Here is a 72,089-nt window from a genome sequence, read left to right on the forward strand (position 1 = left end):
AAATGAGAGTCTTAATCAGAAGAAAAAATTGAAAATACTGAAATTTAAGTTAAAAAATAAATTGAAGTGATTAAAATATGATAGAACAGGAAAATTAACTTCTATTAGTTTTACAGGGTTTGTTATGTGCCAGTAGCTATTTAACTATGTAACATATTAATGCATCAATTCTTCACAAAAACCTTCAAAGTGGATAAAGAAATTAAGGCACAGAAAAGCCTCGCACTAGAAAGGGACTTTTCTGATATTTAAACACAGATAGCCTACTCCAGCAGCCATTCTGTATCTATTACATTTGTAGATCAAAATATGCCACCATGAAATATGCTATTTTGCTGAAAGCAATTGAGATTCAACAAGGAGAAAAATAAGCTTTCTCAGGGCTTCTCTTCTCTGCCTAAAAGAAGACACATCAGAGAAGTGAGGAGTTCCATCTATGCCCTCTGAGGGCAGGTTTCACAGCCACGAAGAAGATGGAAAGTCAGCACCACGATGGACCTATCCCCAAAAATCTTACTCTATTTGTTTTGCCCATATATTTACCTTTTCCAAGTTTGCTTCCCCTAAAAACCTAAACTCCTTTTCCTTTGTCTTGTCACTTCTCTACAAACATTTTGTTATTTTCTAAGTTGCTATGTAAGTCCCAGGTTCTAACCACCCCTCTGAACTAACATTCGCTGAGGTTTCTCTTGTGTGCTATGTGTTGCATCATGTTAAGAAACTATATTTTTCTCTTGTAACACTTTTGTCTGTTCTCATCTGGAGAACCTAGAAGGATAGAGGGTAGAGGTATTTCTGCTTTGTGTTTTCCATCCCTGCATATTATAATCCCTCTGTATAGAACTGCAATAATTAAAAGGGGAAACTGTATAACAAGCTCCAGGCTGACGAGCAGAAAAGATATTTTTGGAACAGAACCATTTATATAAAAATCACACTTCAAATGTAAAAGGAAGCATTACAAATATATTAGTGTTATTGGAGCATGGTGAAGATGTGATCATCAGCAAGAGTAATTTTCTTAAATAAAAGTCTGATGCTATGACTCCTTTGCTCAAATCTTATAAAGATTTTTCAACCCACTTGTTGTTTAAAATAAATGTCTTACAAGAGTCTACAGAGATCTAAATCAACTGGCCTCTGTCAGACTGTACTATTTTTCCAGGATCCACTTTTTGGTGATCTTTTTAGTAATAGAACCCTTGAAGATTCTGCCTGGCCCATGCATCTCCTACCTAAGATTGCATTTCCCAGTGTGCCATGAGGCTAGGAGGAGCCGTGTCATTAAATTTAGCCAAGCTTTGTGAGAGAACATTGTGACTGACATTTCAGGTCATGGACTTTAAGACAGAAATGTCTTTGCCTCTACGTCTTCTCTTTCTCCTTTATCTGTAGGCTAAAACATTGGAATAGAGACTTGGTGATCCCTGTTTTGATCAAGAAATGAGAAAAGGAGTTTAAGAAATTATGAAGCAACAAGATAGAAGGAACATGGGTCTCAGATGAATCTGTGATTAAGAGCTGACTAGACATCTGAAACAGCTGACTGTGTCTGGATTATTATGTGTCTGGATTATTATGAGAAGCTCAAACTTCTGTTAGGTTTGAGCTACTTGTCACTTGTGACAAGACAAAGGAAAAGGAGTTTAGGTTTTTAGGAGAAGCAAACCGTGAAAAGGTAAATATATGGGGAAAACAAATAGAGTAAGATTTTGGGGGGCAGGTCCATTATGGTGCTGACTTTCCAACATGCTCGTGGCTGTGAAAGTTGTCCTGAGAGAGCATAGATGGAAATCCTCACTTCTCTGATGTGTCTTCTTTTAGGCAGAGAAAGAAAGCTCTGGGAAAGCTTATTTTTGCCTTTGTTGAATTTCAATTGCCTTCAGCAAAACAGCATATTTCAGGGTGGCATATTTTGATCTTCTACAAACGTAATAGATACAGAATGGCTTCTGTGTATTTTGTTCTTTGTTGCTGCATATATCCCAATGAGACACGAAGCCAGCTGGGCTTCTGGGCCGGGTGGGGACTTGGAGAACTTTTCCGTCTAGCTAAAGGTTTGCAAACACACCAGTCAGTGCTCTGTGTCTAGCTAAAGTAAATGCACCAATCAGCTCTCTGTAAAACAGACCAATCAGCTCTCTGTAAAACAGACCAATCAGCTCTCTGTAAAATGAACCAATCAGCAGGTTGTGGGTGGGGCCAGATAAGGGAATAAAAGCAGGCCACCAGAGCCATCCAGGTCCCCTTCCACGCTGTGGAAGCTTTGTTCTTTCGCTCTTCACAATAAATCTTGCTGCTGCTCACTCTTGGGGTCCACACTACCTTTATGAGCTGTAACACTCACCACGAAGGTCTGCAGCTTCACTCCTGAAGCTAGCAAGACCATGAACCCACTGGGAGGAATGAACAACTCTGGACACACCACCTTTAAGAGCTGTAACACTCACTGCGAAGGTCTGCAGCTTCACTCCTGAAGTCAGCGACACCACAAACCCACCAGAAGGAAGAAACTCTGGACACATCTGAACATCTGAAGAAACAAAGTCCAGACACACCATCTTTGAAAACTTTAAAGCCCACTGTGAAGGTCTGCGGCTTCATTCTTGAAGTCAGTGAGACCAAGAACCCATTGGAAGGAACCAATTCTGGACACATTTTGGTGACCACAAAGGGACTATCACCTATTGCCAAGTGGTGAGGCTATCACCTATCACCTATCACCGAGCAGTGAGTACAATCAGACCCCTTTCACGTGCTATTCTGTCATATTATTCCTTAGAATTCGGGGGCTAAATACAGGGCACCTGTTGGCCAGTTAAAAGCGACTAGCGCAGCCACCAGACCAAAGACACGGGAGTCAGGCTTTCTGGGAAAGGGCTCACTAACAACCCCCGACTCTTCGGAGTTAGGAGCGTTGGTTTGCCTGGAACCAGTTTCCACTGTACTTCTGGGCTGAGCCGAGGGTCAACAGAGAGGAAAGCCATTCAGCTCCAGGTTCCCTACAACAAGTTGGTTGACCCTGTGGCCATGAGCAGAACTCTCAAAGGCATGTCGCCCAAGCAAGACTCGCCCGTCTATTCTATCAACCCTGACCATTGCCTCCTGGGTCCTAATGTCTGCCAGACAAACTTCCTCTTGCCTCTCTTCTCCAAGGCTAGTCCCACTTCTAAAAATCCCTCCCTGTCTCTGGTGATTTTCTAGTTTCTCCTATAAGAATGATTACTAGAATAAACTCCAGGACTCTGTTACCTTCTTTTGGCACCTGGGCTCACCAATCAGAAAGACATAATTTTTGCCCAAAGCCCCATCATAGGGGGGACTATCTAGAATTTTAGGATCCGTCCTCAGACTAGCAGGCCTAACAAAAGCTATTCCTGAAACTAGGATATGGGGAGGCTCAGAAATTGTATCCTTCCTATTCATATAAGTGAGGACAAAAGGTGTCACTCTTCCAACCCTGGGGATCACTTCCTTCCCCCAGGATATGGCCCTCCACTTGATTTTTGAGGCATAACATCTTTATAGGACATGGGTAAGGTCCCAATACTAACAGGAGAATGCTTAGGACTCTAACAGGTTTTTGAGAATGTGTCAGTAAGGGTCACTAAATCCAATTTTTCTCGGTCCTCTTTGCCATCTAGGAGGACAGGCAAGGGTGCAGGTATTCGAGAATGCATCAGTAAGTGCCACTGAATCCGACCTTCTTCAGTCCTCCTTGTGGTCTCAGAGGAAAACTGGTGTTTCTGCTGCTGTGTCATTGAGCGCAACTATTCTGATCAGCAGGGTCCAGGGACCATTGTGGGTTCTTGGACAGGGATTGTTTCTTCTGCTGCATCGGTGAGTGCAACTATTCTGATCAGCAGGTCCAGAAACTGTTGCGGGTTCTTGGCCAGGAGGAGAAACAAAACAAGCCAAAACCACAGGTGGTTTTGTCTTTCAGGTGGGAAACACTCAGGCATCAACAGGCTCACCCTTGAAATGCATCCTAAGCCATTGGGACCAGTTGGGACCAATTTGACCCACAAAGCCTGAAAAAGAGGCAGCTCATTTTTTTTCTGCACTATTGCCTAGCCCCAATATTCTCTCTCTGATGGGAAAAAGTGGCCACCTTTTTATAAATTGTATAATTATATATATGCAATTTATACAAAGTATAATTGTATAAGTTATATAAATTTATATAAAAGTATAATTGTATAAATTACAATACTATCCTGCAGCTTGATGTTTTCTGTAAGAGGGAAGGCAAATGGAGTGAAATACCTTATGTCCAAGCTTTCTTTTCATTGAAGGAGAATACACAACTATGCAAAGCTTGCAATTTACATCCCACAGGAGGACTTCTCAGCTTACCCCCATATTCTAGACTCCCTATAGCTCCCCTTCCTATTAATGATAATCCTCCTCTAATCTCCCTCTCCCAGAAAGAAATAAGCAAAGAAATCTCCAAAGGACCACAAAAACCCCTGGCATATTTGTTATATCCCCTTCAAGCTGTAGGGGGAGGGGAATTTGGCCCAGCCTTGGTACATGTCCCCTTCTCCCTTTCTGATTTAAAGCAGATCAAAGCAGACCTGGGGAAGTTTTCAGGTGATCCTGATAGGTACACAGATGTCCTACGGGGTCTAGGGCAAACCTTCAATCTCGCTTGGAGAGATGTCATGCTCTTGTTAGATCAAACCCTGGCCTTTAATGAAAAGAATGTGGCTTTAACTGCAGCCCAAGAGTTTGGAGATACTTGGTATCTTAGTCAAGTAAATGATCGAATGACAACTGAAGAAACAGACAAATGCCCTACCAGTCAGCAAGGCATCCCCATTATGGATCCCCACTGGGACCTTCACTCAGATCATGGGGACTGGAATCGTGAACATCTGTTGACCTGTCTTCTGGAAGGACTAAGAAGAATCAGGAAAAAGCCCATGAATTATTCAGTGATGTCCACCATAATTCAGGGAAAGGAAGAAAATCCTTCTCCCTTCTTTGAGCGGCTATGGGAGGCCTTAAGAAAATAAACTCCCCTGTCACCTGAATCACTGGAGGGTCAATTGATTCTAAAAGATAAGTTTATTACCCAATCAGCCACAGATATCAGGAGAAATCTCCAAAAGCAAGCCCTGGGCCCTGAACAAAATCTGGAGGCATTATTAAACCTGGCAACCTTGGTTTTCTATAATAGGGCCAAGAAGAACAGGCCTGAAAGGAAAAGCGAGATTAGAGAAAGGCTGCAGCCTTAGTCATGGCCCTCAGACAAACAAACCTTGGTGATTCAGAGAGGACAGAAAATGGAGTAGGCCAATCACCTGGTAGGGCTTGTTATCAGTGTGGTTTGCAAGGACACTTTAAAAAAGATTGTCCAATGAGAAACAAGCTCATCTATGTCCACTATGCGGAGGCAATCACTGGATGGTGCACTGCCCCAGAAGACAAAGGTTCTCTGAGTCAGAAGCCCCTAACCAGATGATCCAACAGCAGGACTGAGGGTGCCTGGGGCAAGTGCCAGCTCATGTCATCAACCTCACTGAGCCCTGGGTACGTTTAACCATTGAGGGCCAGGAAATTGACTTCCTCCTGGACACTGGCATGGCCTTCTCAGTGCTAATCTCCTGTCCTGGATGACTGTCCTCAAGGTCTGTTACCATCTGAGGAATCCTGGGACAGCCTGTAGCCAGGTATTTCTCCCATCTCCTCAGTTGTAATTGGGAGACTTTGCTCTTTTCATGTGCCTTTTTTGTTATGTCTGAAAGTCACACACCCTTATTAGGGAGGGATATGTTAGCCAAAGCTGGAGCTGTTATCTACATGAATATGGGGAACAAGTTACCAATTTGTTGTCCCCTACTTGAGGGGGGAATCAACCCTGAAGTCTGGGAATTGGAAAGACAATTTGGAAGGGCAAAAAATGCCCGCCCACTCCAAATCAGGCTAAAAGACCCCACCACTTTTCCTTATCAAAGGCAATAACCCTTAAGGACTGAAGCTTATAAAGGATTACAGGATATTGTTAAACATTTACAAGTTCAAGGTTTAGTAAGGAAATGCAGCAGTCCCAGCCACACCCTAATTCTAGGAGTACAAAAACTGAATGGTCAGTGGAGACTAGTGCAAGATCTTAGACTCATCAATGAGGCAGTAATTCCTCTATATCCAGTTGTACCCAACCCCTATACCCTGCTCTCTCAAATACCAGAGGAAGCAGAATGGTTCACTATTCTGGACCTCAAGGATGCCTTCTTCTGTATTCCCCTGCACTCTGACTCCCAGTTTCTCTTTGACTTTGAGGATCCCACAGACCACACGTCCCAACTTATGTGGATGGTCTTGCCCCAAGTGTTTAGGGATAGCCCTCACCTGTTTGGTCAGGCACTGGCCCAAGATCTAGGCCACTTCTCAAGTCCAGGTCCTCTGGTCCTTCAGTATGTGGATGATTTATTTTTGGCTACCAGTTTGGAAGCCTCGTGCCAGCAGGCTACTCTAGATCTCTTGAAATTTCTAGCTAATCAAGGGTACAAGGTGTCTAGGTTGAAGGCCCAGCTCTGCCTACAGCAGGTCAAATATCTAGGCCTAATCTTAGCCAGAGGAACCAGGACCCTCAGAAAGAAACAAATACAGCCTATACTAGCTTATCCTCACCCTAAGACATTAAAATAGTTGCGAGGGTCCCTTGGAATCACCGGCTTTTGCCAACTATGGATCCCTGGGTACAGAGAGATAGCCAGGCCCCTCTATACTCTAAACAAGGAGACCCAGAGAGCAAATACTCATCTAGTAGAATGGGAACCAGGGGCAGATGCAGCCTTCAAAACTTTAAAAAAGGCCCTAGTACAAGCTCCAGCTTTAAGCCTTCCCACAGGACAAAACTTCTCTTTATATATCACAGAGAGAGCAGGGATAGCTCTTGGAGCCCTTACTCAGACTCATGAGACAACCCCACAACCGGTGGCATACTTAAGTAAGGAAACTGATGTAGTAGCAAAAGGCTGGCCTCACTGTTTACGGGTAGTTGTGGCGGTGGCTGTTGTAGTGTCAGAGGCTATCAAAATAATACAAGAAAAGGATCTCACTGCCTGGACTACTCATGATGTAAATGGCATACTAGGTGCCAAAGGAAGTTTATGGCTATCAGACAACTGCCCACTTAGATACAGATGCTACTCCTTGAGGGACCAGTGTTTCAAATATGTACGTGCATGGCCCTCAACCCTGCCACTTTTCTCCCAGAGGATGGTGAACCAATAGAGCATGACTGCCAACAAATTATAGTCCAGACTTATGCCACTAGAGATGATCTCTTAGAAGTCCTCTTAGCTAATCCTGACCTTAACCTATATACCAATGGAAGCTCATTTGTGGAGAATGGAGTATGAACAGCACATTATGCCATAGTTAGTGATGTAACTGTACTTGAAATTAAGCCTCTTCCCCCAGGGACCAGTGCCCAGTTAGCAGAACTAGTGTCACTTACCTGAGCATTAGAACTGGGAAAGGGAGAAAGAATAAATGTGTATACAGATAGCAAGTATGCTTATCTAATCCTACATGCCCATGCTGTAATATGGAAAGAAAGGGAGTTCCTCACCTCTGGGGGAACCCCCATTAAATACCACAAGGAAATTATGGAGTTATTGCATGCAGTGCAAAAACCCAAGGAGGTGGCTTACACTGCCAAAGCCATCAGAAATGTGAAGGAGAAAAGGCAGAAGGAAACTGTCAGGCAGACCCTGAAGCCAAAATTGCTGCCAGGTGGAAACTCCCATTAGAAATATCTACGGAAGGACCCTTGGTATGGAACAACCCCCTCCAAGAGAGTAAGCACCAGTATTCCCTGACTGAAACAGAATGGGGACTTGCACAGGGACATAGCTTTCTCCCCTTGGGGTGGTTAATGACAGAAGAAGGAAAGGTACTTATACCCAAAGGCAGCCAGTGGAAAATACCTAAAACCCTCCACCAAACTTTTCATATAGATGTTGAAAACACCCATCAAATGGCCAAATCCCTATTTACAGGGCCAAATCTCCTCTGGACCATCTGACAGGTAGTCAAATCCTGTGAGGTGTGCCAAAGGAATAATCCCTTGGTCCATCATAAGGCCCGTTTGGGGGAACAAATAATAGGTCACTATCCTGGAGATGACTGGCAGTTACACTTCACCCATATGCCTAAATCAAAAGGATTTCAATACTTGTTGGTCTGTGTTGATACCTTTACAAATTGGATAGAAGCTTTCCCCTGCAAGACAGAGAAGTTTCAGGAAGGGATTAAAGTCCCAATTCATGAAATAATTCCTAGATTTGGGCTTCCCCAAAGCTTAGAGAGTGACAATGGTCTGGCTTTTAAAGCCACGATAACTCAGGGAATTTCCAGGGCACTAGGGATACAATATCACCTTCACTTCACCTGGAGGCCACAGTCCTCAGGGAAGGTTGAGAAGGCAAATGAAACACTCAAAAGGCACTTAAGGAAATTAACACAAGAAACTCCTCTCCCATGGCCTATTCTTTTGCCCATGGCCTTGTTGAGAATGCAAAATTCTCCTCACAAAATGGGGCTCAGTCCATATGAAATGCTGTATGGATGACCTTTTCTCACAAATGACCTCCTACTTGATCAGGAAATGGCCAGCTTGGTCAAAGATATAACTTCTTTGGCAAAATATCAACAAAAACTGGAGCTACCTTGGCAAGTACTCTAGGAGTATGGGAAAATGAAAACAACAAATTCACACAACATTTTAACATACACAACCAGTTCTGTCTACCCAGCCAAGGTATATTCTTCTTATGTGGAACATTGACCTATATCTGACTCCCCACTAACTGGACAGGCACCTGCACCTTAGTCTTTCTAAGTCCCAATATTAACATTGCCCCGGGAAATCATACCTTATCAGTACCCCTCAAAGCTCAAGTCCGTCAGTGCAGAGCTCTACAACTAATACCCCTATTTATAGGGTTAGGAATGGCTACTGCTACAGGAACCAGAATAGCCAGTTTACCTACTTCATTATTGTACTGCCACACACTCTCAAAGGATTTCTCAGACAGTTTGCAAGAAATAACGAAATCTATCCTTACTCTACAATCCCAAATAGACTCTTTGGCAGCAGTGACTCTCCAAAACCGCCAAGGCCTAGACCTCTTCACTGCTGAGAAAGGAGGACTCTGCACCTTCTTAGAGGAAGAGTATTATTTTTACACTAACCAGTCAGGGATAGTACGAGATGCTGCCTGGCATTTACAGGAAAAGGCTTCTGAAATCAGACAATGCCTTTCAAACGCTTATACCAACCTCTGGAGTTGGGCAACATGGCTTCTCCCCATTCTAGGTCCCTTGGCAGCTGTCTTGCTGTTATTCACCTTTGGGCTCTGTATCTTTAACCTTCTTGTCAAATTTGTTTCCTCTAGAATTGAGGCCATCAAGCTACAGATGGTCTTACAATGGACTCCCAAATGAGTTCAACTAACAACTTCTACTGAGGACCCCTGGACTGACCTCCTGGCCCTTCCACTGGCCTAAAGAGTTCCCCTCTTGGGGGCACTACAACTGCAGGGCCCCTTCTTTGTCCCTATCCAGCAGGAAGTCACTAGAGTGGTCATCGGCCAAATTCCCAACAGCAGTTGGGGTGTCCTGTTTAGAGGGAGGATTGCAAGGTGAAACCAGCTGGGCTTCTGGGTTGGGTGGGGACTTGGAGAAATTTTCTGTCTAGCTAAAGGATTGCAAACACACCAATCAGCACTCTGTGCCTAGCTAAGGCTTTGTAAGCAGACCAATCAGCACTCTGTGTCTAGTTAAAAGTTTGTAAGCACACCAATCAGTGCTCTGTGTCTAGGTAATCGGGTGGGAACTTGGAGAATTTTTCCGTCTAGCTAAAGGATTGTAAACCCACCAATCAGCACTCTGTGTCTAGCTAAAGATTTGTAAATGCACCAATCAGTGCTCTGTGTCTAGCTAATCGGGTGGGGACTTGGAGAAATTTTGTGTCTAGCTAGATTGTAAATGCACCTATTAGCACTCTGTGTTTAGCTAAAGGTTTGTAAATGCACCAATCTGCTCTCTGTAAAATGGACCAATCAGCAAGATGTGGGTGGGGCCAGATAAGGGGATAAAAGTAGGCCATCAGAGCCAGCTGGGTCCCTTTCCATGCTGTGGAAGATTTGTTCTTTCACTTTTCACAATAAATCTTGCTGCTATTCACTCTTTGGGTCCGCACTATTTTTATGAGCTGTAACACTCACTGCAAAGGTCCGCAGCTTCACTGCTGAAGTCAGCGAGACCACGAACCCACCAGAAGGAATAAACTCTGGACGCATTTGAACATCTGAAGGAACAAACTCTGGTCACACCATCTTTAAGAACTTTAACACCCACTGCGAGGGTCTGCGGCTTCATTCTTGAAGTCAGTGAGACCAAGAACCCACCAGATGGAACCAATTCCAGACACACGAATTTATACAGTTTCTTGGCTATCTTTGCAATCTCTTCTCCTACCACTGACTCTCTGTAGCCCATTGGCTACAGTAGCCTCTCTTGTTTTTCAAATGGGAACACTCCTTACTCAAGAACTTTGCACACTCTCTTGCCAATGCCTTGGACTCTCTTCACAAACATCCCCATGGTTTGCTCTCTCATTTCTTCAAGTGGCTGTTCAAATATTAAATAAACACGAAGTGTCTCACTGACTACTTTATGTATACCCCTCTCCCCATCACCTTAACCTCTACCATGTTACTAAAATCCTCTTCTGTTGTGCATGATTTATATTTTCCTGATAAAATATGTGCCATAAGAAAATAAATTTCACTTATTTTGTTTTCTTCTGTATCCTTACAGTCTAAACTAGGCACTGGCAGAAAATTGAGACCTATTAAACATTTTGAAATTGGTTAACAGAATGAAAAAACAAATTCCTTTTTTTTTCAGGTGCACATAAAACTGTCACAAAACAGATCATATGCTAGATCACTAAGAAACATCAACAAGTAAGTTGCAGAAAGTTAAACTCTTACAGGCAATATTCTTTGATTAAAATTCAATGAACTTAGATGTTAAAAACTACTTTCACCTAGGAATCAATTTTAAATTGTTATTAAGAAACTCTTGGATGAGAGGATGATGCAGTTTGGATCTGTGCCCCCACTCAAATCTCATGTTGAGTTGTAATCCCCATTGTTGGAGGTGGGGCTGAATGGGAGGTGACTGAATCATGGGAGTGGGTTTCTTGTGAACAGCTTAGCACCATACCCTTGGTGCTGTTCTTGTGAGAGTAAGTGAGTTATCATGAGAGCTGGCTGTTTAAAAGCATGTGGCGCCTCCTCTCACGCTCTGTGTTTTACTCCTGCTCTGGTCATGTGACATGCCTCCTCTCCCTTTACCTTCAGCTGCGATGATTGTAAGTTTTCTGAGGCCTCCCCAGAAGCCAAGCAGATGTCACCATACTTCCTGTACAGCCTGCAGAACCATGAGGCAGTCAAACCTCTTTTCTTTATAAATTATCCAACCTCAAGTATTTCTTTATAGCAATGCAAGAACAGGCTAATATAGAGGGTAAATATAAACAGAAATAATAGAATTTCTAACATACAGGGATGTATTTCTAACATTATAGTCATAAAAACCCCATACATCAGATTAGATGATTTTAAAGTAGTAACCAGAGAAAAAGTCATAGCCTTAAAAATGCATGGTAATAAACATACACTAGTATAAATAAATGAATTTAAATTCTTAAGGAGCTAGAAAATGAACAAATATAAATAAACCAAAATAGAACACAAGAAAGAAAATAGTAAAGGTAAAAACAGAAATTAATTAGGTAGATAGTGACAGTATATTAAGATTATAAATCAAATCTTCATTAAAAAATAATTACAAAATGAGTAAATCATTATTTAATTTAATCAAGAAGAGAGGATAAAACACAAGTATAAAAATTAGTAAATGCAAAGGAGGGTATAACTATCAATATAGAAAATTTAAATTAAAAAACCTTTAAACCATTGCACCACACCTCTGTACAAATTAATTTGAAATTTTATCTGGAAAAGAGTGATGTCTTAAAAAATATCTTGCTTATCAAAATTGATCCCTATAGTGATAGGAAGCTTAAATACTTCAATTTTTATTTAAAAAAGACAAAATAATAAAGAAAGTAACCTCAGTTGGTGTGACAGTAGTAAGTATTCTACCAAAAGGTGGAGCAAATAGTTTCAATGCCATATAAACTGTTTCAGGTGATAGAAAATGAATAAACTGTCAAGTTCATTTGAAAAATTAAATATAATGTTAATGCCTATATCTGATAAAGATAGCACCCTCAAAAGGAAATTTCAGCTGAATAACTCTCATAAATATTGTTGCAAAAATTGTAATTCTAAATAAAATACAACGTGAATAGATTTCAATTGAATATTATGAGAACAGTACATCATGACCAATCATGGAATATAACAGAAACGGCCAAAAGTTTCAATATAAGAAACTCTCTTTGTGTAGTTCACCGTATCATTAGACCTAAGGAGGGGCTATGCTTATCCCATAAATGCTGAAAAAGTCTTTAACAAAATTCAACAAACTTTCTTAAGAAAACATTCAAGAATATAGCAATGGAGGCATTTCCTTAACATACAGAGAAGTATGTGGGCATTATATATACAAAATAAAATAACATATATGCCATACTGTGCATGTCAGCACAACTGTGTATGTGTCTGTACTAAAGCCAGCATCTTACTTAATGGGAAATCACCAAAGCCATTTCCATTAAGTCAGGCACAAGGTAAGTATGCTCACTATTCCCATTACCAGTTTAGTCCTGTACTGAGAAAACAATCAGAGGCATAAGAATTGAAAAACAATGAAATGTATCTCCTTGGCAGATTATGTGACAATGTATCTGGGAAACTCCCAACTAATCAATAATAGAAATTACTCAAAAATATAATTATTCAGCAAGATGGGAGGGAAAAAATTAATAAGAAATTATCAATTCCTTTCCTATATCCAAGTAACAAATTAGCACTAAATTTAACCAGAAAGTTTTAGAAAAAGAAAATTTTAATAAACTTGATTTTAAAAAACTTAAAATGTATTTCTGAAAATATACAAAAGTGGATGTGAACAAATGGAAAGTCATCTCTTGTTCTTTGATAGGTTACCTCAGTATCATCATCATATCAATTATTGATAAATTATTGATAAATTAATTTGAAAAATGATTGTAATTTCAGTAACCATGCCAACAAGCTTTTCTGGAGGTAGATGATTTCAATCTAAAGTTATATGGAAAATTAATCATAGAAAAATAAGAAAATAGAAAATATTTGAAGAGGAAGTAGTGAAAATTTAAAAGTTTAACAATACACTTTATGGCAAGGCTTTGGGGAAATCCTTTTTTGAACTCATATTTCTAAGGAAGTAAGTTGATAAAATCCCTAGGGACCTAAATTTAGCAATATAAACATAGTTACACATGCATTTACCTGTGACCCACCAATTCTACTTGTAGGAATTTACCCTGAATATATACCTTCAAAAATATGAAAATGCATATGCATAAGTTTATTTGTAATTTCAAAATATTGATAACTGCTTCAAGGCTCAAACATCGGAGACTGTGATATATGCATACAATGAAGTACTGTGACTCCATAAAGACAATGAAGATATCTAGGATGCATATGGGAAGACTGGCAGGACATTTGCAAATTGTAAAACAATATGTAGTATATGACATATTACATATTATCTAAAAAAGAAAAGGGTTAAATAAATATACACTAACCTGATTATTTTTGCAGAGAAGCACATTAAGCATAATGCATTGCTTACCTACAAAAACTAACTAATGTGTTGTAAATCATTTATTAAAATGGGAATTAATGAGTTTATATTTATAGTGAATAGATAACAGTATCAAAAAATTAATAATAAATAAAGAAGCACACCAAAAAATAAATGTCGGAGAAAAGAGGAGTCTTTTGTATGATAGAATTTCAACCATTTGCTGATAAAATGTATGCTGGAGTTGGAAAATTCCCATTTTGCACCCATTACACTAAAGGTGAACTCATTCAAGAATCATCAGTAGATGCTAAATTGGAGGCAAGGGAGTTGTTTGATTTGACTGAAAGTTACAAATTTGGATAGTCTCAAAGTGTGTCAATACAGATTACATGCTATTTTTAATAGATAAAATGGTAAATAAAAGCCCACAACAAGAATACAATACAAAACCTTGACCAGGTCATCAAATGTAGCATCACCAGAAAATGGCCAAATAATATCACGCACCTCTGGACATTATGAAAACATACTATTGCTTTTTTGGTATACCAGTGGGCCCCATGACCTGCAACTAACCAAAACAAAAACCTCAGACAAACCCAAATTGAAAGACACACTACAAAATAAATGGCCTGTACTCTTTTACAATATCAATATTATGAAAAACAAAGAAAGGTTAAAAAAACTATCAGTTTAAAGTGTCCCCCAAAAGTAGAAAAACTAAATGCATTACATAATCCTGATCTGCATCCTCTATTGGACAAAAAAATAAAAATAAAACATGTAAAAGACATTACTAGAACAATTTCAGGAAACTGCAATATGGACTGTAGATTAGGTGAAAGGATTATGTCATATTAAGTTGCCTGAATTTGATAACTGTTCTGTGGTATTTGGAAAGCACACAGGGACATATTAAGGGACAAAGCGCATGATATATACAAGCTCATTAAAAGTAAAAGGAACTCTATATGTATATTTTACTACGTAATATGGTATATATATTTCCTATCTGCTTATCCATCATCTATATCTGTTTAGAGAGGATGGAAAAGCAATTTTGGCAAAATAGTAAAATTTGTTGAATCTGGGTAAAGAGTTTCTACTATTCTAGCAGCTTTTCTGCAATTTTTAAATATTCAAAATAAGATTTTTAATATGAAGCATAAACACAAACAACAGGGCAAATTTGCAAAGGCAGTTTGGCAGAAATATTATTAATATATAATGAGTTTTTACGATTCAAAGAATTTGGGTACACTGATAGAAAGGGCAATAAATGACATTAATGGATATGTTACAAAAGAAATCAAATGCACATAAACACCATGTTTTTTCTCTGTAAAAATCCAATAATACAAAAATAAAAATATATTGTTATCAGTGAAACTCATTAATTTGTTGTTTGCTTTATTTGTAAATGCTAAAATGTCTGGAAAGGCCCAGGTATATAATGCTAATGGGAGCTTAATTTGCTACAAGTTTTGAGAAAGTAATTTGGCAATATTTATCTAGATCATTGAAAATGTTCATATACTCCAGTCAATTAATCTCATTTCTGTAATTACTTTTTAAATAAAATGATCTCGAAGGCAATCAAAAGTTGGTATACATAAAGATGTGCATTGTACCACTTTAATAATATGAAATAAATGAAAATATACTACATATTTGTTGATCAATCATTTTATTAGGCTGTTCTAAAATAATGTAAAATAAAAGTAAATTGTTGGGAGGAGATCAACAGATATAGCTATATCTAAATTTTTGACTAAAATAATGGAATATTATAAAGATTATAAAATAATAACCTTTATATATAACAGTTATTCCTATAAAAATTTATTTTATGTGAAATAAATGACATAATATGAGTAAACTATCTCTATTTGTACTTCCATATACAGAAGTACTGATTGGAAGAAAAACTTAGTTCACTTTGGACAGAAGTATCAGGAAAAATTTAAATAATAGCTACATGTGATTGGACATATTGTGTCTATTCTGCAGGTAGAAATACAACTCAAATGGCTCAAGACGACGTGCCATGTTATGTGCAAGAAACCAGGTGAAAAGTGGGGTGCTGCATTGTATTAGCATTTTGTGGCTGCAAGTAGAAATATAGCCAAGATCACAGGTGACACTCAACCAAATGGAGTTAAGTGCCCTCAAGGATGAAATTCTGACAACAGTTCAAGTTGCTGTGGATACATGTCCTACTTCTCTTATCATTGACTGTATAATGTGTAATCATAACATAAAGTGAATGGTAATTAGTAGTGGACAACATCCGATAGAGTCATCATCTCCTTGAGGAAGGTCAGATCAAGAGTGTGGGAGAAGTTGGTACAATGGACAAATATGGGAGACGAGACAGTGGATTGCAGGTGCTGTGTGGGTTCCACAGACCTTTCTCACTCTGTGGTCAAAAGCTAGCCATAAATTAGTTGTCTGTAAATCCACACTATCTCCCTTATTCTACCTGGTAATATAGCTACCTTGGAAGAATTATAGACTGAAAAGTTGTAGAGCTCATACTTCTGGTGTGTGTTTTACTGATCGGGTTACTAGCATGTGTAGCAAGGTTGTGCTTTGATTATTCTCTAACCATTGGCCCCACCAAAAATACTTGAATACACAAAAAATTGAGCAAATGGTTGGGAGAAGACCAACAGATATATTTAAATTTTTGGTGAGCTATAATTATATATTATGTATGATTATCTCACATGAAAATAATTTATAATAGGTGATTTATTAAAGATCTATGGTCTCCAAAACTGCACTGTTTGATCAACTGATTTTTATTTAATTTTTAGTATTTAGTTTTTCATTTATAAAAAAATTGAAATTTTAACTTTATGTAATATTCTAATGTATTGACCATGTTCTCATTGCATCAATGTACCCTGTATAATTATAAAAAATAGCAGAAGGAGAATATCCTTCCAGTCCTTTCCCACTCCTGTCCCCAGAGAACCAAGCAGGAGGTGATGAGGAAATTTCCAAGAGAGGAATTGTTCAGCTTCACAATATGACAACATTGCAAATGTTTAATCTGTTGTTCCTCTGGTTCTTTATTTATGAACTCAGACACAAAAGTAGAGGAACGATATGTTTATGTATAAAAAGCAGTTAGCAAAATTGTATTTCATTTCATTATTCACAGGATTTAAAATCTTATACAACGTTTGCTTTGATCAATTAATTCTTACTCCACAAGCAAGTGACATCTGTTTAAAATTAGATTCTAGAATGGTATTTTGAGCCAGGATAATCAGAAAGAAAGACATTTTGTAAGTAATTCTCTAAACTGTAGCCCTAAATACACAGACTCTGTCAATTTGTTTGCAGTGACATCACTAAGAATTATATTTGGCATCCGACCTGCACTGGATAACTCTCATCACTGTATTCACATTGGCCCTAGCTCCCTTGCATATTTACAATTCATGGGATTTTTGTTTCATAGAATTCAATCCTAATTATTGTACAGCAGTCTATAAACTACAGTGGTAGATTGTTTTGTCACTTGCAGCAATCAGTGCCTGTCTCTAGGGAGACATTCCACTCACGTATCTGTTCTTCGGTCTCATACATCGAGACTCTTCACAGTTCAGGCGCTAATGATTTTTGCCACCAAACACTTATGTTCACACCATTTTTAAGGCAGTTTTAAATCCTTGGGCAATTGGTCAAATGCTTCTTCTGGCTATTTTCTTGGTAAGTGGGCTCTTTTTCAGTAAAAAGGGACTAAGAATCACATGATGTACTAAGAAAATAATTTTTTCATCCTTAACAGCTTTATAAAATCACATACACACACATATATAAATTGAAATTTGCAGTAGCTCAGAATTACTAAAATGTGTTTGACTTTTATTATTATTGTGGTATTTTTAGTGATCTCTATAGAAATGGAACAGATGGTTTCATGTTATAATGGAAGAACAATTATCATTAAATGGGTAATGATCTACAACATGTGAGAAAGAGAAAAACATAAAATTCTTTTCATAGGTTTTGATGAGATATTTCTTTCATGTATAGGTAATAATTCTGTGCACTGCCCTATAATTTTGGGGGGATAATAGCAAAAATGTAGATTGAAAATATGTGCAAAGCTTTACTCACAATGGTGTGAGTGGCCACCAACCTTCACACCCTCTATTACGTTTTAGAGTCATACAAAGAAATAAGCTTACGTTTTAGAGTCATACAAAGAAATAAGCACAGGACAATGTGAGAATGGTGGCTAAAACCTTGTACAAGGTAGAAATGCAGCACAGAGGAAGGATTCACTCTCTTAGAGGTTGTTGGCTGGGTGCAAGTCATGAAATAATGTTGTGAAGAAATTTAGAGGCAGCAGTGTGGAAGAAATCAGCATAAGAACATTCAATCAAATCATGTTCAGTAACTGCAAATGGCAGACATTGTTCATAGAGCATAGAAACCAGTGCTCTCTGCAGAAGAAGAGGGGAGCAAGAAACAGATGAGGTTGGAGAAGCAGTTCTCTTCTCAATATTTCTCTGGGCTTAAAGATATTCTTGGCCTTACTTCCTCACTGCCAAATCATTTCCTGGCTAGTGTCAAAATTTTACCTTGTTCTTCTAGCGCACAATACCACCCAGAAGCAGCAGAGACTTTCCTCTGGAACCCACTAGGATACTAAAGCTATCTGGGCCACTGCTACAGGCCAGGAAAAGCATTTGTGTGATTCCTAGGGATTAGCATTTCAGGAAGAAGTAGAGGTAATCCATGGAGCCTAGAAAAAATATTAAATTTACCTAAGTAGTTTTTTGTTTGTTTTTTAGCTCATGCCTCTTACGATTGTAACCCTTGGGCACTGTCCAAATGATATGCTTTCCAAGGACTAGTCATTTTATCATCTGATTCGAATGCATTCTCTTTCTCATTTCCCAGCTGTAAACTTTACTCCCAATCTCTAATATGTCCCATGGAATGGTTATTTCACTCTAAACAAACTTCCCTAAACTTTCACCTCTTCAGCAAATTTGAGACTCCTCACTTAAGCTGAAACATTTTGACACCTTGCTTGAAACAAGACTGCTTTCTCTCACCCTCCACGTACCACCTGGTAGGAAATGGTGCTGTCCTCTACTGAGTGGTTCTTGACACAATTGAGGATAAATCAGACAAGCTCACGCAGAAATATCACCTTGTCTTATCCATTGTTTTTTATTTTTCATACAAACTTTTTCTCTTGGTCATTTTCTCATATTCAATCTTACTTTCCACTTTTATTCTTGAACAAGCTTGTTGACTTAAATATCCAACATCTCCAGCATTTAGAAATCCTTAAATTGCACTTTCTAAACCCATTATCAGAGCCACTTTGTGGATCTTGTTATTTCAAGTCTACTCCACCTTTTAGAAGTTAAATTGCTAAGTATTTCAGTCCTCTAATTCTTCTTTCTTCAACCTTCAAAATGCTGCAATCCTACTTCAACATGTCCCAGGAATTCATGAAGATACTCATTCCATTGCCCCTGATTTTCTCCTTCTCTTCCTCCACAAGTTGAGATTGCATAATCTGATATTCTAACTATTCTCTTGCCTTTACCACTTTGATGACTTTTTGACATATATCTTAAAAACCTAAACACTTTCAGAGATGAATATTTATGGAAAAACTGAAATAACCATTCAGGCTTTGGCCATTGCAAATGTATGACTCCCAATATTAGTTGGGCATAATTACCTATTTTTTGTAATTTTCTCAATTAATATACACTGTTCTCAGTCAGTAGTCCAAAATATTTTTGACTCAAAATTTCTCTATATAATTTAATGTTCTTCACTATGACACAGATTAACAAATAGTCCATCTGCTAAGAACTATTTTACCTGTACTCAGACAAGGCTGGGTACAAAGTCAATTAATATAATCCATCACATCAACAGACTAAAAAAAGAAAATTACATGATCATGTCAATAGATACAGGAAAAAGTGTGATAAAATTTAGCAACCACTCAAGATAAAAACTCTTAGTAAACTAGGGATAGAATTTGGAATCTACAGAGGGGAACTTTCTCAACTTGATAAATAATATCTACAAGAAAACTACAGCTAACGTCATATTTAATGATAAGAAACTCAAAGCTTCTTCTCTAAGATAAGGAACAAGGCAAAGCTATCTCCTCCTACCAATCTTTTCAATATCATGCTGGAAGTACCAGCTCATGTAAGAGGAAAAAAAAAAGGGTGGGGGAATAAAAGTGTACAGATTTGCAAGAAAAAAATAAAACTGCCCTTATTCACAGAAGACATAATCCTCTGGATAGAAAATCTGAAAAAAATCAAGATCTAAATTCTTGTAATTAATAAACCATTATTGCAAGGCATACCAGCAGGAACAAGTAGAATTTAAACTGAAAAATGCAATACCATTTATATTAGCACTTATCCCCCAAACAAGTGTTTGTATATGACAAAATATGCACGAGATATTTAAGGAGAACTACAAAATTCTTATGAAAGAAATAAAAGAACTAAATAAATGAAGAGATATTCCATGTTTTGGATAAGAAAAAATCATTATTGTCAAGATGTCTGTTCTTCCCAACTTAATATATAAAGCCAATGTAATCCTAATAAAAATCCCAACAAGTTAAACTGTGGGTATCCACACACTGACACTAGAGTATATAAAAAGAGGGAAAAGACCCAGTACAGCCAACACGATATCAAAGGACAGCGAAGTTAGAGGACTGATGCTATTGGACTTCAAAATTTACTTTAGAGTGCTGGTAATCAAGGCGGTATAATATTGGCAAAAGAATAGACAAATAGATCAATGGAATGGACTAGATATCCCCAAAATAGATCCACATCAATATAGTCAGCTGATCTTTGACAAAAGAGAAAAGGCAAAAAAATGAAGAAAAAATAGACTTTTCAACAAATGATGCTGGAAGAAGTGAAGATTCGTATGCAAATAAAAAAGAGAATTTAGACACAGGTCTTACACCCTGCACTCAAATTAACTCAAATTGAATCATAGACCTAAATGTAGAACACAAAGTTATAAAACTCCTAAAATATAATATAGGAGTAGATTGCCTAGGATTTGGCACTTTTTAGATATAATACCAAAGGTACAATCTATGAAACAAATAATTAATAAACTGAACTTTATTTTAAATATATACATGCATATATATATATATGCTCTGTAAAAGGCATTTTTAAGAAAATAAAAAGAGAAGCCACAGCCTGGAGAAAATATTTGTAAATTACATATCTGATAAAGGACTATTATCCAAAATATGCAAAGAGCACTTAAAACTCAATAATAAGAAAAACAACTCTATTAAAAATTGGGTTAAAGTCCTCAACAGACTCCTCACCAAAGAAGTTACACAGATGACAAATACACACATAAAAAGATGCTCTATGTCATATGTTATCAGGGAAATGCAAAATAAAATAAAAGTAGAAAGCCACTTCATACCTATTAGAATGACCAGTATTCAGAACACCAGAAACTTCAAATGCTGGCAAGGATGTGGAACAAGAACTCCCAGTCACTGCTGATGGGAAGGCAAAATGGTGCTACTACTTTGGAAGACATTTGGTTGCTTCTTACAAAACTAAACACACTCTTATACCAGTTTCCAACCATCATATTCATTGGTATTTACCCATATAAGTTAAATACTTATGTCCACATCAAAACCTCCACATGGATGTTTATAGCAGCTTTACCCATAGACGTCAAAACTTAGAAGCAACCAACATGTCCTTTAGTAGATGAATGAATTGAACCTTGGTAGTACATTCAGAAAATAGAATAGTATTCAATAGTAAAAAATGAGCTATTGAGTAATGAAAATACATGGAGGAAACTTAAATCTATATTACTAATTGACAGAAGCCAATCTTAAAAGGCTACATACTGTATGATTCCAAATATATGACACTTTGGGAAATGCAAAACCACAGAGGCAATGACAAGTTCAGTAGTTCCAGAAGTTAGGGATGAGGGAGGGAGGAATAGGCAGAGCACAGAAGACTTTTCAGGCATGGAAACCACTCTCTGTGATGCTATAATGGTAAATACAAAATGTCATTATACATTTGTCCAAACCCATAGAATGCACAACATCAAGAGTGACCCTCATCTAAATTGTAGACTTTGGGCTTGAATGATGTGTTAATGTAGGTTGATCAATTGTAACAAATTTACCACTCTGGTGGGTAAGTTGTTAATGAAAGAGATTGTGTGTGTGGGTGCAGATGGTACACGAGAAATCTCTGTACCTTCTTCTCAATGTTGTTATGAAATGAAAACTACTCCAAGCAGTATTCTATTAAAAGTAATAATTGGCTGGGCGTGGTGGCTCACGCCTATAACCTCAACACTTTGGGAGGCCGAGGTGGGCAGATCACCTGAGGTCATGAGTTCCAGACCAGCCTGACCAACATGGAGAAACCCTGTCTCCACTAAAAATGCAAAATTAGCCAGGCGTGGTGGTGGGCACCTGTAATCCCAGCTACTCGGGAGGCTGAGGCAGGAGAATTGCTTGAACCCAGGAGGCAGAGGTTGCAGTGAGCTGAAATCGCACCATTGCACTCCAGCCTGGGCAACAAGAGCAAAACTCCATCTCAATAAAATAAAATAAAATAAAATAAAGTAACATAAAATAAAAGTAATAATTATTGTAAGGGGTGAGGTTAGAATCACTAAAATGTGGAGTATCGTCTTGAGATTTAGTGGAGAGAGCACCATGCAGTCATCTTCTGATTTCTCTGTTGAGCTCCTGGAATGTCACTCAGGAAATGTCATTCTGGGTCAGAAATCGCAGATTCAGGAATATTTTCAGGGAAAGATTTTTGAGTTCTCTTGGTTGTATTGAATTAATGTACCTAAAATGTCCTAATGTAAATGCACAGTAGTCCACTGGATGTACTCACCACATAATCATGGGTTGCATAGAGACAACTGAGATTCGTCGTAATGAATTGGGGGTTGATTTTGTCGGTGAGGGCAAGTTCATTCAGGAATTGTACATACAGTGAAGAGACAGCTTAATATAGAACCCTGGAGGTAACTCACATTTAATGTTTGAAAGAAGGAAAAGGGGCCGGCATGGGGGCACAATCTATTATCATCCCAGCATTTGGGGAGGCTGAGGCAGGAGGACTGCTTGAGCCCAGAAGTTTGAAACCAGTCTGGCGAAACTCTGTCTGCACAAAAATGAAAAAATTAGCTGGGCATGGTGGCATGCACCTGTGGTCCCAGCTACTTGAGAAGCTGAGGTGGGAAGCTGAGGGCTTGAGCTCAGGAGATCCAGGCTGCAGTGAGCTGAGATGACACTACTGCACTCTAACCTGGGCTATAGAACAAGACTATATCTCAAAAACCCAAAAATGAAAACAAAGAAAAAAGGAAAAGCACCCCACAAAGGAGTCAGAAAAGCAATAGAATTAAAACTAGATAAATAGATTTGCATAACCATAAGATGGATGAATTTGAGAAACAGGAGTGTATCTATGCAGCATCTAATAATGGAGGAAAGAAAGGAGTTTTGTTTAGGAACAATCTTACTTTTCAGTACCCATGAGGCATCCAGTGAGATATGTCAAAAGAAAAAATGAAAACTCAGTTCCAGAAATCTCAGGCTTTTGCTTTGAAATAATTTTGGTTTTTCAGAAGAGTTTCAAACACAGTACAGGGTTTCTGTAAACATGTCACCCAGCTTCCCCTAATGTTAACTTCTTACATAACCCAGTTATATTTATCAGACTGAGAAATCAACATTGGCACAATAGTAATGCAATACTAGTGCCTTTATTCACATTTCACTTTTTCCACTAAAGTCCTTTTCACTAGTGTCCTTTGATGTCCCAGGACGCACTCCAGGATGAAGCATTGTATTCCCTTGTTATCTTTCATTAGGCTCTCTCTTTGCCAATCAGGCTTTCATAAGAAAAGTACCAGAGACTGAATGTCTTAAAAAACAAACAGTTATTTGTCTTAGCTCTCGGGGTTGGGAAGTTCAAGCTCAAGGCCCTGGAATACGTGGCATCTGGTGAGGACACTTTCTGGTTTGCAGATAGCTGTTTTCTCACATTGTATCTTCCTATGGTGGACAGTGAAGGATCTGGTCCTGTCTCTTCTTCTTTACAAATGCTCCAGTCCCATAACCACTCTCATGACCATCTTGCTCCTGAAGGCCTCACCTCCTAATGCCATCACATTGGGATTGAGGATTTCAGCATGTGAGTTTTGGAGTGACATATTTAGTCCAGTTAACACCCTTCCCTGGTCTGTTACAGTTACTCTGTCTTTCCTGGTCTTTTATTGTTATGATACTTTTGAAGAATATTGGTCAGATATTTTGTAGAATGTCCTTCAGTATGGATTCATCTAATATTTTACCATTATTAGACTGAGGCTATGGATCTGGGGAAAGACAATCATAGAAGTTGAGTGCTCTTCTTGTCATATAACATTCACACATTTTGTCACTGGTGATATGAACTGTGGTCCTCTGGCTAATGTCATATCTTCCAGCATTTTTTCACTGTAAAGTTACTGTTTTTTATTTTGCATGCATTATTCTTTGGAGGCATGTCACTAAGGAATGGGTACTGATTTTCTATTTTATAAGCTTACTTTGAAATTACAGAATACGAAGAGAAGAGCCAGGATACCATGTAAATGTGAAGACCTAAGCAGATTTCTAGCAAAAAAAAAAGAAAAAAAAAGAAAAGGAAAAAAGACAGAAAGAAGAAGAAAGAAAGAAATAGAAAGAGAGATTTTAAAAATAAAGAGAAATCTGGAATTAGGCATTGGACTCTGATTACAGAGATTAAACTTGTAATTATCAAGTGAAAACAATGTTTCCTTCAAAGACAGGAAGACTTTAGATGAGAAAGGAGAATACCCAGTCCCCTCCTGAGACACTTTAAGATGGATGTAAACCAGGAACCAACCACTAATGAAATGAATGCTGCCCAAACATTAGAAAAATTTTAACCACATTGCTTAGGAAGAAACAAAAGGAAACAAAGAATGAGGCCACTTTGCCTAATAAAATGTATTAATTCTAGAATGGGTTCTCTTTTCCCATTCCTTTACTTTTTACCTTAAACCATTTGATTAGCAAAGAGGGCTTTTTCAATGTTAAGGATGACAGAGAGAAAAAAAGTAATCTATTTTTAGCAATTAAGTAGTTTTCTTGATTCTTTGGAATTCTAAACTTAAATGATATTCCCAGTTTCTGAATAAACAGGAACATAATTTATAAGATATTAGGGTGGTTATATAAGATATCCAAATTATCTATGCATTTTTATTTAAATAACTTTAATAGCTCCTAATTGCATGTAAAATACATAACAATAAACTGGCCTGGCGCAGTGGCTCACTCCTGTAATCCCAACACTTTGGGAGGCCGAGGTGGGCGGATCACCTGAGGCCAGGAGTTCGAGACCAGCCTGACCAACATGGAGAAACTCCATCTCTACTAAATAATACAAAATTAGCCAGGCATGGTGATGCATGCCTGTAATCCCAGTTACTCAGGAGGCTGAGGCAGGAGAATCACTTGAACCTGGGAGGCAGAGGTTGTGGTGAGCCAAAATCACGCCATTGCACTCCAGTCTGGGCAACAAGAGCAAAACTCTGTCTCAAAAAAAAATTATCAGTATATCAACACAACAAATTAAAGAAGTGATCCTAGGATCATAGTCATATAAATACTTGACAAATTAGAAAACTAGTGAAATTAAGTAACTAACCCTTTAACATAGTTTGTGTCATTTGGTCAATCAATATTTTTTAAATTGAGGATTCAGTCACGTCTCCTATCTCCTTACCCACATACTCAGCAGAAGTTGTTATGTATATGAGTGGTAGAGTTAAAATTAATGTGGCACTGTTTAGTGCGGAGACATGAACCACATGATCTATCTTTATTACTTAGCCTTCATGTTATAATTTACCAGTTTGATTTTCATTTTCAGTGAAATCGACAATTCAGTTACAGATAATCATGGCCTGATGGACCATGTAACTGACAGAAATAATGCACCATTTAAAGATTTTGTTCTTCATCAATATGTAACTAATAATATCCTCTTCTGTGTGCATATAGCTTTTTATTTCTAAAAAAACTCTATTCACATGAATTAACTTTATCTTTTCTTCATAACTAGACTGAAGAAAACTATGAATCTCCTGTGGGTCACTAGGCAATATTTCTCAAGTTCTCAGTACAGACCACCATACAGTCTCCTGTCCTGTTCATTCCAATCTGTCTGCAAATCTCAGGATGAAACTAATATCAGTAATTTGGGCAGAAACAATAATTCCAATATTGATCACATTTCAAAATTTTTTAACACAACATTGTTCAAAATAAACTATTGCTTGCAGAAATTTCAGAACCAAACTCATATAACCCCTCACTACTACATGAATTCATTATTCTTCATTGTGTATTATACCTTTAGTTTTCTTTTCTCTACCCCAGTTTTATTTCATTTATTAAAGCTTACCTTGTTTCTTGCATTTATATTTACAAATCAAAAATCTGCATTTTGTTACAAGATGAGTTATAAAAATAAATGGATAATTAGATATAGTTGGATAGATCTATTGACACCACTGAATTCCTTTAAATCAGAACATATTCTAATAAGATTGTGCTAACTAACTTTTCTTCTGAGGAAATCACAAGTCAGATTTCTCATCAAGGAGAAGTTAATTTAGTTCCCTGTGGCCATGTTTCATGACCCAGTGGCATTTGCTTTAACATTACGGGCTCAGATATTCAAGGCTGGTTTCTCAGATGGTGGTTTATTTTTTTTTTTAATCATTCTAACTACATTTCGAGGAGTAAGACCTAAGCAATAATTTTGTCCTCTAAATTAACAAATTGAACATAATTTAGCATGTCCTATGCAAATTGAGCTTCTAAAAAATAATGATAAATGGCAAAATTATTCCAAAAACTAACGTTTGTGGGGGTTTTTTTTGGTTTTGTTAAACACATTTTTCATTAATCTAGTTAAACTCCCGATCTCGGATACTAGACATGGGCTCTGATCCCAGGACTCTGCTCTGACTTACTGCACCTCCTATGCATTTTCATTTATAGGTGGCTTGGTTGATATGAACAACATGTGAAATTCCATTCGTGATGCAGTACCTAAGACACTTGAGGAGCTGACCACCCATTGCCTGCCAATGGTGCTGCATGCCACACTGGCCTGCTTACACCTCAGAAGATGGAGCTTTTCATGTGAACTTGAGCTGTGCTTGGTTTCCCAGGTGGTGGTTCAGAAGTTTCACCAGCTATTAAAATTTGGTCTACAGTCAACATCATGCTTACCGGTGCAATATTTTTGGCATTTGCATAAAAGCAGGACAAAGAAGAGGGCCACCATCACTGATATCATTTAACTCTATTCCAAATATTCTAGCAAATAAAGTAGGATACAGAGATAAAAAAATTTAAAATAAGATATTAGGAAAGAAGCAAACATCACTATTTCTTACAATAGGGTGATCTGCTTTCTATTGCTGTATAGGAAATAGTCCCCAAACGATCCCCTGGGAACTAAGTGTTAAAACTGGGACTGACGTGGCACCTCTCTGACGTGTAGTCTCAGGTCTGACCTGTATGGTCACAGCATGGTGGCTTCAGAGCAGCCAAGATTGCTCACCTGTTTTGACCTGGGACTCTGGAGAACAAAATTGAATAGTGCCACTCTTTATGACTGACCTCAGAGATCACTCAACTTCACTTCTGCTATATTTTCCAGTTACACGGGAGTTCCAAGCCTGCAGGTTAATGTGAAGGAGACATAGACCCACCTTCTTGTTAGGAGAAATACCAAAGTCACATAATAGAAGAAGCCCTAGGAATGGGAAGGACGGTTGCAGCCCTGTTGAGGGCTGTGTGCAACACAGTGTATGAACAAGATGTTCTACCTGGAAGACAACCACAACCAAAACAACTGAAATCCTATTAGATCTATTATGAAGACTCAGCAATGTCACTTATATAAAATAAATGCACAAACTTTAATACCTTCGTTACTACCTAGAACGAATTGATTAATTTATAATAGGGGGAAAGTATTTCACATAAAGTTACTAAAATTATATATGTATGTATTTTTGTCCTATATAATATATTCATATTCAGATATATATATGTCATATTCATAAAACCAAAACATTTTGTTATAAGATTTGACTTGTTTTAAAGTGGGATTTGAATACATGCAGAAACGTAGTAAGTTGCTAAGTGGGAATATTTAATTTGGTATGAATACACATATATTTTGTGTATTTCAATGAAATTTCAAGGGATTTTAATTTTTCAGTGAGTCATAATCATTCTAAAGTACATTTATAAAAAAGATATCTAAAATTAGCAATATCTGCTTAAAAAAGAATAAAGAGGGAAAATTTAACTACCAAATAATAATAATAAAATAAAGCTATAATTATTAAAATTATACAATATTAGTTCAAGGAATAATCAGCTACTCAATAGAATAAAATGAAAATTACATACATAGATATAAGTACAAATTTGGATATATTATAGAAATGGCATTGGAAATCAATGGATAAAGTTAGATCAGAAATAATCTACTTATAAGTATGAAAGTTTATTGTTTGGAGTAAAAAAAAACACATACAAAGCTCACATTTAAAACACAAAGGATTAAATTCCTGATGTATTAAATAGTAAACTGCAAAAATTAAATCATAAAGACACAAATTCAGAGATCTTAATATAATGAAAGAAATATAATAAAACGTACTTAAACAAATATGTGCTGTATAGGTAATCACAAATTTATAAACTCCTTTAAGAAAATTATTGATAATTTTAAAACGTAGATATAACAAATATATCTTAGTAAAATTTAAATGCAAAAGAAAGAGAGAAGGAGAAAATCAAAAGATTAAAAAGATTTAATAGTATAGGAAGCCTTTAAAGTAGCATGTTAAAAAGGAATATGCTAGAGTAAATATTGGCGTAATTCTGAACAGGTAGTTTACAAAAGAAATGCAAATATTTCAAATAAAGATATTGTCTATAGTAGCATCATGTATTTTTAGCAAATTCACAATGCCTACAAGAAATGATAAAATAGTTCGATAGATGTTGATAGATGAAAGAGAGTGAGTTCTTTCACTCTCTAACTGTGGGAATTATAAATCAGTATATCCTCTTGAAAAGTCATAAGAATCCATTAAAATTAGTGTGCTCTTTGCAAAACCAATATATGTCCTGGGAATTTATCCAAATAAAATAAAAGCAGTCATACAAAAATAATTTTCCAAAATTCACTCTTAACCATGCTGTACATTGGAATCATGTGGGAAGCTTTAAACATTGTTGATGCTTGAATTTCTAATTTTATTGAGCTGGTCTTTCAATTTTTACAATGAGGACTTGTAAAAATTCTCATTGGAATCTACTTATGAGTTAAGGTAAAGAACAACAAATCTAAAATGTTTAATAAAGCTTTGTGTATATTAATGAACGGCTTTGAAGTAGACTAACTCTTGGGAGAATAGCTAACTGTGGTAAGGTATTATTATGATGAAAGCTTTGAATCATTAACATAAAACATGGTTGAATAATGATATAAATTTTTGTAAATCCATACACTAATTTAGAAACAATTCCCACATTTTTAGTATTCAATATTTCCAAGTAGTATTATAGTTTGCCTTTCAATTTAGCTACCTCCTTTCATACACTCAGTATACTTGTATATATTTTTTATGCATTCCATGTTTCATTATTTTATACTTCATGTTGATTATTTTGTTATATATTCCATTTATTTATTTATTTATTTATTTATTTATTTATATTTATCAGCATGGAAACTCTGCCCACAATAGCCATCAACTGATTATTGCTGACATAAGAAAAAGCTATTACATTTGACAAATTACTTGTACATTATTCCATATTAAATAATTCCTTTACTTGATCTTCTTGAGTGAGTACATTTTTTGTTTCTGTATCTCTTCCTCATTTCTTAACAGAAATTTTAAAATAACTTTCATTTCAATGGTCAAATATGGTTGGTTGGTGTGATTTCCAAACAAATGTACTTTTTTTTTCCTTTTTTCAACTTCTTTTTTAGATTTAGGAGATACATGTGCAGGGCTGCTACCTGGGTATATTGTGTGATGTTGAGGTTGGAGCACAAATGATCCCGTCACCTAAGTAGTAAGCACATAACACTTAGTTTCTAAACCCTTACCTCATTCTGTCCCTCCCCACCAGTAGTCCCCAGCGTTTATTGTTGCCATCTTTATGTACATGAGTACTGGACATTTAGCTCCCACTTGTAAGTAAGAATATTCAGTATTTGTTCTTCTCTTCCTGAGTTAATTTACTTAGCATGATGGCCTCCAGTTGCATCTATGTTGCTGCAAACGGCAGGCTATTTTTATGGCTGTGTAAGTATTCCACAGTTATATTTACCACATTTTCTTTATCCAATCCACCGTTGATGGACACCTAGGTTGATTCCATGACTTTGCTAATGTGATGAATTGTGCTGCGATGGATATGTGGGTGCATCTCTTATTGGTAGAACATTTTTTTAATTTTGGATATATACCCAGTAATGGGATTGCCAACCAAATGTATTTAAGGAAATATATTTTTCACATTCTGAAAGGCATTTTACCATGAATTTCTAAAAACTTTATTAAATTATTGCAGACTTTCACTTAAAAGCAGATCTAGGTATTGATCATCTGTTAGGATACATGTTATGTTGAGATATGCTAAAATTATCAAGCTTGTATTACTACAATTTAAAAAGTAATGGTATGATGAGTTTTTTCTTTTTCTTTTTTTAAAATTTATTTTACTTTAAGTTCTGGAATACATATGCAGAATGTGCAGGTTTGTTACATAGGTATATGTGTGCCATGGTGGTTTGCTGCATCTATTGACCTGTCCTCTAAGTTCCCTCCATTGCCCCCCACCCCACAACAGGCTCTGGTGTGTGTTGTTCTCTTCTCTGTGTCCATTGTTCACCTCCCACTTATGAGTGAGAACATGTAGTGTTTGGTTTTCTGTTCCTGTGTTAGTTTGCTGAGGATGATGGCTTCCAGCTTTATCCATGTCCTTACAAAGGACACGATCTCATTCCTTTTTATGGCTGCATAGTATTCCATGGTGTATATGTACCACATTTCCTTTTACCAGACTATCATTGATGGACATTTGAGTTGGTTCCATGACTTTGCTATCATAAATAGTGCTGCATTAAACATACCTGTGTGTGTCTCTCTATAGCAGAATGATTTATATTCCTTTGTGTATATACCCAGTAATGAGATTGCTGGGTCAAATGGTATTTCTGGTTCTAGATCCTTGAGGAACCACCATACTATCTTTCACAATGTTTGAAGCAATTTACATTCCCACCAACAGGGTAAAAGTGTTCCTTTTTCTCCACAGCCTCGCCAGCATCTATTGTTTCTTGACTTCTTAATAATCATCATTCTGACTGTAAGATAGTATCTCATTGTGGTTTTGATTTGCATTTCTCTAATGATTAGTGATATTAAATGTTTTTTCATATGTTTGTTGTCTGTGTAAATGTCTTCTTTAGAGAAGTGTTTGTTCATATTCTTTGCCCACTTTTTGATGGAGTTGTTTCTTTTCTTGTAAATTTGTTTAAATTCCTTGTAAATTCTGGATATTAGACCTTTGTCAGATGGGTAGATTGCAAAAATTTTCTCCCATTATGTAGGTTGCCTGTTTATTCTGATGGAAGTTTCTTTTGCTGTGCAGAAGCCCTTTAGTTTAATTACATCTCCTTTGTCAATTTTGGCTTTTGTTGCATTGCTTTAGGAGTTTGTCCATGCCTAAGTCTTGAATGGACTTAGTTTTATTCTAGGGTTTTTATGATTTTGGGTTTTACATTTAGTTTTACATTTAGTTTTATTCTAGGGTTTTTATGATTTTGGGTTTTACATTTAAGTCTCTAATCTATCTTGAGTTAATATTTGTGTAAGGTGTAAGGAAGGGGTCCAGTTTTAGTTTTCTGCATATGGCTAGCCAGTTTTTCCAGCACCACTTATTAAATAGGAGATCCTTTCCCCATTGCTTGTTTTTGTCAGGTTTGTCGAAGATCAGATGGTTGTAGATGTGTGGTATTATTTCTGTGGTCTCTGTTCTGGTCCTTTTTGGTCTATATATCTGTTTTGGTACCAGTACCATGCTGTTTTGGTTACTGTAGCACTGTAGTATAGTTTGAAGTCAGGTAGTGTGATTCCTCCAGGTTTGTTTTTTTATGCTTAGGATTGTCTTGGCTATAAAGGGTCTTCTTTGATTCTACATGAAATTTAAAGTAGTTTTTTCTGATTCTGTGAAGAATGTCAGAGGTAGTTTGATGGGAATAGCAATGAATCTATAAGTTACTTTGGGCAGTATGGCCATTTTCATGATATTCGTTCTTCCTATCCATGAGGATGGAATGTTTTTCCATTTGTTTGTGTCCTCTATTATTTCCTTGAGTGGTGGTTTGTAGTTCTCCTTGAAGAGGTCTTTCACATCCCTTGTAAGTTGGATTCCTAGGTATTTTATTCTCTTTGTAGTGATTGTAAATGGGAGTTCATTCATGATTTGGGTCTCTGCTTGTCTATTGTTGGGGTGAAGGAGTGCTTGTGATTTTTGCACATTGATTTGTATCCTGAGACTTTGCTGAAGTTGCTTATCAGCTTAAGGAGTTTTTGGGCTGAGATGATGGAGACATATTACTACAATTAAAATGTAATTGGTATGGTAAGTTTTTCCAACTTTTTCTTATGTTTGACTTGTTGGTCTATAGAATTAATTTATCACTCTGACTGTGTTGGCGTTTTCTATTCAGCATTATATTTTCATTATTAATATAATTTTAGTATTCAGCTTGAAAAAAAGTGTTTGCTTTTTAACCTATTTTGCAAAAATTCTGTAGTGACTCCTTATCATCTGTATCCTTGTTTCAGAAGAAAGTAGTTACTCCATGACCCATGGTAGCACCTCCTGGCAGTTCTAAGGTTGAGAGACTGTCACTGAATGCAACATGGATTTGACCCCTTGGAACGTTGGGTCATGTGTTCAGTACACCTCCTGATTTTCTGACTCTGCAGGCCAGACCTCTTCAACTTTCTGGCCCAAATTTGACAGGAAGATAGAGGCTTCCAATCTATCCTCTGCTCCAGATGCCTTCATCATTCCTGGAATTTCTCCTTAATTTTCCTCTCCCAAATGGATAATGCAATCTGTGCATGCAACACCTGAAATGATACTAACTTCGAAAGAGCTGGTGACTTTGTCTGTCTAGATTATGCCTCTGAGGTACAAACTGTCACTTAAGCAGGCATAAGGGATTTTGCCCAGTTAGAATATTCGAAACTAGTTTGTATGCGACAACTGAAAAGATACCTTCTTTAAATGATGAACATGAAGTAAGTACCTGCATGACTGTGATCAAATCATAAAACATGTATCTCCACAATAGGGATGCAGTGCAGTTTACATATTTTTGAAAATATGCAGAAATTCTTTTATTTGAATTCTGGGGAATGCAGAGGTTAGTTACAATCATGTTTTTCTTCCACTTCTTAGTTTGTTTCAATGTCTTCATTGTTTATCTGGAATCACTGGGGTGCCCATGGATCCATCTCAAATATCTCCCATCTCTCAAATCTAACTCCATTCTTTCACTTTTCCAGTGCTATTGCCAATTTTTGTCTTTTATATTTATCCACCTGCATGTATTTTAATGTGAAGTTGAGACAATCTTTTTTTTGGAAGACAACTTCAACTGTAATTAACCTGATGCTTAGCTTCAGATTCCTCCTTCTTCTTGGAACTGTCCTGCATCTACATTTAGAGTTCTTGGGGTGCAGTCAAAAAGGCTTGCCTCGGGGATTAAAAATGTGTTCTGATAACCAGTCCAGTATGCCTGATGGGCCCTGGCACACCCTCAGGATTTGAATCTGTTTAGCTTATATTAAATACCTTATAGAATTTAAAATAGTTTATGTGGGATTTTTATTTACTATGTATACAGAAATATGTCAATGTTCTTAGAATCATTTAGTCTCAATATCAAAGTGAAAGTTGAAGGATACTAAGAAACTGTGGGTAGCTCATACTTCAGTATCAGTTTTAGCTTTTCTAAGAAAGTGAAATTGCTATTGGATATTACAGTAAATGATCCCTTACAGCATAGGTAAGGTGAAATGAAAATGGCAACACTTATATAGTGATTTTTAGTGTATCAGGAGCATTTTCATAATAATAATAATAAAGTGCAGTCATATTTTGTGCAAAGATTAGGTCAAGCTGATTTGTTTAAGCTGAATTTGGAGTACAAAAGGATTATATCAAATGTTTTGATCAGTTTCCATGCTATTTTTATTCTTGTCATGTACCCTTCAAGCTTGCATCATTCAGCATAAGCAGTGTCTTACCAGACTTAGGAGTTTTGCTTTCATTTTATAAATAATAAATTCCAGATGTTTCTGCAACTTCATATTTTCTTCTATTTTTTAAAATACTTTCTCCAAATATATTTTTTGTTTTATGCTAAGAAAATGGAAATTATTCACAGCAAAGACTGTTAAGAAACCAGTAGAATCAATGTTTCATTAATACTACACCTGATTTGATGATGAAACATGATTTAAGTTTACAAAAGCATTGATAACTAAACATGATTTAAGTAAACAAAGGCAGAGGAGAATATAATGACTATTTAGAATCGTTTAACAGCTGCATCCCTTACAGAAAATAAATAACAAATTTGAGTAATAAAAATTACAATGCAGAGTAATTGGGTTGGAGTATAAGTTATTTTAAATAGTGTGTTAGTTGACTATTGCTATTATAACAAATTACCACCAGCTTAATGGCTTAACACAGCGTGAATTCTTTACCTTACAGTTCTGAAAGTCAGACGTTTGAAGAGGATTTTAGGGATTAGAATTAAGGTGTCAGCAGACCTGTGCTTCTCTGGAAGGCTCTACAGGAGAGCTTCACCTTCTCCAGCTTCTAGTGGCTGGCTGCCCACACACCTTGGCTCGTGGCCACCTCCTCACATCAATCCAGCCTCTGCTGCCATCGTCAACTCTCCCACTCTGACTGAGACCTCCTGCCTGTCTCAGGTAAGGACCTTGGTGATTACATTGGATTCACTCAGATAATCCAGAATAATCTCCCCTTTTGAATCTCTTTAGACTAATCTCATCTTCAAAATTCCTTTTGCCATGGAAGGCAACATATTCACCGGTTTCACGGATTAGGTTATGAACATCTTTGGGGGAACGTTATCCAGCCAGTCACATAGGCTGCATATATTTTCTCATGCATTGTTAATGATGTCCTAAGAAAAACAATTAATTTATATGGGTCATATTATATGTGACATTTGGACAAAAGTCAGGAAAAAAATCAAACATATTTGCATCCCTTAATTTTAGATTCCTGCCATTATTGTTAGTTCACATATTTGTTTTACTTTTCTTGGTATGATTTTACACCAATAATTTATCATTTACCACATGTTTATGTCATAAAAAAATACTCATTTTATGTTGGTCAGATGGTAAATGAAAATAAAGTTAAAACCAAAATAAATTAAACATTTATAAAATACTTAATACTAGCAATCCCATTATTCTTATTTTCTCTTTAATTTGTAATTAATCAAGTTTGCATGTTTCAGTGCCCATTTTACCTTAAGAGTAGATAGAATCTAAATTATAATGAATAAACATGAGTTAATCAAATGTGCAAGTAGAGATTTTACTTTTTGATGATACCGAGTTATTGATTTGCTAGTATTTTAACATACATTTCTTCAACTTTATCTTAGGAATACTCTTAGTAGTTCAAGTGACCTATAGGATTAAGGATTTACTTTATATTAATTCATCATTCATGATTCAGCACAACACCACACATCCCAAACAGTCAAGTATCTTTTGAGATCATGCATGTGAGTCCCCAGAGGTGGGGTTTCCCCCTCAATCCCCCATTTCCTTCCTTGCTGAGTCTCTGTCCCTTAGGCTGTGCCTGGAACTCAGCTGCTGCTCTAAGATATTTGTTGAATAAAATATATTAAATATGATGATAATTCCACAAGAATATTTCTTTATCTCAGTTCTTATTCATTATTCATTTGCTGAAAAACTTTTTTTTTAAATGCTGTATTAATGGATGTATAACTATCTCCTTGAGAAGAGGCATTTTTAATTGACAAAGTAATGGCATATCTTAAAGGTTTCAACATAAATGCTATGTTTTCTGTAAGCACGTTAGAACAGTATCTATTATGGCTCATAGCACTCAGCAAAGACTTGATGTATCCTCAATACATTCACAAGAATAAACTCCACTTTTCTAAAAATGACTAATGAGATTTCAAGATATAATGGAAGTGCTCTTAGCTTACTGAATGCCATTTTAACTCTTAACAGCAAAATACAAACAAATATAAAATTCAAAGCTGACATCAATGTTTGCAGCATTTTCTGGTTCTGAATAAGGTGCTATCACATTTAGCAGGACCCATCTCTAGCACTCTCCTGTGATCAATTGCCAGTTATTCAGCAAGATGTTTTATTACTGTTAGAATAATTGGTAAATAAAACTTTGTCAATGCATGTTGTTACCAGGTATAGAATCTAATAGCAAAAAAGAGAAATGGTAGTTTCAGAATGATTAGATGAATATTTCTGTTTACTCTCATGAGGCATGATTCAGTTATCTTGAAGTCTTTATTTCACAAGGACTTTGTCATTTTTGTTATCTTGTCTTCCAAAAGTTTTGTACATTATAATACACTGTCAAAGCATATCTTTGAAGACAGAAATGTGGGGTGCATTTAAATGCACTTTGTCCTTAAATAAGCAGAAAATTAATGTGGCATACTTGCCGTAGCTTAGTAGAAGAGAAATATCCTACATTGTATTATTGGCTGAATAATGTAAAGCAATGCATCTTTTAGTAAATTCAGTAATTACTAATGCTGAATTTAAACCAAAAGGCTTCAACTTTGTAGCAGAAAAGTCAAACTGTATCTCAATAAGGATACAGAATAAATTGGATATGACAATTTTTCTTTAAAATAATTTATTGCAGAATGTCAAATATTATTTTCTTGATTCATATTTGAAGTTACTGTTATATTCCCAAGAAAATATCCATAAATGAAGGTGAAATAAATATATAACAAGTATTCTATTAGTGGGGAAGTATGAAATTCATCTATTTATGAAAATAGGCAACGTACTACCCTTAGGATGTTTTTCATGGTAGACTGAATTTATCAGCAGAGGCAGTTCACCAATTATCCAACACACTTGAAAGTTGGTTAACATTTTTAAGAGGAATTTTGAGAGAAAAATAATTTTATAAAATACTTTGTCATTAGTTAGTGGCTATTTATGGTTTATCTTCACAGTACTGAAATAATTGTAGATGAACTGAACAATTATGAAAAATAAATTCATGGCCGTTTTTTAAGTGGTAGGTGGTATTGTTTTCATTTCTATTTATGATGCAATAATAACAGGTTGAAAGATGGACAATTTTGTCCTCAAACATTGACTTTTCCAACATAATCAACATCTGGTGTTTAACTCTTACTAATGAAGTCAAATCTGTTAAATATTATAATCCTCTGTATACATAACTGTCTGAGGAGAAGTACAGTCAGCAAAGATTGAGGGTCAGTGAGGGATGACCCAAAAGTCGGAGTGTCTGTAGATAAATTTTTCAATGACACTACACAGGCTAGGGCAGTTCTGTTGCTGTGGTGCTGGTGCTGGTGGTATTAGCAGTGGTACAAACTAAGCATTTCTAGGGGGAAAGGCGAGTGCTTTGGTAAATACTTTGTACATATTGTCTCACTTAATCTTTTTTAAAAAGCAAGGTAGGTATTATTATTGCCACTTAACAAATGAATAAACAAATATTCTGAGATGCAAAGCATATTGGGCAAGGTGCTAATCCAGATTTTTAGGGCACACACAAAGCCTTTCTAACAATTTATCAGTTATTCATGGCTCTTAGGTTGCAAAGCCCTCATATCCAAGCTGAACTTCTTTACATAAAACAATTTTTGTTTAAGTAAGTAAAATTGAAGAGCTGCAGGTTGGAGATCAAACCAGACTGCGTGGACCCCCTTTCTCAAGGTTGTTTCTTGTCTCTGTTTTTTTTGGCACATGAGTTTCAGGCTCTCTACCGTTCATGCCCATGATACCAGGAGCAGCACCCTGGTGAAGACGCAGCCAGACCACAAACCCAGCTCAAGGTTAATCACTGCTGCCCGTCAATGTGATTTTCTCCCTCTTTATGGCAGTGCCATTTTCCCACTGTGGGACCAGAGTATGTGCTGTCACACACAACAGTAAGCACTGGATGCTGTTAATTCATGGCTGCCTGGCGCGGGCGAGTGGGCGCGCACGCACACACACACACACACACAGGCATCAATGCCTTTCTTTGTAAAATACAATTTAAATTCATTCCTTATTCTAATACAAAAACAGTTACATATAATCAAAGCCACACCTACTTCAAAACCACAGCCAACCAATGGAGGTATTTCTAAGTTTCAAATTTCTAAGTCTTTTTTTTTTTTTTTTTTTCAGAGACATGATTTTGCTCTGTCACCCAGACTGGAGTGAAGTAGCATGATTAAGGCTCACTGCAGCCTCAATCTTCTGTGCTCAAGCGACCCTCCTACCTCAGCCTCCTGAGTAGCTAGGACTACAGCTGTGCCCCACTGCTCCTGACTAATTTTGTAAATTTTTAGTAGAGACCAGGTCTTGCCACGTTGCCCAGGCTGGTCTTGAACTCCTGGGCTCAAGCAATCCTCTTGCCTTGGTCTCCCAAACTGTTGGATTACAGACATGAGCCACTGCATCCAGCCAGTCTTTTCTATTTCTCTCAGTCTGAACCTTGTATGGCTTCTCATACATAAGTTTGAAATCTATGGACTAACAGAAATGTTTATTCCTAACATACCCAATTTAAAAGAGCAGATAAAACACAAGATGTGTTCAAAGAACACTGTCATTTAGAAAAGTAGAAAATGGGGAGAAAATTAATGTGAATTCCAGTCCAAAACTGAACCAAATCATTCTTTCATTCATTCATTTTTATCCAAGTATACAAGTCATTACTGAGCATCCACTGCATGCCAGGTCCTGTTCTAGGCTCTGGATAAAGCACAGGGAGGAAAATAGCAAAGGCTTTTGTTCTCATGGAGCTTGCACTGTAGTGGGGGAATAAAAATACTTAAGGATAACTAACCAAATAAATAAAATTTTATCAGGATAAGGAAGTAGAAGAGTTATTTATACAATGACTGGGGTGAGGTGTTATATTCAGATATCTTGGCAAATGAGAAAGGTGTCTTGCAGAAAGGGGACTTGATTGATGATCCCTATGTGGATACATTAGGAAGAGCATCTTAGGAAAGGAAATAAAATCTAAAAGCCATCAAATCTGGTGCATTCAAGAAACAATAAAAAAGGCAGGCTGGGTGCAGTGGCTCACGCCTGTAATCCCAGCACTTTGGGAGGCTGAGGTGGGTGGATCACGAGGTCAATAGATTGAGACCATCCTGGATAACATGGTGAAACCCTGTCTCTACAAAAAATTAGCCAGGCGTGGGGGCACACGCCTGCAGTCCCAGCTACTTGGGAGGCTGAGGCAGGACAATAGCTTGAACCCAGGAGGTGGAGGCTGCAGTGAGCTGAGATTATGCCACTGCATCCCAGCCTGGGCGACAGCGCGAGACTCCATCTCAAAAATCAAAAAACAAAAACAAAAACCAAAAAAAGGCAGTGAGTATGAAGTTGTGCCTGTGAGAAAGCAGGGCAGCAGCTGAGGTCTGAAAAGAAGCAGAGTCCTCCTATGCATCAGTGATGTGTTAGAATTTGGGTTTTCCTCTGAGCACAAATTGGGAAGTCAATGGAAAAGTGTAAGCAGAAAAGTAATAAATCTGTTTCGTAATTTTAAATGGGTAATGGATCATTGTGGTCAAGTGTGAAAGCTGACATCCAGTAAGGATATAGGCCAGGCTAAAATAAATGGCTTCTAAGGTGATAGCAGTGATAGATGGAGAAGGAAAATATTTGCTGTAGAAACAATAAAACCTGCTTAAGAGTTGAACCTGGTGGGTGAGTGATTCAGAGGTGAACCCTAGGTTCAATGTCAGGAATATTTAGAGAATGGTCTCATTTAAGGAGGAAGACATTTATTGTATGTTGATTTCTACATACACAGTAGATATACAAATGGAGCACACCAGAAGGCTACTGCATATACAAGTAAAGTTTCCTTAAGGGAGAAATAAATGCCAGAGTTATGAATCAAGCAACTATTAGCAAACATATTAGGATTTCACAGATATAGTCAAAAGAACAGGTTTTGCCAAAGGTTGCAAAAATGCACTTTTCTGGTACACGTTGTATGTTTCGGTCAGCCAATTTAGCACTCCCAGATTTTACACAGTGAAGAGAACCAATCAGCTTATCATCTTTCATGGCGACACATAAGAAGGTATTGTGAAGTTATGTATCATAGACATCTAGTGATATCGCAACCAACTTCAGTGCTTTCGAGATAGCAGTTATAACGTGGCACTTGGTAGAGGAATTGGGTCAGGAGGGGAAGAGAGAGCTCACATGTTCAAATAAAAGAAGCTGAGAGCAGAGCACTGTAGACACTCAACCATGAAGCTGAGAGTGTGACAAAGTTGAAAGTGCCCATGACTGGTTGAAGTAGGTTCTAACTTTAAGGTATATTTATACATCCTATTATATTAGCTAAACTGCCTTGTGTTCTCAGAATAATGATGTCTAACTCACTGTACTTAATAAATGCATGTTGATTTGATTTTCCAGTAGAAGAATATTAACACAGTCTCATCATCACTATAAACTTAGTAGATGATCTAGGGTTTAAATCTAATAAATAAAAGTCAATACATTTCAACACATTACTCATAATCAAGGCTGCTAGAGAAGTGAGGCAATGGAAATGAACACAGAATGATGCTGCCTGGCAGATCTTCAGTACTGCCTTTGGCCTTGGGTTGTCTATGCCCAGCAAACCTACTCACAGTTCCATGGTCACGTTCTCAGCTGAGAGAACTCTCCAAGTGGCTTTCTGAAAGACTCTATGTGTTTATGAATATGTGTTACTCAAGTACCATTTATCGTCTTCATAATTAGATACTGTAATCACCAAGGTCAGCATGATTAGCATATGTGGAAAGAATGGGAAAGAAAGCCAGTGTATGGTTGCTTTCAGTTTTCCTTAGAGGACATTGGTCCTTGTTTAGTTCAGAGTTCTTGTTTTATGATCTTCATCACCTACACATAAATATTAAAAACTGTATCCTTGAACTTTTGATGCTACAGGTTAAACCATAATAATTATAAATTTGCAGAGAATAAGCATTCTTGCTTTTCACATGTACAGGTTTCTTAGAAAATATTGTTATTGAACCAAAGCCACTTAAAAGATAAGTTGCTTTCTTGATGTATAGTTATTCAAACCTATCCTGTGTGGTGGTGTTTGCTGGCACTGAAATGGTGGAAGGTATTAGACTTGAAAGTTTAGTGCCCTTTCTAAGATCACCATTAATTCTATTTTCATCTCTCACCTCTCTGTGTCCATTAAAATGATGATGCAACAAAAGGCCAATTACATATTTGAGAAAATTGCTAATAGATTAGCCACTTTGCAATCATTTCGCAGGCCTGCTAAAGGTCTTCAGCTGGAGACAGAATGGTAGCCAACATGGTATAAGTCTCTGACCTCCACATGCCTAAGTCAAATGGAAGCAATATACCATGCTAAAAATAGCTGAATGTATCTCTCAGAATTTGTTATGTAATTCCAAATGTACTATTGAAATTGAATGCCTGCTTCCAAAAGGAAAGAGTTCTAGAATATTATGGAAAAAAGGCTTAATGAGAAAAAAAAACGGACCAATGAAAAAAGCTGTTAGAAGAGCAAAGCAGTCATTAGAGAAATAGCATTTTTAAGGATCCAGCCAGAAATCATTTGTCTAGAGAATTTTTGTGTTTGTTTAAGAAAAATGTGTCATCCTGAGCAATAGAAAAATGGGCTAGCCAATACCGACTCTCTAGGCTTAAAGACCAGAAGCTTAGTTAGTGACGTAATTAACAATGCTTAAACTGCACCATAAGAGGAAGAATATACATATAAAATGGGATCATCACTACCAGGAAAGACAGGACATCCCAGGTTATTTCCAGACTCAAGTGACTGTTTATTCTTATACTCTTCCATGTTTAGTGCTTCCTTCAGGAGCTCTTTTAGGGCAGGCCTGGTGGTGACAAAATCACTCAGCATTTGCTTGTCTGTAAAGTATTTTATTTCTCCTTCACTTATGAAGCTTAGTTTGGCTGGATATGAAATTCTGGGTTGAAAATTCTTTTCTTTAAGAATGTTGAATATCGGCCCCCACTCTCTTCTGGCTTGTGGAGTTTCTGCCGAGAGATCAGCTGTTAGTCTGATGGGCTTCCCTTTGTGGGTAACCCGACCTTTCTCTTTGGCCGCCCTTAACATTTTTTCCCTCATTTCAACTTTGGTGAATCTGACAATTATGTGTCTTGGAGTTGCTCTTCTCGAGGAGTATCTTTGTGGCGTTCTCTGTATTTCCTGAATCTGAATGCTGGCCTGCGTTGCTGGATTGGGGAAGTTCTCCTGGATAATATCTTGCAGAGTGTTTTCCAACTTGGTTCCATTCTCCCCGTCAGTTTCAGGTACACCAGTCAGACGTAGATTTGGTCTTTTCACATAGTCCCAAATTTCTTGGAGGCTTTGTTTATTTCTTTTTATTCTTTTTTCTCTAAACTTCTCTTCTCACTTAATTTCATTCATTTCATCTTCCATCACTGATACCGTTTCTTCCAGTTGTTCGCATCGGCTCCCAAGGCTTCGGCAATCTTCGCGTAGTTCTTGAAACTTGGCTTTCAGCTCCATCAGCTCCATTAAGCCCTTCTCTCCATTGGTTATTCTAGTTATCCATTCATCTAATTTTTTTTCAAAGTTTTTAACTTCTTTGCTATTGTTTTGAATTTCCTCCCGTAGCTCAGAGTAGTTTGATCATCTGAAGCCTTCTTCTCTCGACTCGTCAAAGTTATTCTCCATCCAGCTTTGTTCCGTTGCTGGCGAGGAACTGTGTTCCTTTGGAGGAGGAGAGGTGCTCTGCTTTTTAGAGTTTCCAGTTTTTCTGCTCTGTTTTTTCCCCATCTTTGTGGTTTTATCTACTTTTGGTCTTTGATGATGGTGATGTACAGATGGGTTTTTGGTGTGGATGTCCTTTCTGTTTGTTAGTTTTCCTTCTACCAGACAGGACCCTCAGCTGCAGGTCTGTTGGAGTTTGCTAGAGTTCCACTCCAGACCCTGTTTGGCTGAGTGTCAGCGGTGGTGGCTGCAGAACAGTGGATTTTCGTGAGACCACAAATTCAGCTGTCTGATAGTTCCTCTGGAAGTTTTGTCTCAGAGGAGTACCTGGCCGAGTCAAGAGCATTCAAACAATTTGCACTGGACATGTTTTGATTTGTTCCTGTTTACCTTTAAGAAAATGTTCTGTTTTAAATTCTAATCTCTCTAAAATAAAGCTCCAATTAAATATAATGTTTTTGGGGTAACTGAACCAAACGTTTTCTTTTAAAAGTAATGTGCCTCATGCTTGTAATCCCAGCAGTTTGGGAGGACAAGGCAGGGCGATCACGCGGTCAGGAGAGCAAAACCAGCCTGGCTAACAGGGTGAAACCCTGTCTCTAGTAAAAATACAAAAACTGCCAGGTGTGGTGGCACGCTCCTGTAATCCCAGCTACTCAGAAGGCTGAGGCAGGAGAATCGTTTGGACCCGGGAGGTGGGGGTTGCAGTGAGCTGAGGTTGTGCCACTGCACTCCAGCCTAGTGACAGAGTGAGACTCTGTCTCCAAAAAAAAAGTAGTATTCCTATATACAGGTGAGAATAACCTGAAAACATATTTGAACAAGAGACTGAAATAGGGCAAACTAGCCTTACAATGTATTAAGATGTAATCTAAATCTCTGGTAATCAAGAGTATGACCTTTTCATTGAAACAAAATAAATAAAACTAAGTTTATGGGCACATAAATACTTAAGATATATAATAAGGCAGCATTTAAAATACTTCTAAACAGGTGGATTATTTTATACATTCTATTGAGGAAAAGCCATTATTACTGTAAACATACGATATATATAGGGCTAGCTCCCTTAAAGTTTAAAAAAAAATTTCCAATAAAAATTACAAGCAGCCTTGTAAATTGGTGGGCAAAAGATATAAGTAGTTTACAAACTAAACAAGAAATATAATCACATAATATGCCAGTGAAAAAATGAAACACAACATAAAAAAATACAATAATTAAAATACTAATGACATTGCATGTTTTATCTGTAAGTCTGGGAAAAATTAAAAATTATGACATTATCCAGAGCTGATGAGATTTTTGAAAAACACACAACCCATTCTTTACTTGTTCACACCTTCAAAATTTGCCATGATGGTATGTATCCATTATATTTTCACTGCCTTCTCAATTTTTTAAATTGCCTTATTCTATATTCTATGTGTCTCCTGCTTTGTCTTTTCTTTCTTGTGGGAGTCAATTTATCTCCTCAGGTTGCTCAAAATTTCCTAATAATGTTGGAGTGAGCCCACTCTACATGAGCCTCTATTATTTACAGCCTTTCCATTCCTGTAGCAGAAGGACATAAGAGAGAATTCAGGCTTTTCAAGGCTCTCTAGAATGCCCATCTCAGAATGGAAGATAATTTTGTTTTGTTTTGTTTTGGGCAGAGTCTCACTCCGTAGCCCAGGCAGGAGTGCAGTGGCATGATCTTGGCTCACTGCAAGCTCCGCCTCCCAGGTTCATGCCATTCTCCTGCCTCACCCTCCCGATTAGCTGGGACTGGAATTGGTGGGTTCTTGGTCTTGCTGACTTCAAGAATGACGCCGCGGACCCTCACAGTGAGCGTTACAGTTGTTAAAGATGGTGTGTCCGGAGTTTCTTCTTTCTGGTGGGTTCGTGTTCTGGCTGACTTCAGGAGTGAAGCTGCAAACCTTTGTGGTGAGTGTTACCACTGAAAAGGCAGCGCATCCAGAGTTCATTCCTCCCTGAGGGTTCATGGTCTCACTGACGCTTAGGAGTGAATCCGCAGACCTTTGGGGTGAGTGTTACAGCTCATAAGTGAGCAGCAGCAAGATTCATTGCAAACAGCAGAACAACACAGCTCCCACAGCATGGAAAGGGACCCTAGTGGGTTGCCACGGATGACCTGCTTTTATTCCCTTATTTGGTCCCACCCACATCCTGCTGATTGGTCCATTTTACAGAGTGCCGATTAGTCCATTTTACAGAGTGCTGATTGGTCCATTTTACAGAGTGCTGATTGGTCCGTTTTACAGAGTGCTGATTGGTCCATTTTACAGAGCACTGGTTGGTGCGTTTACAATCTTTTATCTAGACACAGAGTGCTGATTGGTGTATTTACAATCCTTTAGCTAGATACAAAAGTTCTCCGAGTCCCCACCCTATTAGCTAGACACAGAGTGCCGATTGGTGCATTTACAAACCTTTAGCTAGACACAGAGTGCTGATTGGTGTGTTTACAAACCTTTAGCTAGACACAGAGCACTGATTGATGCATTTACAATCCTTTAGCTAGACAGAAAAGTTCTCCAAGTCCCCACCAAACCCAGAAGCCCAACCAGCTTCACCTCTCACAGGCACCTGCCACCACGGCCAGCTAATTTTTTGTATTTTTAATAGAGACAGGGTTTCACCGTGTTAGCCAAGATGGTCTCGATCTCCTGACCTCGTGATCCACCCACCTCCGCCTCCCAAAGTGCTGAGATTACAAGAGTAAGCCACACTGCCCGGCCAAGACGTGGATTTTAAAGAACGCTTTGCTTGCTTCACATCTCTTTTTGGAAGAGCTCTGTAAATACTATTCCTGGTCTTTTTCTTTTTTTTTTTTCTTCTGATAATTATTTCAATTAGAGGATATTCGTGAATGATTTCCCATGGCTCTCTCCTGTTCCTCACATCTTGTGAGCAGAGGTGCTGGCCACCCTCCACCCTTGCTCTGGTCTGTCTTTTCAAGGATGTTTGCATAGTTAACAGCCTTGGAATAGAGTGAAAGAAGAAAGGGGCAAGTTGGTTTGCTCTCCAGTGTGAAAAAATCTTACGACCTCCTCCAGAAAAAGAGCTAAAAGGCTTCCTCTCTATTATGAAAGATTCAGGTTCCCAAGCTTAGGGTCCCTTCCCTGTTTCACTTACTCCAAATGAAGGCATATCTAACCCTGTTTTGTCACCTAGTGGGACTTGGAGTTTCAGGAACCAGTGCAAATTCTGATATTCAACTGCCACTATTTCTGTGAGTACTAATCTGTCTTTTTTTTTCTGATTAAGAGATTTGTATCTTCTGCTTGGATCCAGGAAACTAAGGCAACTTAATTTGTTAGCTTGCTAGAAGAGTACAATCTCAAATGCTTCACAGTTCTTGACTGTTTAAATGATGAGGATGGGATGTGACAAAGATGTGGCTTAAAAAGGAAGAATGAGGACCTCATGGGTTGATTAGAGTGATTTGAAGAAAGTCCATGGGAATCAGTGACGAACATATTTACAAATCGTATTGCCAAATGGGCCGTAAGTGGACCTCTACTATGTTGTCTGCTAATAAGAGAGAGTGGGGTGGGTGAGTGTACCTTTAGAGCTAGCAGCTGTCTGGGAGGTTATGTTGTAGGCACTGTCACACAGCACCCCTGACTAATCTATGATCTAGTTCCTGCTTGTAAACAACACTCTCCTTCCAGGGGCACCATGTGTGTCCTCAAAACTGTACTATTTGTGCGAAAATCAAGAATTAACTTGCTTCCTACCCCTCCCAACCCCATTCCACCCTGAAAAAAAAAAAACCTAGTGAATTGCACCACCTTAGTGGTGGTACTAAGTAATCTTTAAGTCTTAAAGCAATACCCTCAGGAAATCATATAGCCCTCAGGCAATTGCGGGCATATCTCCAAAATGAGGCCAACCCTGGTTATTCAGGGGAACTTCCCAGAGGGATAGCTAATTGATTATTTAAGCCTGCACTGTTGGCAGTTTTTTCTGTATGGGAATCTTCCTATTAGAAAACTTGATACAACACTTTGTGCTGACTTGACCCGCAGTGATAAATGACAGCATGGTATCTTTGGAAGGCATTCAGGTCTGCCTTAACTCCCTGGCAAGGAAAGTTACAGACTACAGACTTGTGCTAAACTTCTTCCCAGTGGGTCAAGATGGAGGTGGGACCATAAAGAATGCATCCTCCTCTACCTGGATTATTGCCTAGGATCAAATAGAAAAATCAACTCAGAAACCTAAAGAGCAAGCCACTTGGCTTTCAAAAATTGATCCTGATGGTTACTGAGATTTTTTTTAACCTGGTTGAATGCAAGCATAAATGAAGTCAATATTTCAGGTGGGACTCATCCTTCAACATTGAGTCCCATTGAAAGCAGTCTTAATTAAATGACATTTGAGATACATTAAATAAATCTGATACCAGCTTCTGCCAGTCAGATTAATTAGAGTGACTGCAAGAGTGGCAGACTCATGGGAAATTCTTTGGAAGCCAAGACAGTGTAGAAACAAGGGGTAAATATTACTGAGGAAAATTCTCCATGGGTCTGTCACATTTTTGCATGTCTCGGGAGTGAGACTGCCTAGTTCTAGACTATCTTGCTAAGGATGTTCGTATACTAAATAATCTTGGAATATAGTGTCCTCTCAACAGCCCCACACTCCTACATCCCAGAGAAAAGTGCAAGTTTATTTACTGTCCAGAATAACAAAGACAATGCCTTTGTCTGGGCAAAGGTCAAAGCAGGCTTACTGTCTTTTATAAATGATTTGGTTTTCCTAAAATGGTGGTTCCTCTCTTTTAACACAACCTACTGCAAGCATGGGCATTTCTTAACACTCTGGGTCACCTGTGGGATCAGGGGCATGAAGAACTGGCACCAATGCAGATGCTTTAGCCGTGGCTCTTGCTCTTAATAACAAATGGCCCTTTGTCTCTGACCCAGAAGTGTTGTGTCTTCTGCCAGCATCCATGAAGCTGTGCCAAGCTAAGCTATTAGCTTGCAAGTAAGGTAAATTCCCAGATACTTCCTGGTGTTTGATAGAAGATATTGGCCAATATTGGCCAATGAATCATATTGGTCAATAAATCATAAAATGATTCATTATATTTTAACTAAATATATACTTGATATCGCTTATCAAATGATCAACTCTCAGCATGTAGAAATACATTATAATTTGACATTAGGTAGTGGAAAGGTAAATTGGGTGATATTTATGGAAATTCTGATTGTGACAGATGTTCATAATCAGTTCTCATATTGGGCCTAAAGTCTAGAACATGAAGGATTAATTATTTGTAATAAAAGACCTTTCTTACTTTAACTCTTTTTTTCTCTTCCTTTTTCCCTCCCTATGAACCTAACTAGCGTCCCTAAGTCATTGAAATGATGACTCCAGACAGGAGAAAAATTCTGCTCTGAGAAGTGATAGTAAACTCATGAAAGTGAAAATAACCCCGGAGAGAGGGATACAAAGCAAAACGCCCTTCATCAAAGAGATCTTGGGAATGCTTTTAAGAACAAGGCAGAGGAAATAAAGTCCTTAAAAGAGATTGAACATAAACATTTTTAGGAAAGGACTGAACCAAGAAAGTGTAGTACCAAGGAAGCAAAGAGAAGAGAGTGTAAAAATAATGCAGTTTTGTAGCAGGGTCAAATACTGCAGAAAGGACGATTAGCATGAAAGCTCTAAGGAGGCCAATGGGTTTGGCAATTAGGAGGTCATTGATGACATTTAATCTTACAAGTCACTACATAAGTCAGCTAATGAAGACAAAGCTGCCAGGTCCCCCCAGTGTATCATAATATCAGCCCTACGGTGAGTGATATTATCCACAGGGTAACGCTTAATGATGAATAGTAGTGTGATTAAATTGCCATAGAATACCAATGGGAATGTTCATTGCAACCCTTTAAATACCAACAGCACGATTAATACTCTAGAACAGACATGCAAGAAATAGATAGCGGTTTGCCACTTACATCACTGTCAAATTTTATGTCACCTTTGGGGGTTTATTGATGTGAAATGAAGTGCATTTATTCAAATAGAGTTAGTTCTGAGGAATAAGAACTTAATAAAATGGGATTATACATAAAGAAAAATGGAAATGCTCTTTAATATGCATATGTTGTTACTATTCTTTAATTGCTAAGGCTATTGTCTCCATAATGTAGAATATTTTTAACAAAGAACTAAAATTACAATAGTCAGGTAGCAAATGTTCCTTTAAGAAACGTCATCTTTTTTGATCTCTTGAAATAATATATTCTATTATAGGTATTTTCTGTATTAACAATTTCAACTCTATGTAATTAAGTGTAATATTCTCCTACTGCATTGTGAAAGCATATTTTTTCCTTTCAAAAACTATATAAATTTCTAGATTTCACAGCTGCCTGATATTTATTTTTATGCTTTTTAGGAATAACCTTTAAGTGCTAGACAAACCCATAGTATATGATAGTAAATTGTCAATATTTTATCTTATCAGTTAAAATTTGCTTTACATGTCAAAGGGGAATGAATATGTGTGTGTGTGTATGTGTGTCTGTTTAGATCAAGGTTGACAAACTTTGTATGTAACAGTAAATATTTTCAATTTTGCCAGCCATAAGTTCTCCATCACCATTATTCTTCTCTGCTATTATAGTAAAAAACCACTCATAGACATCATGTAGACAAATGGGCCTAGCTGTATTCTAATCACACTTCCTTTACCAACATAGGCAGTGCAGGGCAAATTTGGCATGAGAGGCTACAGGTTGCTGAACTTTGTTATAAATAATACATAGTGGCTCATTCATGGCAGTTGCTGTTATTGACAGTAAGGTTGAATTGAGGATGTGTAAAGAACATCAAAACATATAAATTAGGATAATAGTAAAAGATACATGATTTTAAAATTACAAAATGATTGGGAAAATAGCAATTAAACAATCTATATAACATATTGCCAAAAATGAATATATGACACAGAAAGCATTCAAAAAACCAATAGAAGTAAACCCTGTGTCTTCAGTTAAGAAAATAAATGTAAACATGAACTTTTTTTCTAGGAAATTAACTGTTGTGAATTCCTGCTTTTGAAATAAAGTGATTTCTAAGAAAACTACATGTAAACATAGAGAACTATTACTTATGTAAGTATAAAATATCAGCTAAATATAGGTAGATAAAAAATTAAATGACAAATTTAGTGAAATGGTAAGATTAGACTGCAAGGAAAAACAAAAGGTAGAAACAAGAAAAAAATTTACTACAGAGAAAAATACTCACCAATAAATAACTTTTCAACAAGAACTTTGCGTGCCAAGTGTTGTAAGAGCTAATTATTTTAAAATGTGAAAAAAGGAAAAATGTGTGGCTCTTAGATATGTAAAACATAAAATGAATGAAGAAATGACACATAAATGATAACTTTTTACTGCATTTTAACTATTGGTGAATACTTAAAATTGTGTATTGGGTATTTGTAAACATGTATTTTATAGTAGACCTCCATAAAATTTCTCAATAAATCAAAGAAACTCAATTTGTATTTGCTTTCTCAATATAGGTGATGAATTTATCTCCTCATCTGTTCTTGAGCCCCACCTGGTAAGGACATTGTGAAGATTGAATGAGAGAAGGAGCTGAGGAGTGGAAATTTGGGCCTTTTATGGTATCTTAAAATTTCTCCACTAGCCCTTCTCTGTCCATCTCAGTCTTTCTGTTATGCAAAACAAACAAGCAAAAAGCTAACAACATAGCAACACATTTTTAGTTAATCTACACCAATGCGCGCTTGTTACATGCTGCAAATTGCAGACCATAATGAAAACAGCTTTGGATATTTTTGCTCAAGTTCCAGTTCTCAGCTAAAGATGGAATAGTCCATTACCACCACACTTTAAATTCTGAGTGTAAACAGATTTAGCACAAGAAAAAGAAACAAAAAACAAAAAGCCGAGTCCCTGGGCTTTCTGCCTCCAATCCTGCATCACACAGGTCTATTGGAATAGATTTGCCCTTTCTTCAAGAACTCAGTTCGCCAGGGCCAGGCACCATCCTCTGTTTTACATGGGTGTTTTATGTTACACTATTGTCTTCAAAGGCATTTATGAAGGGGAAAGTGGTCCGGAAGCTAGATTTCCAACTACCTAAAAAATTACACATTTTCAGGCAATGAGTGACATTCCCGTTGCTTTGGTTACAAACATCCTGCATTTCTTATTTCCTATTTATTTATTTATTTATTTATTTATTTATTTATTTATTTTGAGACAGAGTGTTGCCCTGCCGCCAGGCTGGAGTGCAGTGGTGCGATCTTGACTCACTGCAACCTCCGCCTCCCGGGTTCAAGCAATTCTTCTGCCTGAAGCCTCCCGAGTAGCTGGGACTACGGGTGGGCACCACCACACCCAGCTGATTTTTGTATTTTTAGTAGAGGTGGGGTTTCACCATGTTGGCCAGGGTGGTCTTGATCTCTTGACCCCATGTTCCACTCGCCACAGTCTCCCAAAGTGCTGGGATTACAGGTGTGAGCCACCGCTCTCCGCCTATCCTGCATTTCTTAATCTGAGAGTAAATAGGAGGGAGGCAATTGGGGATCTCACTGTTTACTTGCAAGCACTAAGCTGCTGCTTTTATTTTCTTTTTTTGATGTCTATGTCTCCAGCAGATAAACCTGCATTATGTATTGGAATTCTCTCATATAGGTAGTTAGGTTAGTAGAAACTTTACCAGACATAGGCAATGATTTGATGAACTGTTATTGTTTTTAAACATTTTGTATGATTTTTTTGACCTTACATTCAAACTTTAGGGACATTCATAGAAATTATCAGGTTTGCCTAGTCAGTCATCATTTCAAATGGTTTAAAGACTTCTAAATTTCCCATATAACCCAGCGATTCCATTCTTAGGGATATACCCAAGAGTAATGAAAACATATGCCCTATGAAAACTACTTTCTAAACGTAAATAACAGTGTTATTTATAATAGACAAAATGAGGACAGAACCCAAATGTTGATCAACCGGTGAATGAATAAACAAAATGCCTTATACCTACACAATAGAATATTATAAAGAAAAATATGCTAATTCATGCTATAGCATGGACAAACCTCAAAACTATTGGGCTAAATGAAAGAAACTAGATGCAAAAGATCACATAAAGTATCTGAATAGGAAAATCTGTACACATGAAAAGTGTTTTGTTTTTATTTTTGTTTTTTGTGACAGGATCTCCCTCTGTCTCCCAGGCTGGAGTGCAGTCAGGCACTCATAGAAGTTCTATGCAGTAAGTTGTGAGAATTATCTAAGGACAGGATTTAAATAGCAGAGAATCTTGGTCAGAGAGACTCAAACCCTACTTCCATTCTTACTAGTTACTTGATCTTGGGTGCTTAGTTTCCATACCCTCCATTTCCTCATATGTCAATAGGCTTGACTGTGCCTCACAACCAGACTTATGTGTGCAGCTTAAAGTTCTTACAGAGTGTCTGATATGTAATGAATGACCATTTATTATTCCTAGGATTTGATCTGATAGAAAAAAGACTAGAATCTCGTTATTGAAATACAATGCAATAAATATATAAATAAGTGTACTTTTGAAGAAGGAAGCAGAATTGTCGTTACCTGGAAGCTGTGGGAAATTTGCACGTGGCTTCACCAGTAGGACTGTTTCTCACAACCATCCACGTCTTCAGTCTTGGGTCCTGCAATATGACAGTTACAGTGATGCTAATGAAACCATCCCTATAAACTTTGTAAAATTAATCAGGGAAGAAGGGAGAGGGAGAAATGAAAATAACCCATTGCAGCACACTCAGCATTCATTATGAGGTCACCCTGCTCTCTCCTCCTTCCTCATAGTTGTTTGGTGCCTGTTGCCCCAGAATCACGTAGACCCTGTTACAATATGATAGTTCCCCTTAACTGCCCTATACATAACAACTTGAACAGGTCCCTGCATACCAGTGAAACCACTGATGCCAGCTGGTTTGAAGCACCCCACAAGAGGCTGACTCACTAAAGAATGAAGCTTCCACATCCAGATGATTTCATCCCCCTCACACCAACCAATCAATTACCCCAATTTTCCAGTCTCTCCACTTTCCATGATCCCCTTAAAAATCCCAGACTAGAACTCGTCAGGGAGATGGACTTGAGTGTCTTCTCCCATCTTCTCGCTGTGTGCCTTGCAATCATTAAACTCTTTGACTGCTGCAAACCCTGCTGTCTCAGTGTATTGGTCTACTACTGCACAGCAGGCATACAAACCTTTTGGTCCTATGACACTAAATGTCTATTTATTTTTCAGTAGCATTAAAGGGTGTCATTTTCCATATTGGGCAGAGCTGGGGATTGAAACTCAACCTCGTAAAACATGTACACAGAAACAAAATTGATCCATAATTGCCCTAACTTGGAAGCAACTAAAATGCCCTTCAGTAGGTGAATGGATAAGTAAGCTGTGGCATATCCAGAGGATGGAATATCACAGCACTAAAAGGAAATTATTTATCAAGCCATGACAAGACACAGAGAAACCTTAAATACATGTTATTAAGTGAAAGAAGCCAGTCCCAAAAGGCTGCAGGCTGAATGATTCCAACTATATGACATCCTATAAAAGGCAAAACTGTGGAGACAGTAAAAGATTAGTGGCTGCAGGAGTTAGACTGGAAAAGATGAATTAATAGGCAGAGTACAGAGGATTTTGAGACAGTGAAACTACTCTGTATGATACCATAACGGTGCCTATATGTCATTATACTTTTGTCCAAACCCATAAAATGTACAATACCAAGAGATACCCTAATGTGAACTATGAACTTTGAGTGATAATGATGTGGCAACCTGATTTTATTGATTGTGACAAATGCATCATTCTGGTATTGGATGTGGATGGTGGGAGGGGCTATGTATATGAGGTGCAGAAATTATGTGGGATCTCTCTGTTCCATGAACTTTTGTTGTAACCTAAAAGTGCTCTGAAAAATGAAATTTATTTAAAAATAAGCAAACAAACGATACCCAATCCTATCAAAATGGAAGCTCTTCTGGGTACATTTATATGCTGATCTACAAGTCACTGTAGTTTTACTTCTATAAGAAAAAAACATTCAAACCTATGCAAGATTGTGTAATGTCTCTATATTGTGTAATGTCTCTATATTGTGTATCACTTAATTTCAGGGCCCCATTGTCATTCACTTGTATTCTAGTCATTTAGCATAAATCTTGAACTGTGTATTATATGGTGAGTTGTTGTAAACCTTAAAACTTCTTTGTGATATAAGAAGTCCTCCAATACTCATGTGGTAGGTTAAAAAATGCCCCCACCCCTAAAGATATCCATGTCCTAATCTTTGGAATCTGTGAGTGTTATATTATATGGCAAAAAGAGAGAAAGAAGGAAAGTGTTTGCAGATGTGATGAAGTTAAGGATCTTGAGATGGAGACATTCTCCTAGCTTAACTGAGTGGCCCTAAATGTAATCACATCTCCTTCTAAGAGGGAGGTAAAGGGAGATTTCACACACAGACACACATGGAGAAGGTGGCGGGAAGATGTAACAGAGGGAAATTTGAAGACATTTGTTCTGAAGTTTGGAGTAACATGGAGTAATGAGGCAACCACAAGAAACCCAAAGTGTCAAGGAATTCAGAGAGCACTGTCCTACCAACACTTTAATTTCAGCTCAGGGGTACAGATTTTGGATTCTTGGCCTCTAGGACTCTGATGGAATAAATGTCTTGTTTCAAGCCATGGCCTTTGCCACCATTTGTTATAGCAACAATGGGAAAGCAGTACAGCTCCCCAAATTGTTTTGGAAAAAAATGCTATAAAACCACTGAACCTAAAATGAGGTCACTGAGCTGACCCCTCCCATCTGTTCTCTAATTCCTTTTTTGATTGATCATGTGTAGGGATTGTATTTTTCTAAGACGAGTTCAAAATATTATAGATTGACCTTGAATCCATTCATCTTAGCGCTCTACTGGGTTGGTCTTAACGTTGCCTCAATCTTTATATCCTAAGGTTAGCTGTGTGTGTGCGTGTGTTGGGTGGTGGGGTGGAGTTTGTGTGTGCATGTGGGTGGGGGCGGGTGTGTGAGAGTGTGTGTGGGAGTGTGTGTACTGCTTCTCTTATTTATACTGCTGAGTTGATATAAGGCTGTAGTGTGTACAGAAAGTGAAATGTATATGTGGTACAAAGATACTTTTGCCAAAGAAGTCGTTTATGGGTATCCATGTTCTATAATGAGCATTTCCTCTCATTTATTTGAGAAGAGTAATAGAGACATTCCTTTTACCCCTTAGGCATTTTTTCCAGTCAACTAAATCAAATTCTATTTGTATCTCCTAGTCTTTCAATTATTTTTATTGATTACTTTACTCCTTTCTTCAATTTATTTTTTCCCATTTAAAACTGGAAAATTAACCAGTGAATTTAGCCTGCATTAGCGTTTGCCTGCCCCCCATACAGATGAGGTACATGGCTCGCCTAATATCACTGGAGAGTTCTGTATTTTGTTTGATCAGTAATAAGACTCAATTTTTAAATAATCATAATAGCACAGACATAACCAGAAAAACGCGATTTTTTGAAGTAGTTACATCAGGCAAAACACTTATTCTGATGTTACTTCCACTCAAAATAATTTCACAACTCCTTTACAGATTTGGCCTTAGAGTCAGTTTTCGGGTTAAACAATAAAATGAGCGTCTCATTATTTAAAAGTCACAATTCTTATCATTTTAGGCAAAAACAATAGGATCCAAATTTATTAACCATGAATTTTTTTCCATTTATAAAATTTCAATCCATATTTTAGAGATTTCTATTTACCACATTTGAAGATATCTTAAATGAGGATTTTCCCTTTAAATGCCCTAATTTTTCTTCAGGTGATTAAACAGAAACGGTTTTCTCCTGAAGTAGAATCTTTAGACCCAGGCGAGGGCCCCCTGATTTGGAGAGGAGTATAAGAAATTTTTCATGCCCTCCTTGAGTGTCTGGGTCCAGCTATCCCCACTGCAGTCTGGGCAGGGTGCCCTGAGCACCTACTGGGACTGCATGTACCACTCTTTGTCTCTCCCCTTGGGAGCTCTCTCCAACTCCCCATCCCCAATCTTTCCCCATGCTCTCTGGGACATCCAGATGCTCAGGAGATCAGGGGACGGGCAGCCATGGGGTGGTGACTGGCCTGGACTATTCGGGCTCCACATGGACGATCCTGGGAAACATGATGTGGGATTGGGACACCAAGATGTTGTGGACACTCTGATTTTGGGTAACACTCAATCACTGTGTAGGTAGGGCCAAGTCAGTGCTTTGGGCTGAGGCTGCATGTGTGGGCAGGTGTTCAGGCCTTCCTTCATGGTTTTCTGCCCATGCTGCCCATAGCGGCATAGCACTGAGGTCAGCTGCCCCCTCCCCACGTTCTGCCCATGGGCCAGGCCATCCTTTCCACTCTGGCAGTGTGTGGACATCCAGGTGTTCTCAACAGTGAAAGAGTTCTCAGGCAAGGCTTGATTACGGCCTACAAAGTTCAAGAGAAGACCTAGAACATGTGTTGTTCTAGGTTCATACAATAGCATCATAGAATTTCCAATGGAAAAATTAACATGAATAAGTAAATTATCTTTTGCATTTTCCTGCACATTCTGCATAAGAACTGCACTTGGGATTATCATCAGCAAAGACAGTGGTGATGTTTGAGAGAGTCAGAGCTGTACAGTGGAGTGTGAGTGGGCATCATGGCGTCATGAGTAACAATGTAACCAGCATAAAATAAAGGCTATTAGGGAACCAGGTCAGCCTTGGTGAGTGAGAGTCCATGTTGCTGAGTCCATGCATAACGTCCGTCTCTGCCACCATGCCACTTTTTTCATGGGCACATTGGGCAATGACAGGGGTGGCTGGGGAGAGAGGCTGAGTAGTGTCCACAGAGCAAGTCATCCCATCCATTTGATTATTAAAATCCTCCTCTGCTGAAGTCACCCTTTCGTGAGCATTCATATGAATTACAAATTTCTTCACAGTTTTTGACCACTCAGAGAGGTCCATTCACATATCTCTTCTCCAAATTTCCTTTTCACCAATTTTCCAATCATACTCCTTCCAAGTCCCTGACCATTCAGCCAAGAATGGTCAGGCAAGAAGATATGTATTGTTTTAATACAAACATGTCCTGTGAGCCATGAGATGAGTAACAGGAGCGCAGCCACCTTTGTCTTAGGGGAGAGATATGAAATAGCAAGAAATAGTGCTCTTGACAAGAAAGAACATGAAGAGATGGTCCTAAGACCTGAATGGTACGAGATGGTGCCTGGAGACTACGAAGACTCTTCATCTGCCCTGATTAGATGATATACAAATATTTAAGCACCTTTCTGTATGCATTATTTTACATCTTCAGCAATAAATCACTATACTTTTCATTAGCCTATGAATTAAAAAATACTTTAATAAAATTATTTTATAGACAAGAAACCTTAAATAATTTGGTTCCACTTCTGCATGCATGCTCCACAGGCAGCCTAGTACTGTAGATAATTAACTATATTGACTCCAGATTCATGTGATGCTGTCATTCATCTATCTAATAAATAATCATTGAGCTCCCAACAAGTGCCAGAAACAGCTTCTTGAAGACAGTGAAAAGAAATATATTTTACAGGAGTATTGTATTAGTCAGGGCTCCCTAGAGGGACCGAACTAATAGAATATATGTAAATATGAAAGTGAGTTTATTAAGGAGAATTGACTCACACAGTCACAAGGGGAAGTCCCATGATAGGCCCTCTGCAAGTTGAGGAGCAACGAAGTGGCTCAGTCCAAGTCCCCAAACCTGAAAAGTAGGGAAGCCTACAGAGCAGCCTTCAGCCTGTGGCCGAAGGCCCAAGAGCCCCTGACAAACCACTGGTGTAAGCCCAAGTGTCCAAAAGCCGAAGAACTTGGAGTCTGATGTTTGAGGGCTGGACACATTCAGCATGGGAAAAAGATGAAGGCCAGAAGACTCAGCAACTCAGCTTCTGCAACCTTCTTCTGCTTGCTTTTCTAGCCACACTGGCAGCCGATTGGATGGTGCCCACCACATTGTGAGTGGATTTTCTTGAAGGTGGGTCTTCCTCTCCCAGTCCACTGACTCAAATGTTAATCTCTTCTGACAATACCCAGAAACACCCAGATATACCCAGAAATAATATTTTGCATCCTTCAATCCAATCAAGTTGACAATATTAACCATCACAAGTCCACCCCTTGTCAACTTGAACCCATACACCTCTCCTGAAATCATACATAATCTCCAAATTAAGACAATAATAAGGTCATAATTACATGTAACATAATACAGCTGTCTTTCATACAACTGGAAGCACACTAATCCTTCACCTAAATGCTATTATGTAAAGTTCTCAACACTTAAATGCTGGTATGAAGTCAATAAATCTTATGTCACTTAATAAAGAAACAAAGAAAAGAAAATGAAGATATTTTCTTAGTATAAGTGTATACATGCACAAACATGTTCTTAACAAACTAAGAAGGAAATATTTATAACAATTACAGTCCTTGTTTCTGCACTTGTCACGTGGTCATGGATGGTACTGATACTGATGACTACCTTCTTCTACTATTCATTCTGTATTCCCTTTGCCTTCAGCAAGCACTTAAACTGGCTGTGGTTTTTTACCTGGTGGAGTGATCCAAACTTTCATTCCTGAAGGGTGTGGGCCATCTGTAGTCCTGCCCGGATTGAGTTGTTGCAATTTCCCATTAACCTTAATCATAGGGCATGGTAATACTAAGAGACACCCTAATGGATCTACTGTATTCCACACGTACACTTTATTACCTCCATGGTGGAGTAGTAGATTGATTTACTCTTGATAGTCTGGGTCAGTCACCCCAGCCAACGCTGTGACTCCCTCCTTAGCCTGTTGACTTAGAAGTTGGAGGAAATCAATGTGGCCAGGTGGCAATCTTAAGTGCCAGTTTAGTGGAATCATTGTTGTGCCTCCTGGTGGCAGCAGTCCTCCCTTTGGAACTAAGACCTCTAGGCCAGCAGAATATAATGTCATGGGAACAGGAAGCAAAAATTTTGCTAGTTGGTCACTAGGGATGATAGTGAGTGATGTTACTTCCACTTCTACCCTTTGATTCCTGGACCCGTGAATCAGGCTATGGGAGAAACAGTACCATATATTGGACACTAATTCAGAGCATACACAGATTTCTGGAGAACTTTGCCCCAGCCATGCAAAGTACTATCACCTTGTAGGCATTGTAGTTGTGACTTTAAAAGGCCAAACCATTGTTCTATCAATCCAGCTGCTTCAGGATGATGGGGAACATGGTAAGACCAGTGAATTCCAGGAGCACGAGCCCACTGCTGCACTTCGTTAGCCATAAAGGGAGTGCCTTGGTCAGAAGCAATGCTGTGTGGAATACTGTGACAGTGGATAAGGCATTCTGTGAGTTCACAGATGATAGTCTTGGCAGAAGCATTGCCTGCAGGATAGGCAAACCCATATCCAGAGTACAGGTCTACTTGGGTGAGGACAAAATGCTGCCCATTCTATGACGGACGAGTCCAATATAATCAACCTGCCACCAAGAAACTGGCTGATTTTCCCGAGGAATGGTGCCTTATTGAGGGCTCACTGATGGTTTCTGCTGCTGGCAAATTGGGCAGTCAGTGATGGCTGTAGCCAGGTCAGCCTTGGTGAGTGAGAGTCCATGTTGCTGAGTCCATGCATAACATCCGTCTCTGCCACCATGCCACTTTTTTCATGGGCACATTGGGCAATGACAGGGGTGGCTGGGGAGAGAGGCTGAGTAGTGTCCACAGAGCAAGTCATCCCATCCATTTGATTATTAAAATCCTCCTCTGCTGAAGTCACCCTTTCGTGAGCATTCATATGAATTACAAATTTCTTCACAGTTTTTGACCACTCAGAGAGGTCCATTCACATATCTCTTCTCCAAATTTCCTTTTCACCAATTTTCCAATCATACTCCTTCCAAGTCCCTGACCATTCAGCCAAACCATTGGCTACAGCCCATGAATCAGTATATAATCACATATCTGGCCATTTCTCCTTCCAAACAAAGTGCACAACCAGGTGCACTGCTCAGAGTTCTGCCTACTGGGAAGATTTCCCTTCATCACTGTCCTTCAGGGATGCCCTAGAAAGAAGCTGAAGTGCTACAGCCGTCCACTTTTGGGTGGTGCCTGCATTTCATGCAGCACCATCTGTAAAACAGGCCCTAGTCTTCTCTTCTGTTCAACTAAGCATAGGGAACTCCCCATGAGGCCTTTGGTGCAGATGGTGGGAGAGAAGGCAGGGTGGCAGGAATGGAGACCATGGGCATTTGAACCACGTCCTCAGGTAACTTTCTTGTGCCTTCAGGACCTGCTTGACCCCAATCACATATATACCACTTCCATTTGATGATGGAATGCTGCTGTGCATGACCCACTCTATGGCTATATGGTTCAGAAAGCACCCAGTTCATGATAGGCAGATCAGGTAACATGGTAACTTGGTGACCCATAGTCAAACATTCAGTTTCTACCAAAGCCCAGTAACAAGCCAAGGACTGTCTCTCAAAAGGAGAGTAGTTATCTAAAAAAGATGGCAGGGCCTTGCTCCAAAATCCTAGAGGCCTCTGCTGTGATTCACCTATGGGGGCCTGCCAAAGGCTCCAAACAGCGTCCCTATCTGCCACTGACACCTCCAGCAACATTGAATCTGTTGGGTCATATGACCCAAGTGGCAGAGAAGTTTGCACAGCAGCGTGGACCTGTTGCATTGCCTTCTCCTGTTCTGGACCCCACTCAAAACCAGCAGCCTTTCAGGTCACTTGATAAATGAGCCAGAGTAACACATCCAAATGAGGAATGTGTTGCCTCCAAAATCCAAATAGGCCCACTGGGCATTGTGCCTGTTTCTTAGTTGTAGGAGGGGCCAAATGCAGCAACTTATCCTTCACCTTAGAAGGAATATCCCTACACGCCCCACATAACTGGACCCCTAGACATTTTACTCAGGTAGAAGTTCCCTGAATTTTAGTTGAATTTATTTCCATCCCCTGGCACACAAATGTGTCACCAATAAGTCCAGTGTGTTTGCTACTTCTTACTCACTGGGTCCAATCGGCATAATATCATCAAGGTAATGGACCAGTGTGATTGTGGAAGGGAAAAGTGATCAAGATCTCTGTGGACAAGAGTATGACACAAAGCCTGAGAGTTGATATACCCCTAAGGTAGGAGAGTAAATGTATATTACTGACCTTGCCAGCTGAAGGCAAATTGCTTCTGGTGGATCTTATGGACAGGAATGGAGAAAAAGCATTTGCCAAATCAATGGCTGCATACCAGGTGCCAGGAGATGTGTTAATTTGCTCAAGCCATGAAACTACATCTGGTAGAGTAACAACAATTGGAGTCACCACTTGGTTAAGCTTATGATAATCTACTGTCATTCTGCAAGATCTGTCTGTCTTCTGCCCCAACCAAATAGTAGAGCTGAGTGGGGATGTGGTGGGAATCACCACCCATGCGTCTTTCAAGTCCTTGATGGTGGCATTAATCTGTGCAATCCCTCCAGGGATGTGATATTGTTTTTGATTTACTATTTTTCTAGGTAGGAGCAGCTCTAATGGCTTCTATTTGGTCTTTCCTACCATAATAGTCCTCACCCTACTGGTCAGGGAGCCAATGTGGGAGTTCTGCCAGCTGCTAAGTATGCTTATGCCAATTATGCATTCTGGCACTGTGGAAATGACCACAGGATGAGTCCAGGACCCACTGGACCCACTGTAAGTCAGACCTCTGCTGAAACTCCATTAATTACCTGATCTCAGAGAGTGCAGTACATCTATAAAGATACTTGAAAATGTGGAAGCCAACTTTGGAACCAGGTAAGAGGCAGAAATTGAAACAGGTTGGAGGGCTCAGTAAAAGACAGAAAGATGGGGAAAGTTTGAAACTTCCTAGAGACTTGTTAAATGGCTTTGACCAAAATGCTGATAGTGATGTGGACAATGAAGCCCAGGCTGAAGTGGTCTCAGATGGAGATGAGGAACTTCTTGGGAACTGGAGCAAAGATCACTCTTGCTATGCTTTAGCAAAGAGACTGTCAGAATTTTGCCCCAGCCCTAGAGATCTGTGGAACTTTGAACTTGAGGGAGATGATCTAAAATTGGAATTTATGTTTCAAAGTAGAGCATAAAAGTTTGGAAAATTTGCAGCCTGATGATGTGATAGAAAAGAAAAACCAATTTTCTGGGGAGGAATTCAAGCTGGCTGCAGAAATTTGCCAAAGTAACCAGGAACCAAATGTTAACCACCAAGACAATGGGGAAAATGCCTCAAGGGCATGTCAGAGATCTTGGCAGCAGCCCCTCCCATCGCAGGGTGGAGGCCTAGGTGGAAAAAATGGTTTTGTGGGCCAGGCCCAGGGACCCCCCTGCTCTGTGCAGCCTCAGGACATGGAGCCCTGCATCCCAGCTGCTTCAGCTCCAGCTATGGCTAAAAGGGGCCAAGGTACAACTCGAGCTGCTGTTGGTGCAAGTCCCAAACCTTGGCAGCTTCCACATGGTGTTGGGCATGTGGATGCACAGAAGTCAATAACTGAGGTTGGGGAACCTCCACCTAGATTTCAAAGAATGTATGGAAATGCCTGTATGTCCAGGCAGAAGTCTGCTGCAGGGGCACAGCCTTCATGGAGAACCTCTGCTAGGGCAGTGCAGAAAGGAAATGTGAGTTGGAGCCCCAGCATAGAGTCCTCAATGGGCCATTGCCTAGTGGAGCTGTGAGAAGAGGGCCACTGTTCTTCAGACCCCAGGGTGGTAGATACACCAACAGCTTGCACCAAGTTCCAGAAAAGCCACAGGCACTGAATGCCAGCCTGTGAAAGCAGCCAGGAGGGGAACCGCATTCTGCAAAGCCACAGGGGCAGAGCTGCTCAAGACCGTGGGAGCCCTCCTCTTGCATCAGTCTGACCTGGATGTGAGACATAGAGTCAAAGGAGATCACTTTGGAACTTTAAGTTTTAATGACTGCTCCACTGCGTTTTGAACTTGCATGGGGCCTGTAGCCCCTTTCTTTTGGCCAATTTCTCCCATTTGAAATGGAAGCATTTACATAATTTCTGTACCTCTAGTATATCTAGAAAGTAATTAATTTGTTTTTGATTTTACAGTTTCATAGTTGGAAGGGATATGTCTCAGATGAGACTTTGGACTTGGACTTTTGAGTTAATGCTGGAATGAGTTAAGGCTTTGGGGGACTGTTGGGAAGGCATGATTGTTTCTGAAATGTATAATATAAAGGCCATAAGATTTGGGAGGTGGCTCTGTGTTCCCACCCAAATCTCATCTTGAATTGTAATCCCCAGGTGTTGAGGGAGGGACCTGGTGGGAAGTGACTGGACCATGGGGGCAGTTTCCTCTATGCTGTTCTTGTGATAGTGAGGGAGTTCTCAGGAGATCTGTTGGTTTTATAAATGACAGTTTCCCCTGGGCTTTTCACTTTCTGTCTCACCTGCCGCCATGTAAGATGTGCCTGCTTCACCTTCCACCATGTGAAAGTTTCCTGAGGCCATCCCAGCAATGCAGAACTGTGAGTCAATTAAATGTCTTTCCTTATAAATTACCCAGTGTCAGGTATTCCTTTATAGCAGTATTAAAATGGACTAATGAAAACATGTTTGCTGAAGAAGTGGCATTTGAATGGAGGTCTCAATGACATAAAGAGTTAACTCTGCAAGGACCTGGGGAGAATGCATTTTAGGCAGAGCAGCAGAAAGTACAAAGCCCCGGAAGTTGGAGCAATATGGCAGTGTGGCTAGATATGAGTTATTCTGTCCTCTGAGCATCAGCAGGTCACATTGAGCTGGTACACCATGGTGAATGATAAACTTTTCTTTCTGAGTAAGATGTAAAACCATTGAAATATTTTGAACAGAATATTTTTATAATCCAATTTATATTTTCAAATAATAACTAGGTCTTAAATAGAAATATTGTGTCATGGGGCAAAAGTGGGAACAGAGAGACCAGTTGCAGACTTGTTGCAACAGTTAAGGTGATACACTGATGTTGACTTTAAGCAGAATGGTAACTCCTTAGTGATCATAAGTAGAGATGTCAGGACCTATTCATATACTGGATGTGGGATGTGAGAAGCAAAATTTAAGAAAGAAACAAGAATGTCTTCCAACGTTCTCTCAAGAGGGACTGAATAAATGGAATGCCATATTCTTAGAAGCTTAAAACTGGGTAAAAAAGGGAGCAGGCTTTCAGTTGTTTGTTTGTTTGTTTGGAGGGTAAATATACTCAGCAGTACTACCTTGGAGATGCTAAGTTTAACCAGCCTGTTAAATAAGAAGTATGTAGTTGCATTTTAAAGTCTGGAGTTAGCCTCAAGATCATGTTGTGGGCATATGTTTGAGTATCAGTAGCAAATAGATGGGCTTAAAAACAACAGGATGGTATGAATTCATCTGGGGAGTGAATGTTAAGAAAAGGAAGGGAAACAATAAATGATCCAGAGGGCAATCCAATATTTAAAGGTAAGAAAGTGGGGGATGATTTAGCAATAAAGGCAGAGAATGATTGGCCAGTAATGTGAAGGATCCCAAAGAAGTGTCTTTGGAGTCACTTAAAGAAAAGATTTTAAGATAAAGGGAGCAATCAATTCTATCAAAAAGTTGCTGAAAGATCAGTAGTGTAAGAATTAACAATGATCATTGAAATTGGCAACATAGAAATTGACAGTGTCCTCGAAAAGAGTGGTGTGCATACCTTGATGGCGAGGAAAGTGTGATTTAAATATATTCACAGTGAATGGAAGTTGAGAAAGAGGCGACAAAACATATATACATACACACACACACATAACTGTATACATATGGTTATGTCAGGTATAATGACACTTTTATATAGAAAAAATGACTAGTAGATTAAGCAAAGCAATCAATATAGAGATAAAAAGAATCTAGTAAGTGTATTATGAAATATACATATACATGCACACATATATACTTAAACTATGTCTTTAATACATTGCAGAACAATTAAGATACATGATAGGGAAAAATATTTTGTGGGAGTTGTCATGTATTACACTGAAGTGACAAGATAATATGTTTATTTATATATTGAGGTAAAAATGTTTTGACTCTAACATATCCGCTCTAAAATTTGGATGACAGTTACCACACTTTCAGGTTACAGGATTTCAGGTTTGAGAAAGATTGCATATAGAAAGTAAAGTGCTACATACTCTTAGATCAGTACAGTGAGTCCTCACTTAACATCATCAATAGGTTATTGAAAGCTGGGAGGCCGGGTGCAGTGGCTCAAGTCTGTAATCCCAGCACTTTGGGAGGCCGAGGAGGGCGGATCACGAGGTCAGGAGATCGAGACCATCCTGGCTAACACAGTGAAATCCCGTCTATACTAAAAATACAAAAAATTAGCCAAGCGTGTTGGCGGGCACCTGTAGTCCCAGCTACTCGGGAGGCTGAGGCAGGAGAATGGTGTGAACCGGGGAGGCGGAGCTTGCAGTGAGCCGAGATCATGCCACTGCACTCCAGCCTAGGGGACAGAGCAAGACTCTGTCTCAAAAAAAAAAAAAAAAAAAAAAAAAAAAAAAAAAAAAAAAAAAAAAAAACAAAAGAAAATTGGGACATTAACCAAAACGACACATAACAAAACCAATTTCACCAGATGCTAATTGATATAACAAGAATTAAGTTCTTGTGGCATATGTGTCTGGTCACAAAAACATCACCAAATTTCTAAATAAGGATTCAAAACATTTCATATATTAAACATTAAAGTAAATGTGAGCTATACATGCATTTAAGAATGATTAATAACTACCAACCCAATTTTTGATGAATCAGTGAGGGACAGCATTTGTGGTGGTGGTGGGTTAAATCAAGAAATAAATGCTTACAAAGCAAAAATTGTAAGGATATTGCTACCACATGGAGTTCAAAATCAGACAAGAACAAGTATGGTGGTTCGCTGAGCACCTTCTTACCTCACTGTATATTGTCCTGCATTTGTATGATTATTGTATACTTAGCAAATTTTTGTTTTACAATAATTTTTAAAATAACTTATTTATTCATTTTCCAACCCACTACTAATTCCAGTTCAGGGTCACAGGTGGGTGGAGGATCTCCCTGCAGTGGAGGATGAAAGGCGGAAATCAGCCCCCTAGTGGCCCTCATCCTATGGCAGGTGCACTCACACACATACTCCCACACTCACCCACACAGGGACCATGTAGACGTGCCAAGAACCTGACAGGCACAGCTTTGGGATGTTGGGGGAAACCACAGTACCCGGAAAAAATCTCACAACGACATGGGGAGAACGTGCACACTCCACACAGACAGTGGCTCCGGCTGGGAATCACCTTTTTTCTTATCAAAGTTATAACAAAATGGTGTTGAACGAAATGACCTTGTTTGAGAGCCTGCTTTCTATATGAATAATAGAACAGATGTGTTATGCTACCAGTAAAATAATGAAAATGTCCATGATTAAAATAAATTGTGTTGAGTAAAAGAGGAAACTCCTATCATTCATAGCAAATGTTCCTTTCTGAAGATGAAGTTCAACCAAAATGAGTGACGGTCCCTTCTCTAATTTGGTAACCTCAATTACAAATAATTCGTTGAGGAGGGATACTCTTCTCGAAGTAGCTACCAGTGTATAATGGACGTGGGATGCGTAAGTTTACTTTTGTCATATGTAGTCAGGGACCTATGTGGAGAAAGACTTAAAAAAGAGAGACTTAAGTCTAGCCCCAGGCAGGAACTAGAGCAACTGACTTTTTGAATCCTGGTTTTCCAAATAATGCCTGCAGGAACATTCTCTCTCTCTCTCTCTGTCTCTGTCTTTTTCCAGAAACACAACTCCAGATCCGGGAGGACCGACCACACAATGGAGACTCAGGAGTCACTGTTAGTCATGTATCCTCCACCACCTTAGTCATGCAGGTCATGGTCAGATGGAAAAACGTCCTATCCTACAACAAGGGCTGAGATAGGAGGAGATGAGTGTGCTGTCCTATCCTGTGCTACTCTCTAGTAAATGTGTCTCCTCTGAGAACAAAAGCACGTAGTATCTTAAATGCAGTGTGTGTGTGTGTGTGTGTGTGTGTGTGTCTTTAAGGAGCAGAGAGTCTAATAGGCAAAGAAGGAAAGAGAAGGCAGAAGAAAAAGGCTCCCCCATACAGAGTCAGAGGGACAGGGAGCTCCAAAGCCAAAAGAAGAGGTCCCCAAGTGTGGTGGACACTAGCCAGGTGTATATTGCAGAGGCTGCAGGAGGCAGGGTCTGATTTGCATAGGGCTAAGGGGATTGGTTTGACCAGGCATGTCATTCACATAGCCGTGAAAAAGTTGGCCCTCTCACCCTAGCCTTTTAATTTGCAAATACAGGGCGCCATGATGTTCTAAACACGTGGGGATATGTGGGAGTGGCCATGTTGCCAGGAACATGTGGAGAAAGGGCAAGAAGGCCAGGAATAGCCATGCTATTGGCTTGCATTTGCATATCAAAGGTTGCCTGCCCCACCACACAGGTTGGCTAGAAGTAGGGAACAGAGTAGTTTGCTGATGAATCATTCACATCTTTCTAAATCAACTCTAGGATGTAAAGTGTGCTAAGGAGTGAGAGGCATCTAGGCTAAGTTTTCACACACTTGGAAAGTCAGTGTACACCACAGATCATGTGATCCGTGGGACACTAGATATAGTACAGGACTTGTTATTCAGAATGGCCACCCTATTCACTGAGTTTCTCTTATGACTCCTCTGCCATCTCTAGGAAGACACCTTATTTTGTTTGTATCTTATTGTCTCTGAGCCAAGATCCAGTCCTTATAATGGTTTCTTATATGATCCCTCTGGCATTGCTAGGAAGACACTATATTTTCATTGTACCTTATTCCCTCTAAACCAAAATCCAGTCCTTATCATGAAAGAGAAACAAAATGCAATGATGAAATAAAAATACACATCTTCACAGAAGAAGGCATCATATTGAAAACAAAAACAATTGTTAAGTCTCTCTAGCACAGAAATACTAGAATTAACATTTGGGACACAGACAACGTATGTGAATGTGAAGATGAAAATCCCAGTGTCAGCTCTAGTGCCTTTTCTCTGGCCTGGGTAGGCATGTGGCATCAGTGAATAACCTGCAGGTAGCTGCAAGGAGCTTAGAAAGGAGGTCTTGGATGAAAATATAAATCAGTGACTCATCAGTATATAGGTGTTATTTAAGAACAGGAGGTTATATGTTTAGTATGCTAAGTGAAATAAGCCAGTCACAGAGAGAAATGTACTGCATAATCTCACTTATTTGTGGAATCTAAAAAAAGCTAAGCTTATAAGAGTAGAAAAGAATCATAGATGCGAGAGTGACAGGGCTGACCAGGAAGGGAGGCATGCTGGTGACACGGTACAAAGTTTTAGCTAGACAGGAGGAGCAGCTGTAGGGATCTATTTCAATAATTTAATAATAAAGCACTGTATATTACAAAACTACTAAAATAATAGATTTGCATTGTTCTCACCACAAGGAAATAAGTAGGCGAGGTGATAGAAATGTTAATTAGCTTGATTTAATCATTCTGCAATGACACACATATCTGAACATCACACTGTAACCCATAAAAATATACATAATTATTATTTATCAGCTAAAATTAAATTTAAAATATACTTTAAAAATGGGAGGTCATAATCGACAAAGGAAGTACCTACAAAATAAAAATAAGCATCCAAAAACTAGGAAAAAAATCAAAAGAGATGCTATCAAGAAAGCCAAAGTGAGAATGTGTCAAGAATACAAGTCCTCTATACTCTGTGGAAACAAGAAAGATGGGAGTTCCTCACTTTAGCATAAGGGGAAGAAACTGAAGGTCATATTCTCTTCCCAAAGCTGGAGGCTGCTGTAGAGCTCCCTCACTGGTCCGTGCTGAAAAAGAGCTATAGGCTTTATGCAGCTGCCCTCTAGGGAGGCTGCATGGCACAGATACTCTGTCACAGATAGGACAGAGACCACTGGCTTGCTATCAGATCTGCACTATCCTCAACATAACCATTTAGCAAAAATTTCAAGACACCCATAAAAAAATTGCTTCCAAGATAAAGTGGAGACATCTATAAAGCAACCAAAATAAAAGAGAAATACAGGAAAAGAGTTATAAACTAAGTGAGACAACAAAAATAAAACAAATAATAATGCTCACTCAGGTTGCATCTTCAAATTTTGAAAATATTTAGAGAATATTAACCCTAAAAGTAAAAATGAATAGTACCCACAAAAATAAGATGAATGTACTCCATATCCAATGAAAATAATAGAAAAAAACTGAGACAACTTGAAAATAAACATATTCAAGAGTCTCAAAGAGATAAAGGCAAATAATCTATAAAAAATGAAGTATGAAATTATGCAACAGGAAAAACAAGAATAAATGGATATTAAAATGTTTTGTTAATTTCAGTAAATTATAATAGCAGAATTATTTTTTTAAAAAAAGCTAATTGTCACAATAAACTGCATGCAGGATTGGAAACAGTTGCATGCAGCAGTGAGTGCCTAGCATCACAGTATGGTAAGGGTGTAGTTAATAAGAAATTTAAAAGATAATGCTAACAGACTACTTCAAGAAAGAGAGAAGGGTTGCCCAAGGACAAGGCTTGATATATTGAAGACTAGTGCAAGCAAATAATAAATACACATACCTGTAAATTAATTTAACTAGTCACTGTAAAAACTTGACTAAAGATTTGTGTTTAAAAGGCAACAACCCTCTTGACAATAATAACTAAGAAAATAATGGCAGAAAGGATGCCTATAAGAAATTAAATTTTGCAAAGTTTCTTTTACTCAGCAGTAGGAAGGAGTTGCTGAGAATAATTTTAGACTTTGTTAGAAACACTGAAAAATTAATTAAATGTGTTAAAACTTTAAAGGTAATGAAAATAATTTAAGATTTCTTTATACCTTCCAAATAATGAGAGAAAAATGTAAAGAAAATATAAGCACTTCATCAGTGCAACCTGAAGCAAGAGAAGTAGAAAAGAAGTCAAGAAACGTGAAGACTAAGAAACACAGACTATTACATATGAAATAAATGCAAATACAGGGGTAAATATATATATAGCAATCTCTTCCATTAAAACAGCCAGATTGCATAAAAAAATTAAAATGTAGCTGAACAATGTTTATGTAGACATAGCTAATAAACAATATTTAATATTTAGATATTAAAGATTGAAAAGTATAAGTTTGAAAAATACTATGGTCATTAGTTTTAGGACAGTTTGGCTAAGGCAAAGTGCCCAGATAATTCTGGATATTTCTGTGATGATGTTTTTGGATGACATTCATATTTAAATCAGGATTCTGAGTAAAGCAGATTATCCTCCATAATGTGGGTGGACTTCAATCAATTGAAGGTCTTAATAGAACACAGTTTAACATATATATGCAGAGAGGGAAAGAGAGAGAGATCAACTGCAGAGAGAGAGAGAGAGAGAGAGATCAATTGTCTTGTGCAATTGAGGGAGCTGGTTGAACCATTTGTCTAAGCCTGTTGTCCTTGTCTGATGCTTGAAGCCCACAGGGCAGGTAGTTGGAAGGTGTATTAGTCAGGGTTCTCCAGAGGGACAGAACAGAAAGGATATATGTATATATGAAAGGGAGTTTACTGGGGAGAATTGGCTCACACAATTACAAGGCAAAGTCCCATGGTAAGCCATCTGCAAGCTGGGGAAGAGAGAAGCCAAAGTGTGTAGTGGCTCAGTCCAAGTCCCAAAGTCTGAAAACCAGGAAGGCTGACAGTTCAGCCCTCAGTCTGGCCAAAGGCCCGATAGCCCAGAGAAGACTGCTGGTGCAAGTCCCAGAGTCCCAAGGCGGAAGAACTTGGAGTCTTATGTCCAAGGGCAGGAGGAGCAGATGGAAGTGTCCAGCTCAGGAAGAAGACAGAAGTCAGAAGCCCCAGCAAGCCAAGCTATCCCACCTCCTTCCTGCTGCTTTGCTCCAGCCACTGGTGGCCCATGGGACAGTGCCTATGGACACCGAGGGTGGATCTTCCTCTCCCAGTCCACGCTCATGTGTCAGTCTCCTTTGGCAACACCCTCACAGACATGCCCAGAAACAATGCTTCACCAGCCATCCAGGCATCCCTGAATCTAACCAAGTGGATGCCTACTATTCGTCATCACAGATGGGAAGATGGATGGAATGTGGGGGAGATGATGAACAGGCTGGACCCCATAGCAGGAGCTGGCAGCTCCCACTGGGGACTCAGAACCTTGCCCGTCCCTGTAGCCTCTGACCTGGGTGGTGTGGACAGAAGTCAGGGCACACACACATGTGACCCAGGACTGAGAGGCTGAGGGAAGACCTAGGTCCAGGTAGAGCTGCTGCAGGCCCCGCTGCTGTGTCTGTCCTACAGAGTGCACCAGCAGACCAGCTCCAATTCTCCGAGCTTAACCCCGGGATGGGAGGCGTGGGATGTCTCAAACAAAAAGACAAAAATCTTCCAAGATTAGGTTCCTTTCCTCTGAGTCCTTTTTGATTCTAGTCCATTCTCCATTCCCTGGCCTGGAATGCTGGTGCAAGTCAGGACACTCAGCAGTTTTTCTGAGATCTGAAGACAAAAGTGTCGTGCTTATAATCAGTTCTTCCTAACATCTTTGCGAAGATGCACCAGAGCTACCATATCTACTTCTGGACGTTTTACTTTATTATGAGTATAAATCCCCACTGGTATACCTAAAATACTCATTCTCTTCTTGTTAGTTCTACTGCTACAGTGAATTACAAAGCCAGGCCATCAGCTCAGACGGAGTATGGAGTATGGAGGATAGTTATGTGTGATGTATACACACACAAACATATATGTATACATACATACATGTATGCACAAATATTCTTATATCTATAATATACATTATACCAAAATATGTGCAATATTTTATATATCAAAATAC

The sequence above is a fragment of the Symphalangus syndactylus genome, chromosome 9 (genome assembly GCF_028878055.3).
Source record: "Symphalangus syndactylus isolate Jambi chromosome 9, NHGRI_mSymSyn1-v2.1_pri, whole genome shotgun sequence".
NCBI classification, from domain to species: Eukaryota; Metazoa; Chordata; class Mammalia; order Primates; family Hylobatidae; genus Symphalangus; species Symphalangus syndactylus.